The sequence below is a fragment of the Manacus vitellinus genome, unplaced genomic scaffold (assembly GCF_001715985.3).
Source record: "Manacus vitellinus isolate BGI_N305 unplaced genomic scaffold, ASM171598v3 scaffold_6_pilon, whole genome shotgun sequence".
Taxonomy (NCBI): domain Eukaryota; kingdom Metazoa; phylum Chordata; class Aves; order Passeriformes; family Pipridae; genus Manacus; species Manacus vitellinus.
Window position 1 is genome coordinate 2269389 of NW_021940750.1, and position 72089 is coordinate 2341477.

Sequence of the window (72089 nt, forward strand, 5' to 3'; positions counted from 1 at the left end):
AATTACAGTTCTGAGTCTCCTCTGCCCAATATTTCTGAAGTGACCTCTATCATTGAGTAGCAGAGTAGGAAAGACCTTGCGTTGGTACAATATCCAGTCACTTTGTGCTGCACTCAGGAATTCTCACCTTCATTCTCATCTGCTCTGCACTAGTGGCTAAGGAGATCTGAACTACCTCAGACTGATAATCACTCATTTTGGGTGAATACTTTACAAGGTCATCCTGATCCTGCAGGAGGGGGTAAAGAATGAAGAAAAAATACATGATCATGATGAACACTGAAAAAGCTGCACTTTCCTCTTATTTTCCATGTCACAACAGATGGTCGTGAATGTTCATTCTTGCAGAATCAGTTTTCATGAGTATTCCATATGGCTACATTGAACAATTACTGTTTACCTGTATTTATGCTCACTACTGAGAATCAGAACCGAATTACAGTGACATCCAGGAGTGAATTGCACAAGAGGCCAACATTTAGGAAATAAAAAGCATTCATTGTTCTGTGAAATACTTACTGGGTATCAGCATGAAGATTCATGGAAAAAATCACTTTAGCCTTGGATATGGTTTGTGGAGGACACTGCAACAGATTCCACAACAAAACAGGATTTTGTGAGCCATGAGGAATCTTTATAAGCCATAAAGGAGACAGCAAAGAGGCAATTTCATTGAAGTATGTAGACTTAATGGTATCTGTAATGTCAGTGTGAATTATTAGAGCAATTCTGGCCCTGATGGCAATGTGGAAGTTAGAGGGGGGGAGCATGAAAATAGCAATGTTATAAGAATTAAAAAATAAAGAGTTGGAAGGCTTATCACTGAGTGTAATCATTGAAATGTTATTCTGTAGAAATCTTACTCCAGTTTGAAAACATCTGTTGGAGTCCAAAAGACATAGTTAGACCATTAAAGGCAGGAAAGAAAAGGTGCTTTGGGGTCAGACAAGCTGCTTTCAGAACAGGACTTTGATTCCTTCAAAAGGCAGTGGGGGATTTAGCAGCCAAAGAAAAATTCCGCCAAATTTTCCTCCATTGGAAGTCCTGGAAATGAGAACTTTATTTGAGTTCTTTACAGACAGGTCAGTATTTAAGGTCAATACCTCTGATATTGAGGTCATAATAGTTTTTAAGTTACTTTTATAATTACATTTAGAAATTATGTAAAAGATGCAAAGTGAAGTGACCGTTTAGGATCCAAGAGAAATCAATGTCAATGTTGGCAATAGATACCATATTAGGGAATTAGCAGTTGTTGGCTTTAATTTAGGATATGGGTTTGAATCCAAAATTACAATGATAAATGCTTGGACTGTAGAATTAAGAAATAGTCTTCCAGCATTTATTCGTGGTTTTACCTCCATAAGAAAAGACCTGAAATAGGATGGTAAAGGATAGTACTCTGGCAAGCTGTGCAACTGGCAGTGTCCAGATACACACATTGCAGATTTTTCCTTCTTCAGACTTGGAAGAAATTTCCCTATGACAGCGAGCAGCTAGGACTTTTCTCATTGCCTGCAGAAGAATAAACTTTGAGAAATTCATGTGCTGCCTTTATATGAGCCTTTGTTCTAGATTTACTTTAAGTTGTGTAGTCAATTTGTTCCATCTTTACTGTGCATGAGCAGCATGATACATACTCTATATAATAATGCACCAAGCAGTATGACATTATTTTACTTCTTAATGAGTTGGAGGCTCTAACCTTGTGATTGAGCTTCTTTTAGGGGAGGAGATATTTGATGATGTCTAGATTTTACACCTTGAACATTAAACTTAGGTTTTGTTTGATCAAGAAAGAGGGAAAGCCAAAAAAAGTGATTCTTCAAGCTTCAAGTAAAGAATTAGAACGAGTGGAGAATTCTCAGGTTGGTCAAGGTGATGAGAAGACAACCATATTGTGCAGCCTGGTTTGAAAGCAATAATTGGCAGAAACATTTTGCTTGGGATCAGGGAGCTTGGGACAACAAAGGGTTGTGTGCTCTTTTGAAGACTGAATGGTAGGGCAGGAAAAAAGCACCGTGAAAAATTTGTATGTGAGTTATTGGTTTTGTTCTTTCCCCCCCCATGAGTCAGTAAGACAATTCTGCCACATCTCTGGTCTGGTTTTGCCCTTGCATGCCCGAGTCTGACACAATATAATGGCAGATGTTGTAGAATCTAAGACTTTCTGTGGGAAATATTTCTGTAATGCCTTTGTGAGCTGGTACTGTAGGAGCAGCTTCCTGATACAAGTATTTTTAGAATGATAATAATTGCACATTTGAAAAATGTCACAGTAAACTTTGATCTCATAACAAGATGAGTTTAGCTCGCAGAAAAACTTAATTGCTTAATTTTTACTGTATTAGGAAGAAATCCATTGTAATATTAGGGATTCAACGTCTATACTAAATGAGTAAGTAACTATAGTCCTGTTCAGGTGAAAAGAGTAATATGTCTACACTTTGGACACTTAAGTATAAAGAAGTGATTAGGAATATGGAGTTAGAGGTCAAAATCAAGGGGATGTGTGGTAGGAGAGTGGTGTAAGGAGAAGCACACATTTCAGGCTGACATAATTTAGGGAAGATCAGAGGTGTTACATGTGTAACCTTGGTCTTGCTGTTAAATAAATTATTTTATGAGATTCTCTGATGTACTTTTTAACAGAACAATAGAGAAGAAATTAAGAGAAGTGGAGAACTATACAAACTATGTGAACACATCATTGATTACTGGAAAATTTCAACACAATTTCTAATGCGAAAAGGCTCCACACCTAAAGCATATCTTTTCATAAAGTATTACTTAACTTGAAAGAGCTGTTGATTTTGGTTTTCTGTTGCTTCCTTCCCATACCCCAAAGGAAACAAACTAAGGTCTCCATACCTTTCTGGCAAAATTTCTTGGTTTCATTTTTCAATTTGACTCTTAGTTTTGGAAAAGAACTGTTTTGAAAATCAGCCTTTTTTTTTAATAAAAAATCAATTTCCCCAATGGAAAAAACCAAAACAACTTTTAAGTATTTTTCAAAGATCTTTGATAATTTCTCAGACTATGCTTTTGGAGAACATAAAAAGAAATACAAAATTAGGAAATAATAATCCAAATTGTCTAAAGTAAATGGGGACTGACTTATCTGAATTTTTGGGACATTGTTTTTACTGTTTTTCACAACAGCCTTCTGAAAATGAAGCTTCATTTTGCTATCAGCTTGTATACCAAAAAGGTATAGAACTTGCCAATAATCTGAAAGTTTAACATTGCTAGAGAAAAAGTTGATTTTCATTTAGAGTTCAGCTTTTTTAATGCCATTTGATAAGTGGTTGACAGAACATGCTCTCAAGTGTATGTACTGTTTGGTAGATGTTATATATGCCTGTGGAATGTCATTTTTAGAGCCAGAGAACATAACACTTTGACACTGATTGCAATGATTTAATTTTTAACCTCAAAGTATAGACACAAAACTTCATAGTTAGGATTTTTTTTGGTAGTTGTTTCATATACTTATTACTGTAATTTTTAGTAGGGCTGCAGGAAATTCAGCAGCTACGTGTTTCTGTCATATTGCAGTGTTTGATTTCATTTTTTTTAAACTGTCCATATTGCACACTGCACTGTAGTATGGTGATGTGCAATTCTGTCTTTAATGAGGTAGCCTAGATATTGGAACCAAACTGTGCAGTGCATCAGAACTCAGTAAATTAACTGATGCATAATTCTGTCACATGGTTAGACTGCAGTATAACTGCAAATGCAGGAAAAAGACCTACAATTGAAAGTAATAGATCACAGAAGGCAAAAACTCTATGGAATGAACAGTGCAGCTCTAAAATCTGTGAATGTTGGTGGATGTGAAGGTAAGTGGCATTAATAGCAACAATACTTGTCAGGATGGTCCTGGCAATGTTGCTCTTAATGGTTTGCAAGAATAATTACTTCTGATTACAGTTACAACAGCGATACTGTTTGTCTATGCCATAGAATAGATTGCACAAGGATGCTTGGAAACAAGGAAGCTTTGAAGGAAATTCAAAGTCGACGTGTGCTGAATGTACTGGTACTGGACTGGGAGAGCTGGACCAATGGCTACACTAGCATGATGATGGCAGTTTCTTGGAGGGTGTTAGCAGTGACAGGCATTGCTACTACTGTGGTACTAGCATGTCAAGACACCATGCATAAAGATGCCATGACAATTTTTCTGTGCACTTGTGCTGCACTGTCCTCCACCTGGCCCCTACATCAGTAGAAGAGAGTGTACATTTCTCATTAATCACCTCTGACGTGCACTTGGCTTCTTATCTCTGAGAATAGGTTTCTTAGAGGATGCACCAACTCCCAACTGCAGGAGATTTCAAAGTATATTCAGCAAATATCTTTCAGATAAGAGAGAAATTTGACAGCCTAAAAGTGTAGCCTCTTAAGGCTTATAATCTCTATAGTAGGGAAATATTTAAAACATTTTAATCATCACTGTGATCCTCCTTTTATTTTCAGTTTGTGGTCTTATCCCCATACTTCTGTCACAGGAATATATCATTAAAATAGAAAGATTTTCTTGCACAGTGTGAGAAATATATTTCTCTTAAAAACATTTGCCTTACTTGACTAAGGCAAACATCTTATTGCCTTCTTGTACATTCTAGGATACCAAAATATCCACTCCTGAAAACATGGACAGCCTCACTGAAGACTTATTTTACTGTAGAAATGTAATTCAATGTCTTCTGTCAAAAGTTTTCGTTGTGTTGTCACAACCCACACAATATAGGGCACGACGTTCATTATAACATTCATTCTCATCAAACTGAACAAAGACACCAGTCCACCTGTCAAGGAACTCATGCTTTTATTGTATAATCATCTTAACTCTGGCAACTAACCCACTATTTAGTCTCAAAAGTGTTGGCTAAGAGGCCCTTGACTTTTACAACACACTTCAACAAACTCCCAATCAACAAACTTCTCAATTGTCAGCTAACAAGCCCTTAACTTTTACAACACACTTCAACAAGCTCTCAACTCCCACAACAAACTTCAGTTCAGAATAGAGTAGAATAGGATAGCCTCACTTTACCAAGACACAGCAAGGGAGAGGGAAAAATAAAAGCAGGAAAGGGAGAACGAGAAGAAAGAAATTATTGGTCCTTAGATCCCACATGGGATGGGGTTGGGGGAGAAGTTGGTGCAGGCATACTAAGCCTGAGTCTCAAGGTACAAAATGAAATTTGCTCAGAATAGCACTGCTCCACCTCCAATAACAACTTTCCTGTTGCAACAGCCAAAATGCTTGAGACAAAACTTGCTTATGCCTGGTCCTCCACATGTGTGGGTTGAACTGGGTTAACTAAAGTAAAGACAAAGAGTAAGTCCCACAATATTGTTTGACAATATTGAACTGAAAATATTTGGAAGTTATCTTTCTGCCAATGTGTTTTAAGTGAACTTGATTAAAGTTAAAGAAAAAAACCCAATGCAATAACTGGAACTAAAATCATCCTATGAAGTCTATATAACATTAGTAAGGGAAGAATAAAAAAAAATTCTGTGACCTATCAAAAGCTTTGTTGGAGATCTGTAGCATTTTTTTTGTCATAAATTCACAATTCCTAATATCCTACAATTACAGCAAGAATGTTAGACTATGTTTTCTGAAAGTATGTTTCTAGTCTTGTAAAGAAATGCTTGAAAATCTGGATCTCAAAAGCCAAAGAAAAGTAGCACATCAAAACCCCCAAAGCAAATCTATATTTTCCTTTCTATTAGGTTCTGTAGAACTTTAAAATTTCAAAACTTCCAAGACCTATGTTATTACATTCAAAGATAATGACAATAAAAATTACACTGGTGACTAAGATGTTATTTCTTAGGCAACAATGAGACAATAAATAAGCACATAGAAGTATGTTGTTGGGAAGACAATAATTTTAAAAGTAAAGGTTCCCCATTTAGCTATGCAGGAGTCCACATAAATAGATAGATTCTAAGGCCAGAAGGGCATGTGCAATTTTTTCAGCCAGATTTTCAGGTATACAAGCTGTAGAACTTTTCCAAAAGTGGGAAGTAAACCAGTTTTTAGAAAAGTATTGAATCTGACTTTAACATTCTATACAGTCACAAATTCCCATCCTCTGATAAATTACTTCAGCTTTTAATTACCCTTATTGTCAAAAAAAATTGTATCTCATTTCAAGAATTTATCTCACTTCGGTTTCCTGGTATTGGATGTTGTTCCTCTGCGAGAAAGCTTTAAAAGCACTACCCTGCCCAATTACTTACCAGTACTTGATGCATAAGTGACAAATTTAAAGCCAAGGCATGAAAACATGCAAAGGTTGTAAGCTACAGTAAGAAGCAGAAGAAGCAGGCAGATGGAACAATAACTAGGCAAGTGTAGCTTGTTTGCACATGTAGTGAAGGGTAGGGAAATAGAACCCTTTCTAGACAACATGTTCTCACCGATAGCTCTTAGCTAAACAAACATTAAATTTTGTGGATGCTATTAAAGGATTCGGCTTAATGACCATGGAGCCAGCTGCCTTGTCATAGCTACAAAGGAGGTTTTACTTAAAGAATACCATACAGGAAAATAAAACATTCCTTAGGCTCAGCAGAAGACAGAACTTCCCAGAAAGTCCTGCTTTTGGCTACTTTTCAATTCCCATCTTCAGCTTTTTGTTGCTTTGGCTCTTGCCTGCACAGTAGGGATGGAGGATGAAGCTCAACAGCTGTGACTTAACAGCCAGAAGCAATTTTCATTGATTTGTCCTGCTCTTTGCAGTGTTCCACTGGAAATATCCCCAGGGCACGTTACTAATTGTTTGCCCTTTACTTTGGGACCATTGGATTAATGGTGTTACATAATGGTCATTTCTTCATCATTAATACAATAACAGTGTGATGAATTTTACAGTCAAACAGTCCTTGGCTCTTGCTACGGGGGTAGAAAAAAATCCTTCCATTTTAAAATGAAATTATTTTTCTTTTCCCTGTCCTATCAAATAGTTTTGCTTCTACACTTTTGCAGCCTAGTTATGACCCTCAGAGTTGGGACAAGAGAGAAAATACAGCAAACCAATAAAATGGCAAGTGTTTTTGTGACTGTTCCATGAATGATACAAGTCTTGTACAGGCCAACCAGCAGACAATGCCCACCTAGGTCAGATCAGAAGGATCCATGCTTTCCTATTTGAGACTACAATTACATTACTACATGAGTTTTTTGGGCATTGTCTTGTTACCATCCATACACCTAAACTGTTGTCAGATTAGTACTAAGAGTTTGATAGTGCTATCCCACACTGACCAGTTGCAGTGCTGAGGCCTGAAAAATAGGCTCTGAGCCAAAGTTGACCTCTAGATGAATCTTCCAACCTGATGTCATATTTAGCCATGTATCTACTTATTAGCCAGAATTCTGTATAATCCTTAGTAAAACACGTAATATAAGACTACACCTGTGTAAACATGTATGCTTATTAGTAAGATGTATTGATATTCACTTATTAGTGAAGATTAGTATCTGTTCATTAATGAGGTATGAATGTGTCTATCTTTCTGTGTTTAGAGACTAGTCAAGGCAATGGAAGTAGATGGCTGGCCTTGTTTGACAGTAGATGGATCAAACTGACTTCCTTGATTTTCCTCTGAACCCTGGCCAGGCTTTGGGTTAAACCCTAGGAGAGAAGAGAGCCAGATATTTTCCACACTAAATAGTGATGTAAGCTCACACCCAGAATTAATCACTGAGAATTAACAAGTGGTTATCCTTAGATGCAGCCCAGAGAGGGGCTCCAGCTAGTATAGTGTAGAGATAGTGTAGTAGGCCACACTAAAGATAACTCCTGCCCAACAAATCTGTTTTGTAACTTCCCACACCTGCAACATGGTTATGATTGGTAGTGGAGAGTTGGTCTTAATTAGAGAAAGGAAGTGATTCATAAAAGAAGTTGTTCTCTTATTTATTATTGTAGTTTCCATGTGCAGAATTATCAATCCTACCCCTAAGCAAGATGATTTCTGGTCCCCTTATTTAAAGTTGCAGTATTACAGGAAATAGATATGTTGCCAACTCTGCAGAGGTGGCAGGATAATTTGTCAATTAGGAATAATCAGTTCTAGAATGACATTTATGTCTGTGCTATTTCTGAAACCTCTTTAATTAGATCTGACTTCATCTGTGTGTCAGCTGAAGCAACAGATATGAATTTTCCCATGTGTAGATTTTGAAAAGAGAAGAAATTAAGTTTTTCTTGGACTGTAAGCAGTGGGGAATCCTGAATTTTACTGTCAAAACATACCAGTGAAGAGATTTTATTTTTTATTATTTTTAATCTTGTATTTAAAAATAAATTTGGTGCTATGCTGCCAGGCTTGGATACAGAAGCTCTCTGTTTATCTCCTGGGTGGGTATTAATTGGCTTGACAGTTTCAGCCCTTGCCAGTATGCCTCAGTTTTGATGAGAGGAGATCACATCTGGTCCTGAGGAGGATGAAGGACATGTTAAAGCCTGCTCAGTCCCTGGTCTCTGGGCTATTTATCCAGGTTTGTGAGGTCATGTCCTAGTGAAAGATCACTTAACATGGCCAGAGAACAGAAACTCCTTACCTAGTGTCATCAATTCTGAAGGCGTTTATCCCTGCAGTTGTTTAAACACCTTTACTGTGGCCAGCCTACTTCCTAAAGGGAGAAAATCCAGAGCTTTGCTGTCTTGGTCCCCAAAAGCAGGACCAAGTGGGTATTTGTTTAAGTAGAAGTGCTAAATCTGCCACTTTTATCACATTACTTTTTTCCTTATTTAGGAATAAGACTGAGAAGGAAAATACTTTTTCCTTATATTTTAAAAACCAAAATATATTAAATATTAAAACCTCATATTTCTTAAATGTTTATATTTAATTATTGCATGTTTTCTATGAATTATCATTTATTATTAAACGAGTTAAAATTAGGTAGCAACTAAAATTAAGTCAAATTCAAAGACAGGAATATAGGAATTGAAAGGCTTTCTTAGCAGACAGGCATTTTCTGGGCTAGTTACTTTATTCCTGATTGTTCTGTCTGTCACTAAAAAGGAAGTTTACTGACTCTCTCTTAGAGCTGGCTTGTCATGCTTATACTTTCCTGAATGTCTTACTATAAGTTATTTTGCCATATTCATCCACATGTTGCAAGAAATCCTAAAAGTAAAATAATATGTAGAAGGATTTTCCAAAGTAGCCTTCTGAGTTAATAGCCCAGTGAAAATGGGACATTTTAAAGAAGACTCAGAAGTATTTCCAACAAGACATTAGAGAACCTAAAGGTAAATTATCAGTTTACAAGTACTGCCACACTTACACTCTCGCGATTACCATGAAATTAAAACTAACACAGGAAGTTTCTAAAGTTTTGAAAGCTTCCCCATTACCCACAAACATAGAATATCAGCAGAACACTAGGAATGTAATAAGTCCTGTATGGCATTTTTTCATTTGAATGGTGAGCAATTCTTAATCTCCGTTTACTGGTTCCCTGGCGCCAAGGGGAAGAAAGTCAGCCTGCCAAGTTATGTTTCTTGATCTCTCTAACTCACTGTAAAGCCTTCACCAGGTTATCAATTTTTTTCTTTGCCACCTGTGTAATGGAGATATTCATTAACTACTACTTATTTGATTTGCTGAGATTATGACATTTGTGATAATGAATATTCATAAACCATACCAAGTTCATTGCAATGAGGTACTGTAAAAGGGCGGTGTGTATTAACAAATCTAATGTATTTACCCTCATATAAGCTGCCTAAACCAGCCTCAAAGACTGCATGATGTTCTCACTCAGCTTTGCCTTTTAGTTTGGAAACATATAATGGCTGGAGGGGAGTAACTACTGGTTTCATTAACATTAAACCTACTAAAAACTTTTGGAAGAGAAGGTAGACTAAGGCTATAGTCTTGCGCATTCCTGCCAGGATATCAAGGGCCATATCTGTACTTCTGTGCGCTACTGTTCAGACAGATAAGGCTTTAAAATATTTAACTTTTAAAATCAATATTTTGTATCAGTCTCAATCTATCTTCCCTCAATTTCTTTTTCTACATCTCTGTGTTTCCTCCTTAAATGTGTGTGTTGACTTTCTTTTGTTGTTTTTTTTTTCCCCTCCAGTAGCATAACAATTTTTTTTCATTTGGGGCTTGAAATACTGCTTCAGAATGACCTTATGACCTTTTCTGCCAAAGGATCTGTGAGACTCACGTGTATTCTAGAGAGACATTCATGTCACCAATGAAATTCTGATGAGATTATGTAAGATAGTGTGTGAAAACTAAGATAGGGATGACAGAGTCCTGCAGTAGAACTGAAACAAGAGAAAAGGGAGTCTGAGAGATAGAAATGCAATTACACAGCACTGCACCAGAACCTAAGAAATGTTGACGGGCAGAAACATGCTTAATTGGGGAAGAGATTATGGAATCGCAGGTGCTTTTCCCTAACTTGTAACTACAACAAAACGTGTTCCAGTCTCCCTTTTTCCAACTCAGTTCTTGTTCAACAAATCAAAAGTAGATTTTTCTTAAAATGTTCTGCAGATATTAGATCCTGTCTACAGTGAAAGCTGCACAGATAACTAAAATATGAGAAGTTTCCTAATTGTGGCAGTGGTCTAGAATGGCAGTGGTGGAAGGAAGTTTCTTCTCCTTTTCCCCCGATCTAATCCAAGTGACATTTTTCCTTAGGCATAAGAAACATTTTCTTCTTTTAGAAGTTGGAGAGACTCCAGAGATTTTTTTTACCCCCTCACTCTGAGCTGTATGGTCATAATAGGGCTGTGACTAAGAATTCAGAAACCGTGACCTGTTTTGTATCCCATGTTGCAGCTATATGGATAAAGAATTATGTCCTTCTGTCTTTTCTTGGAATAAGAGATTGTGTACAAAAATCACCAGTTTAAATAGCCAGATATATAAATATCAGAACATGACTCAGCAGTTAATCCAAAACCATTATCTTATAATACATATGTTCTCAGAAGGATATCCTAGCAACCTCCTTTATGGTAGAAAATTTGTTTCTTTTCTTCACCTTGAAGCCATAATTTTTTGCATTTATTAGAAGGGTAGATATATTTCTATGTACTCTGTTTACATACACCAACCTGCTGTATACTTCCACCATTAACAGAGTTTTCCAGCTATCTCAAATCTGCACTTTTTGGGTCCCTCATGACCTTTGTAGATTTATTATAGGATTTTCATTTAATAGGATAAGGTTGACTCTCCTTTTTTTTCTGCTTCACATGCATCTGAGATCTTCTCACTGAAATTTTATCTTGGTTAGAACACTTATTCAGTATAGTCTGTTTTCAAGAGCTTTTCAGGAACATATACATGAGTTACTCTGTTTTGCTATTCTATTGTAATCTCCACAGGAATTCTCGTTTGTTATCTGCAAGTCACAGTCTACAGTGTCTTTTAGAAAAAGTATAAGGAGGTGGAGACAGACAAAGTGGGTGATTTTGCACATAACATATAATTTACTGACAGTTGAATCTCTTTTGTAAAAAATACAAAACCCACTACTTTTAATGAATGGAATTTCTGAACTTCGTTTTGTGTACCAGCTTATAATGTTAAGTAAAGGGAACAGTACAAGGGGATGGAACTGCACTTAAATCTGTAATAAACTTATTTTTTACTAGTTGTTTTTGCCCTCTTTAAAGGATCATAAATTGTACTATGAGGTATAATTTAGACTATTTTGTTCATTTTGATGTTCAGGAGGCATAATTTATGGTATATTACAAATTAGTACTACATGGGAAGTTTACTAAAATTCCAAGAATCCTTAGCAAGAAATTGTGTTTTTAAAGAAGGATAAAATATGATAAAATATGATAAGATATGAAATACGTTATTCCTCTTATTCACTGTCACAAGGAAGACAGAGTAAAACACAGCCAGTAGCAAATCCGGATTTTAAGAACCATTAAGTTTAGAGCTTTTGTTCGGCTTTATTATCTCACTTGCTCACTCCCACCTCAGCATTATTTTCCCTAGGGCTTCACTTCCCTTTTCTAGCATGGACATCACTGCCAATCAGTGAAGTTGTGTCAGTTTGTGCTTTGCAGCTGCTCACAGTTGTCAGCATTTGATATTGTTGGCCAAGGTCCTTCAGCATCTCCCATTTGTCTCCATGTGCTCCCTGATCTGCAGGGTCTTTTCCTACTTCTAGGACCTTTCCTCCAGGCAGGATTTTCACCTTCTTCTTCTTCAAAATTTAATTATATTTGCCTATAACCTGCACCTGCTCCTGAAATGTTCAAATGGTGCCATTCCAGTTTAGTGTTGTGCATTGTCTGAAATTCTACAAATATAACCCAGTTAGTAGTTAAGGTTATTATGCACCAGCCTCAGAGGAGCTTTAGATGCATGCAGATTAAAACTGTTTCCAGATAGAATGTGTCTGTAATTTTTTTGGGTAAGTCCAGGTAGAATATGTTCTGAATGTGATCTTTAGGAAGTTATCACCATGATATAAAGACGGTAGTGACAGCAGCAGCCGCCAGACAGTTAAATCTTTCCTCGTACAATGCAAATACACCTGTGGGAGATTATACATAAGGTCAGATCTTGTTTTAATTCCTTCAGATGAGATTACTGAAGTATAAAGTGAGAGAGGACAGAGCCCAGATAAATGGAAAGATGGATTATGAGCATGAAGTAGAATAAGAAAATTATTATTTGCGATGAAAAGATAAATGTCAAATACTAATTTATATTAGCTCTTCACTTGCATCGATACTATTTTCAACAAAGCAGAAGATGATTAGTATATAAAGAAGAAGAATTGAGATTATGAAGTGACTTTTCACAGCACAAAATAAACATTAATAGTCTTTCTGAGATAGATAGGTTAGTGAAACAAGGGTGGTGAGTAGTTAAAAAGACATTACATACTGCCCTAGGAAAGTCTGTTAGCAAAAGAACAAAGTCAAAATAGCAATGACTTCACATGACTCTGTTTTGTTGAAACTTCCACTATCACATGCCCTTGAAAACAGCCAGTGGGATTACCCTTCTACAGTACTGCTGAATGGTGCATCTCAAAAGTCTTGAGGATGCCCTAAAATGAAACTATTCCTGCCTTTGAAGTGCAACTTAAAGCAAAATACACATATACACACATACCACCCCCTTAAGTAAATAAATAAATACCCTATTTTTAAATTGATTTACTTTATCTTTTTCTTAGATGAGCAGGGATAGGCAACATTAGTATTGAGGGATGGTTCTATGTTTGAGAGATGCATAACTCTTCTTTTATTAATCTGTTTCCTAAAATTCTGTTTCTTTCCTCTTCAGTGTTTTGCCTTCCTCTTCTACCACTGTGCTCCTTCTTAACAGAATTACCTCAACCATTCTCTTAATTTCTAATGATGTCTGTCTTCCTGTTATAGATAACTTCCTATTCCTTTTTTCTGGAGTTATTTCCTTATTTTTGCTCTCCTTGACTGAACCCTTTTAGACTCCTTCATCTTTCTTTGTCCATCTTATGGTTTTCCAGTTTTTCATCTTCATTACTTCTTTTTCTCTAGCCTCTGGCTTCCTCATCACATCTTTTGTCAAAAATACTCCATATTTTTGATATATCACCACTTACTTCTTTCTTAATCCTATCCTGTTATTTTATTGCTGACTGAGATTGGCTTTCAGCTCACTTACCATCATCACGAAGTGATTTGCCCTAGGGCCTGAGCTCATAGAAAGTGCCATCCCAGGCAGAAAAATGGCTGTGTTGAAATGGCACCTTCTTGCTAGCAAAGCTACTTCCTTCCTTTGTCAGCTTCCTGTGTTGATTTTAGCTGTAAGTATGTTACTTTATATTACACCTGCAGAGCTATCACCAGCGATATTCAGTAGAACTTTCTGCAGTAAACAGCTCTGGAATCACTGGGTTTGGCCTGTTCAGACAGACCTAAGAATATATTCTGGTGTGATAGGATGACACCTGTGTTACTGAAGGCTTATTTTGGCCAGTTAGTAGTAAGGCAAAAAATTAAGAAAGGACCTTATCTTGATTCTGATTCACATTAGCTTGGCAAAAGAGTCAAGTTAAGAAAGAAAATCTTTTAGCTGCAAACTGTGTACATCTGGAGTCAAAGAAGCATAATAAACACAAGCATACAGCAGCATTTTTATACTGCCACTTTTCTGCACAGAACTGCAATTTAATTACTGCTATACCCTTTTGACCTAGGGTGACTGTGTTTCTGCAGTGTTGCTTTTGTGCCAGCTGGAACTGCAAAAGCTCGGGTTGTCCTTCAGGCCCTTAGAGAGCAGCAGTGATAGAGGGCCTGGGACCTGTTGGAGAGTTTCTGTCTTTGGAAAAGGGTACGCTGGTAAGGTACTGATAGAATCACAGGAGCACAAACTAATTCCTGTGACTCCTCCATTAAAGCCTCCAGACCATAAAGGAATGTTGAGAGTTCATGATCCAGAGGAACTAGCAAAATGATAGAAGAGCAGAAAAGAAGGTGAGGAACCTCCAACAATTTCTAAGAGGAGCATTGCTTATGCAGGGAGACAGAACTGCTGTGGGATGCATTTTCTGAATTCATCTAAAAGAGATGAAAATATTTTAACCTCTGAACTTCAAATACATCCCTGTAATACCACATCTTGCTTGGTGGTCAGCTCTGGTGAAACAATGTCCTTTCCAACAGTCAGTAAAACAACCAGATGGTTTTTTCTTTCATTTCCCTCAGAGGCTACAGTTCCAAGCCCCAGACTGTTTGAAAGGGGTCCTACAGCCAAAGCATAGCAGATCTGAATCCAAACAGTTCAGACAGGTTTCTCACAACTGGTACAACTTTAGAGTGGTCTGCACATGCACACGCACAGCACTGAGCATGGATGCATAATGTCCAACGTTTCCAGCACCTTTACAGCAGCTCTGCAGAGATACCTTTCAAAGACAGGACAGAGGAAACTGAAAGATCAAACAGGGCAAGCAAGCACCTGGTTGTGCTATTGTGGAGGTCTATAGTGTCAATTACTGTCATCAGACTTTAATTAGCTTATCCTTTATGTTTATAGTGCGTGAAATTCTCTGAACTTCTAGATGGACAGGATATAAGTAATAGCTCCCAGTTATAATGTGCTGCAGTTCACTTTTCTTTGGAAATGCACAATACTGGGAAAGACGTATTAGCATTACATGGAAGTAGCTGCATCTCTCCACATATTCTGCAACACCATAAGCAGCAAAAAGGGCTGAGTGAATAACTCAAAGTATTTCATCATTTTGTATCTAGTTCCTATCCTGCTTTGGATTAGGCTGAGTTGGATCTGCTGTGATTTTCAAAGTTAACTAGGGATACCTGATATTCATCTATTTTTCCTGCTGAGCATCTTTCTCAGCTGCAAACCTTCAGGTGTGAAATTACCTCAAAAATGGGCTTCATGGGTGTCTGTTGCTGGCTAATTTTAGAGTATACAGCAAGTTGCTTCAGGAACAGAGAAATTTCATTCATAACAATTAGGGCTCTTCCACTGCATGTTTATCTGCTCTTGGTTGTTCTACCATTCATTCTTTGGAGTACATTAGCTGACAGCAACTGTATGCAACTCTAACTGTATGCAAGATTTGCTTTTATTCTCGAATGTTGTATCTTGTTATCTTTGGTTTTAACATCATGATTTTACTATTATTGTTTTGTGCTTAGAATCATAACAGTTTTTATGAATAGGCTAAATAAATTGTCTCCCTGACTCCTATTTCATTTTTGTGGGCAGAAGTAACCTTGGCACAGAATGTTCCAAGGATTGTTGATTACTGGAGCTGTGCCTTAGGCAATCAACTCCTTCAAGCCAATCATTAATGCCCTATATGTCAACAATTATTGAAGAAGTGGTGAATGCATTTGCTCTGCTCTCCAAACACTTTTCCAAAATAGTAAGGTGCTTAATAGTTGCTAACTAAATTACAGAGTTTAGGGAGAGAGTTCTAGTTGAAAAGTCACCCTCTGGGCCAGGCAAGGAGGAAAGTGGCTTAGACCTTCACCTGTAAGGCTAAGACACAATAAAGTGCAGAGTAGCAATCCTTAAAGACAGTATAAAAGAGTATTCAGTTGCTTTCATGTTCCCTGAACACTCCAACATCCCCTACCTCTTTGCCTGAAAGAGTGGCAGCATGTACTGTCTGCTACAGGACAGAGTTTGAGTCTTTCTTCTGTATGCAGTTACACTCTGGCAAATTTGGCTGAAATTAGTGAATTGGGAAAAACGTAATTTGGGGAAACTAATAACAGAATGGTCAGTTGGGCAGACAGCACAAGTATGTGAATTGCACTTTCTTGGAAAGGCAAGCCAAACAAAAAAAATTAAGTTGCATTACACAATTGCCAGAGGTATCTATCATTCTATAATCCTATCAAAGCTAACAATAAAATCAATGATGTTTTCACTTTGTAAATAGCAGAAATCTGAAAAGAAACAGCCTCGGGTTGTGAATGAGGAAAACAGCAGTCTCTGAAGGCACGTGTGGCAAGTCTGTAGGACTTCAGTGTAGCTGTGATAGGGGAGCAAAACCAACTCTAGAGCCCTGTTCCTCTTGTGCCTGTTCCACACACAGACTGTTATCTCACTGTTGTTATTCTCCAGACATTAAAGCCCAAGCATCAGTAATAAGCTCCCTGGGTCAGAAGTTACAATTCTCTGCAAGCTGCTGCTGAAGAGATAAGGATATGGACCAAGGAAAATGAAAGTGTGGCTGCAAGACACCCCTAGCCTGGTTTCCCTTGAGTAGCTCTTGCCTGGATGGTGTGCTACTGCACAAGTTCTTTGAAAATGAGGATGGCATAAATTATTTAGGCATGGCAGCACTACCCACAGCCATGACATGACTTGCATACAAATTCTAAGTTCAGGCTTATAATGCTCTTCTGGGAAGAAGTTGTCTTTGAGGTGCTCACAACCACCAAGATCAACTGACATGGAAACACAAATGGGGTTTCAGTCACCCTTTTATTATTTGTTTGTTTGTTTGTTTTTGTTATCATGTGAGTTTGTGCTACAGGATCTTCACTACTCTAAGTGTACCAAAATACATAGTGTTCTTGGTCCTCAATTTAGCCTTTTCATCAATCCAGCCTCTGTAGCTTTGTTTTAGTCCAGTACTTTCTCTGTCATGTGTGGCAGGATATAGCACTAAGTAGCCAGAACTCTATAAAAAGTATAAATCATCAGTTTCTGGTTATGCACTGTACTAAAATAAATATCTATTTTTAAAAATCTGCAGTGCAAACCTGAGGGTAAAATTATGGTATGGATATATGTGGCAAATACCTACTGAATAAACAATAGAAACACTAAAATGGGTGGTCTGGGAGTATCAATCATTTGTTCTTCATGACTCTGTTTTACCTGATTGTGGGTGCAAGTGCTTACAGAGTGTGTAAAATGACAGATAACCTGCCACATGCAGTTTTGGGAAAACATATGCCATTCTCTTTGATAATCCGTGATTTTTTTAGTACATGGAAATGAATTCTTGTTGAAGTAACTTTAGGGCAAGCTAGCAGGTCCAAACTCCTCCTCAGTGTTTTCCAGCTTCTGTAGAGAGAAGCTGTCTATTCATTCCTGTATCTCATGCTTCCTCCTGTGCCTGGCCATACACAGGCGTATACAGCTGGCAAGGCAAAGGAGTTGTCATGCCCTCCTTGTACTCTTTTGTGTAATGACCAGTAAGAACTGCAGTCCCTGTTGTCTTTTGGAAAATAGCTGCTACTCAGTTCAGATGTGAATGGAGATGAGAAAGCAAGAGGTTGGCTATAGGTGCTATAGTTTCTATGTTTTCTATCAAAGACAAATTGAGAAGACAGCAAATGCAGAAATAACTACATTGCACAGGCAGCTGCTGTGCAGGCAAGATTTAGACTTTCTGGAAAAGACAGATTTGCTGTAAATGAACAATCTACTTAGAGTTCTTTCTCCTGCTTTGACCAAGATATTGGTTGTTCATAAATCATGGATGGCCAATTATCTTTTATCCTGTAGCCAGAATGTTCTTGAAATGAGTTCAGACAGTGTGTCTTAGGTACAGCGATTCTGATTCACTAGTGTCCTCTTGGTCTCCACACCGTTTAGACATTTAGGAGAAAACTGTACCATAGTCTTGATGCTCACACTCTTGATGCACTATACGTCTACACAAACACAGTAAACTGTTTCAGGGATAGTTCTTTTCTATGAACTTTCTTCCCTCTCACTAATTAATAGAAATGCAAATGAAAGACTGAATTACAAGCAAGAGAGTCTGTTCGCAGTCTGTGCTTCACAAGTATCCCAAGAGTAATAAAATAAAAAGGCCTGAGCAGAGCACATTCATTCCAAAAACAACTTGAAGATGTACAATGTAAGTAAAGATAACAGAAACAGAAGAGGCAGCTGCCTTGAGTCATTAAATAAAAACAACAAATGTATTCTTGCCTTAGGGATATCTTCACAGACAGGAAAATCTGAACTGTTTGTTTTGGAGAATCCCATCATTATACTCTTAGCACATATTGAACAGGCACAGTGAATCTCTCTTCCTCATCGCTATATCACAGGGTCTTTTGGATGTGGTTGACAGTGATTTACACAAAATATTTACCTTCTTCTGTGCTGAAGTAGATGTGCTTATGCACTTGATAGTTGGTATGCAAAGCCTTTGTCCTGTCTTCCACGGACCTAAGTCTTACTGGTTCCTCTGTAGACTAAATCATATCTGCTCTTGTGCGTAACTGTCATATTGGTTAAAGCCGGAAGAAAAAAGGCCTTGCATACATAAAGTCTGCATCAAGAGTAATACAATAAAACCTGTTTCAGTGCTCTTATTTCAGGTTGCTGTGAAAGTTTTGTATTCCACTTGCTATCACTATCAGTGGTGGCCCAGGAAAAGTGTCCTGAGATGAAAAGTCTGTTTAAGCATTTGAGATTTGATTCTGTGATAGGATATAAATCAAGACTGATTTGCCCTGCTGGCACTTACTGTTTTATGAGGGAAACATATGGTTGAGCCAGGAATTCTCAATAGTCAAGGTGATGTAGAAGTACAGTGTCATTCTGAGAGGACAGCAGGCCTCCATGTGGGAAGTAGGACTGCTCAAAATAAACACATTGCTGGTATACACCTGAAAACTCCATCCTTACACGTAAAATATATTTATCTTGCATTCCATAAGTACCTTGTTTATCCTGGTTTCTTAGTATTAGTTATACTATTTGCAGTTCTGTGACCTTTCACTCAGGCTGCTGTAGCAGCAATATTATTTCCACAGAGGCTCAGTCTTCCTGTGGGAATACTTTTCCTTTATTGTTCTCCAATCTTATTCACATACTGGTTTTCTCATGGCCTAGCACCTGCAACCCCAGTAGTGCTGCTACAGCAGGTTCTCTCTTGGGAAGGAACTATCACTGGAAAGAGAATCAACCCTTGTTCCCCTCCTTTCCTTACTTCTTGTTTAGTAGATTTCATTCATATTGGAGAAAATCCGCATGGCAAAGTAGGTAGAAGTCACTCAATAAATACTATCATAGCAGGAATCTAAGGATGGAAATTAATACGAGGAGCGGTATTTCAATCCCAATGAATTTTAAAGGAATTTTTTCTCTACTGATATGTTTTTTCTGGTTTGCAGTTGAAGTCATTAGACTCCAATGGATTCTAAATAGTTTTAATTCAAATTCATAAATTCGGCAAAAGTTATTTATAACTCGGCTTCTGGTTTAGGTAAAAACATGGGCTAGGTTAGCTAAAAATTTACACACAGAAGATAAGGAGCCTCTCTAACCACTTCAGGTGGCTTTCATCTTAAAATAACTTTAGATCTAAGGCAATAAATAAAGTCAGGTATCTTGATGTATTTTGAAGTATATTAAAATAGCAAATTAGATTCCTTTCATTTTATTATCCTTTCTCTACTTGATGAAATGATCACCTACATGCCTTTAATAGTTCCTATTGGAACCTTAAACAAACTTACTCCAAAAGCAAAACACTTTGTCTTAAAAACATGTGGACTTGTTTCTTTCTCAGATAAAAGGCAAGCCTTCAAAACCTAATTTACTCTGTATTGAATGCAGCCATGAACTTTATGCTTAGGCAAGGGTTTGAGATTGTTGTCAGGGATATTGGAATACAGGGGAATGTAGGTTCAGAAAAAAACCTGTGACAACTAACTTACATCCAAATTTGCTTTCTGCTACTCTATAGGTACTAAACAAAGGTATTTCGAGGATTAGTTTAGGTCTTATTTAATCAAGATAATGAAACTTTACCTATAAAATGGGATAGAAACAACATCCATAAAACTTCTAAGGAAATGAATCATAATTTGAACCAAAAAAGCACCATTATGTATAAATAGCCATACTTTCAGCCATAAAATCGTGCAATTTAATTAATGAATAAAACTCTGAAACTTCTGCTTTGAATTACTAAATTTCTCTTGGAAATACAATTAAATTCAGCAACTGGAAATGGGCCCCACTTGAACTGAAAGACATCATTACACAGTTACCATTAAAACAGAATGTTACCTTACTTCCAGGTAATAGTTTCATTGCCAATGACTGGATTTTAGCCACAAAGTATTTCTCTTTGATTAAAGAATTTCATGATGAGTTCTAATCTTTGCCCAGGTTTCTCATTCATCTACTCTGGGTCACCTTTTTAACATGTTTGGGGTTTTTTTTTTATGTCTTCCAATCTTCAAATTATTCTTTTGAAGGGAAGTGAGGAATGAGAACACTGTTATATTTTCATAACCGTGACTACTGTTTCAGCTCTGGGGTTTTCTAAATAATTCCCGGCCTAGAAATTAATAACTGCCTAAGGGAGAAAATTATCTATAAATACCCACTGCAGAATATTCTGAGTTCCGTATGTCACTGGTCACTTCCTCACCACACGTTTTGAAACTTCGTGTAGAACTGAATAAGACAATGCCACACAATCAGAAATTATATAAGCAAGAAAGAGCAAGACTCCTTTCACTGGGCTCTTTGCGTTTCTGGACAGAGTCTATTTCTTTTTCATATTTTTTAGCAAGTTCACTAGGTGGTTTTCAGAAAACAAATAGCATTCCAATGAATTTTCAGGGCTCAGAGTTTTTATGTGAACTACTAAATTGAAAAAACATAACATAAAATGCAAATGTTGAATAATACTTAAGTGTCAAACATACATCAGTTGGAATTCTATTCTGTTTCTTGCTGTAATGAAAGACAATAGCACAAAAAACTTTAAGATCAAAAATACTTATTCCAACTGGCTTATATGGAGGTGATAAACATTAAGATGTACTATATATAATATATATATATTATATATATATAATATAAAATATATATAATTTGAAAAAGCCTTCTTTCAGTATTTAATCCAGAAAAAAGTTTTAGCATAATTTTTCAAATCTGAATTGTTAAATAGAACCTTTAAAAGAAGTAGGTGGAAGAATGGGCACCCTTACATAGGAATGAACACTCTCAAAATTGTTTCAAGAACTCTGCAAATGACTACAAACAAAAACTTTGTCAACTTAATAGTGGGGGGAAATAAAAGTGAGGTAGAAATCAGAGATTGCAGATTTTTCACTTCTAGCTTTTTTGTATATATTCTTTATTCTATGGGCATTTTGTTTAACTAGAAGACAGCGGTGGATTAGTTTGTTAACTGTGTGTTTTGGCTTTAACTAAATATGTGGGATCTGATGTGTGGAAATCTCAGTATAGTGAAACTGTTTCCAACAGACCAAGTGGTCTCTTTAGACTCTTTGAGTACTCAAGGGGCCCAGGCTGTGTTTCAGCTCAAAACAAACAGGATATTAAGTAATTAGTGGCCTGTGTAGTGCTGACTCATCCTTGTATTGGCTTTTGCAACATAAATTGCTGACAATTTCTATTCCTTTCTCTATGTTCCAGGTATTTTCTGACCAAAGAGATATTCTGATTGTGACATCTCTAACTGTGTTTGACTCATTATTCTGTCTACTACTTCCCATGTAAGTAAAGATGGGTATAAGGTTTTCTATACCATGAGTAGCAAGTTTCCACATTCTCAGTACTCCTAAAAGTTCAAAGTCACATAGTGTCTTATAGGAATCTGCCAACATACGATGTAATATGGTGTTTGTGCTGAAATAAGATAGAATGGAGGTATTCTAATTGGTATTCTATTTGAGGTAATTCGATTTCCAGTATTCCACCAGCACTAGTGATGAAAGCTAATCACAGTAAAATAGTTGGACTAATGTGATAAACACAATAGGACCATTTCTACAGGCTCTACTAAATGTAAATGAACTCCAGAATCTATAATTACTAATCCCTTTGAGATACTTAATTTTCTAATTATTTCCCAGAGAGCAATTTTCATCTTAGTTGTGTAAAGTACTGTTCAAAAATGAGAATTTTCTGCTTATCTTTTTACACAAGAAGATATACTAATTGCACTTTACACTATTCCCATACCATAAACTCAAATAGTATGGCCTCCAAGTTTTCATCTAAGGATTGGCTACCAATAAAGTGCACAGGCTTTTGTTCTGCCTGGGCTTGCTGTGGCTGAGCAGCCAATCACAGGCTTGCCATAAGTACCATGAAGCCACAATGAAGCACAAAACAATGTAAACATGTAAAAATGAAAAAACCGGCAGGTCGTGTATATCTAATTCATATTCTTCATTGTCCTCTTCAGGAATCCTCCTAAACATTAAAAAATTTTACTTGTAATGTTAGCATCCTCTGTCCTCTAAGTGCATAATATCAAAACCCTACTTGTTCAAATATAAAAAAAATATAATGCAGTTAGAAGTTATATGTAATTTTTCATCAAAGTACCTGTTTCTGATAAGGTATTAATACAATTCCATCAGCTTTAAGTATGTATCAAAATTGGCATTAAGTGCAAGTCTTTCACATTTAAAAATATATTGGCTAAAATCAAGAAATAAGTGTGCTCTTTAGATCAAGATCTAACTATTTTTTCTCCTACCAACAGAAACTGAGTGTTGCTCTTAACAAAAGAAAAGGAACTGAACAAAATTCTTCCAGCTGTGATTTTCATATGCTCACTTTAGTCATAAAACCTACCCAGAAAAACTCTACAAGTCCAAGACAGTTGTAGAGGAGTGTAGGGCAGTTTTGTAGCTGTACTGACTGCCATACAGAAAACCTGGTTGGAAATCTTTTAACAGAAAATTCTTTTGGAGAAGAACACATTTATAAAAATGCACTCATGAAATTAATATATTAAAATTATTAAAATATGGGATTCCCAATTATCCAGATGAGCATTTTAATTTTTTTTCAAACTAGAATCATGATTTGTAACTGGGCCAAAAAAGTCCTGGATATCAGATTTTCTTGTTGATATGTAATGGACTTTTTTGTACTCTTTCTATACAGCTTCATGCTCTTCGAATATGAAGAAAAGTCTCTCTGGACTTCAGACTTTGGTACAAAATGTATTTCTAGGCAGACTATAATAGTATTATTCAATATTTATGTATGGAATAGTGTGTTTTAAAGTAAGTTGGGAAACATAGAGAAAAATAATTACATCTCTTATGTATGGTTTTTTTTTTAGTCAGCTCTCAATAGCTTATGATTCTTTGGAACTAGTGTTTCCCAATGATACAGGCTTTTGGATTGTGTCACTAAAAACAGATAAAAGGAAGAAAGCTTCATTCCACTGTGTCTGATTTGAAATTCTCTGAAGTTCCAGATGCAGAACTTAAAACATAATTTCCAATAAAATGTAAATATCCCCGCTCCCTACATGGGTAACCAAAATCAAAGTGCTGGAAGGACTCCAGATATCAGAACTGTTTTACCAAATGTTCATAGTTTTCACCACTATTCTGCTGACATGGTGCATTTTGAAAGCATGGATAGTATACCAAATTTTTCTTGTGATCAAAGAGTCTGAAAGCAGATACTACAACTTCTGCTGCAAGTCCCTCTACTGTATAGGTAACTCAGTTGCAGTCCTGAAACCCAGGATATCATGTTAGTGTAATTTTTTTCTTAATTTTCAGTTGTCTCTCAGGAAAATAGCACTTAGTCTGCACGAGCTAGTTTCTCATTCATGCCATTAATTCTTAATGTTCTTTTCACAGTGCTTGGGTTTTTTTTGTTTGGGTTTTTTTTGTTTGTTTGTTGGTTTGGTTTGGGTTTTTAGTGTGTTTGTTTTGTTGGTTTTTGGGTTTGTTTTTGTCACTTTGTTTTATCCAGGCTTTTAAACTATTATTTTTAATTAATTAATAATATCTTGGTGGAGAGGCCCATGTTATCCCTAAGTGAAATTTCTACTCTGCCGCTATTTCTTATACTTCTCTTTGATTCCCTTCTCAGTAATTTATGCTTTTGCCTAAACCAGTTTAATCAGATTTCTGTCACATTTATCCCATTCAACATCAGAACAAACACCAATCAATTAAACACCATTACTAATGGCTTCCAGAGGTTAGATCAGATTTTGCCTCTAATTGCTAAAGCCTAATCTGAGAAGACATTCTTCCCTGGATGTCATGAAAGAAATATCTCACTGAATATTTTGATTAAAATTAATTCAATATAATATTGAAAACCTAAATGACAAAGACAGATATCTCAAAATCATACATCTCTCATGAAGAAATTTTGCCTAATTTATCCAGGAGTATTTAAATAAATTTAGTGTTCATTGGTACCTCAATTGAGACTCCTAAAACAATCTTATACGTACATTTCTGTAGGATATGGTTGTTATTATGTCATTCATTGACGTGCAGGGCAAAGAAACTAAATTTCATCACTGAAGTTTTATAATCACTAATTATTAGGGTCTGTTTTGTTCAGGACACAGATAATGGGATGCAGAACCTTGCCCTCCAGAATTGTTGGATTTTATCTGCTCCAGGTTCTTGCTTACCAAAATTTGTTAACCTTCTGCCAGTTATTTAAATATGTTGTTTAAAATCCAATGTAAGGTCCTTCAAGTTAAGTCCAAGTTCAGTTCAAGTTCAGTAGCCAAACGAACTTCTTTTTCTAGAATTATCCTGCAGTAAAACGCAGTGTAGCACCCTCATAGAGAGACAGTGGCCTCTACCTCAATTCCCTATCTGCTCTTACCTGGAGGCCCTCACATTTTCTTCTTAGCTAAAGTATTGATAGATTAAATGTGTGGAAGGTTTTGTCTCTCCTCCTGTGAAATAGAGATCTTGAGGTTTTTGCCACTATACATTCACCAAAAAAAGAGTAAAAATATTTTATTGGTTTAATCATAAGCAGACAGGGTATTTTCCAGAACAGCTAGGAGTGGATTGATTAGGACATTCTCTAATGATATGAGAATTCTGAGTTATATAAGAAATAATTCTGAGAATTGAGTTGGTTCTATCTGTCTCAGACTCCAAATCCCAAACTGGAGCTGAAAGGCCTTTATTGAAGGATTTGTTAAAACTCATGTGCATCATTGAAAAGGTTTTTTCAATTAATTAACATTTTCAGACAAGAATATTTTTGTCAAACTTTCAGAAAATATTTAAGCCAACTTTCATACTTTCTATTATATTCTTTACAGGTAACTACAAAAGATTTATATTTTCAATATTTCTGATTAACTTGAAAGATGACTGAAAGTTAGAAAAAAATGTCATTATCTGACATATCCATAGTGGTGGGAGAACAAAAGAAATGTTAAAAATGGAACAATATAAAGCCAATAGTTGATTAAAGACATGCTAGCCAACAAATTTCCATGTTTCCAGTCACAACTGAAATCCAGTTCCACTAGAAACCAGAAACAGTGTCCTGGTGGTGCAGTGCAGTAGATTATATATATGGAGGAGTGCTTGACAATTTGAAAACCTCTCTTTCTTCAATTTATTCATTCTCAATTCTTATGGTCTAAAGTATCGATGCATGCAAGTTTCCTTCCTGCCTATATGTTGCCAAGGACTTTAATAACAACATCCTGCTTATCAGTGCTGTCTTCTTACCTAATAAGTGTTCTCACTGCTGATTTCGTGTAGAAACAGCCATATCGGGTCAAGTCGCAGTTCAATCTTACTTCCATTCTTGGCTCTAGCAGTGGCCAAATCCTGCATTTTCAGATAGTCAGTCCCCACTGAAAATATTCTTGCTTAATTTACAGCATTATGCATGGAAGAAAGATTACTTGGAATGAGTTTGGATCTTTTCAGCATCTGTGGTGATCAGCTTATGATGAATATCTGTACACCAAACAGTGAATAAACTTCACTTGTTCATAGTATGTCACTCTTCTCCATTCTCTGATGCTGATTTAATTCTTCATCCATAACAAGTAAATATATATGTTATATAATAAATTAGATAGAAGGTGCATAGGATTTAACAAGTGCCCTCCCTTTCCCACCTCACTCCACTGTGTTTTTCTTCGTGGTTATTCTGAACTGCCAGCGCTCTGAGGCTTTAACATCTGTGTTGTGGAACACAAATTCTGGTGCTTAACATATAGAAAGGTAATATTGTCTCAATCTGATATTAAAATGTGTGATTTGAAGTAGTACAAAGTGCTACAGGCTGAAATTAAAATGCATGATTATTTGCTGTTGCTGGTTTTAAGTAGACTCTGTTTTACTTCTTATGAAACACACTTATTTCTCTTGTTATGGGACAAGATACCAAAACAAAGTAGTACTGTATAAACCAGTTATTCATTCAGACATGCTAACTAGCAAGCCTGGAATTTTTCCAGAGCATAAAATTTGACATACCCCTAGGAAAAGGTCATATGCAATGAACTGTTTAAGCAGAAGGGAAAAAAACCCTTCCAAACAAACAAACCACAAATTTCAGAAAAATAAAAAAAAATAGTCTAACACTTCAAAAATTGTTTTTCCAAAGTATCATGTTGGTTAATATGGGAAATAAAAGCTATTTAATAACACTATTTAGGTACCCATATGCTAGCTGGAATCATTGCTTTTAAGTTCTTACTTGCCCTATTTGCCCATTACAGCAGGAATTAATAAATCAACCAGAAAACTTGTGTAAATCAGTGTTGCTTTAGTTCACCTTAAGATACAGAAAAGCTGAGTTCAAATACCCTCTTTCCAATTTATAGTGGGGTTGACAGCTGTATCCATGAGATATTCTGATTCTCACCTTGTTCAGTCTTTCTGATGAATTAGGGTTTTTTCAATAAATTGGGGCAAAATGAAAACTATTTGTCTTTTTAGTAATACATCTCAAGTTTTTTCATGTGTCATATGGTGCTGTCCATCTCCAGGTCTCACACTGGTATAATTCAGTTCCATTGTGGAAATTGACTCATTCTCAGTTCATTGCTTAATTATAGTGTATTCAAACTCTGTGAACATTCAAAGTATGCTCAAACTTATTTTTTGCTTCTGTAGGTGCTTCCCAGGCAGGCTGAGATGCTTCCTTCTCTGCAATGAAATATAAAGATTGTCTTGCATTATTTTACTGCTGTGATTTGGAAACTGCAGGTTTAAAGAACTCTAAAAGATGTTGCTGACAGTGCTGTCTAACCACATTTTATGCATTATCAAAAATTCTGGTTCTAATTTGCTTGTTTCCATTTAGACAATAAACTCAAGAATGGGCAGGGGACACACACACACACCACCACCACCACTACTACACTCCCCTGCAAAGATATTCAAAGTAAAGCAGGCATCAGTAATACACACATTTTTAACAAGTCAGCCTCAGTCAGTGTAACCAGTCAGCAATCCATGGCACTGCAAGCTTGGGCTACAGCCTACACATACTACTGACCTCTCATTCCAGTCACTCCAGCTGATTCCCCATTCAGACATATCTAACCCTACTTCTAGCCCTTTGGGGCTGCCTAGGCTGAATAGCTAGCAACAAATCCTGAAACACATACAGTAAATATAATATAATATAATATAATATAATATAATAATAAATATAATATAATATATAAATATATATAATATACAATATAATATAATATAATATAATATAATAAATATAATATAATATAATATAATATAACATAATATAATATAATATAATATAATATAATATGCAATTTACTTGCAAAACAACATAGAGTTTGGCATAGATAAACGTGCATGGTGGAGAAGGGGAAGATAGCCAGAATGACCATTTCCTGCTATTTCACATAAACCCCTGCAAAATCAGAACCCAACTCTGCTCTTTCCTCTTGTTTCAAGGAATTTTTTATCTCCCCACTTCTCACATTGCTTCAGTGTACAGTGATCTGTATTCCTCCCTCTGTCTCTTTCAACCTGTAATATTTGAAGCTTACCCTTTAGACCTGTCCCTCTCTTTAATAATTCCATTACAAACTCTAGTTGTGACACAAGATGTCAGATTAGCTCTCATTCTGGGCTGCTGAACAAACAACACCATCATTAATTTCTCTGTCAGAAAATAGTGTAAGCTCAGAGATGGGAAAATAGTGGGCGTAAAGCTATTTGCCTGTTTCATGTGGAATTCACACTATATAGAAGGATGGTGCTGACAGCACATAGGGGCAACACTTCATTTAATGCATCAATGCTTCAAATGAACATGACCCACAGCTTTGCCCACACAAAGATGTTTAAGATTTTTAAAATGGTTGGCTTGTGCTATCTAGTTCATTCTAGACCATATTAATCTATGCTATTTTTTAACAATATATCCATTCCTATGTGCTTCACATCTCCTATCAGCTTACTTACGTAAGACAGAGATGGAGGAAACCTTCAGTTTCCTTGTCTACTAATAAGGGCTCAGAGATAATCTGAGAATAGTGATGTGCAAATTGCATTTCAATTCCTTGCAGATCTCATAAATAACAGGAAGGGAAAATCCCCCCTACAAGAGCTTTTAGCAATAGGACAAGGAGTGATGACTTTACATTGAAAGAGGCAAGGTTTAGGTCAGGTATTTAGAAGAAATTCTTACTGTGAGAGTGCTGAGACACTGGAACAGGTTGCCCAGAGAGGTTGTAGATGCCCCATCTCTCAAGGCCAGGTTGGATGGGGCATTGCACAACCTGCTCTAGTAGAAGGTGTCCCTGCCCATGGCAGAGAGGTGGACTAGGTGATCTTTAAAGGTCCCTTCAAATCCAAACCATTATATGATTCTATGATTTGATGATCATACACTTATGACGTGTTCTAATTTTGCTCTCTTTTTGTGTCCTGAACAGCAAGGTCTAGGCTTAGAAATTTTCAACTCCTTTTCATGCACTATTCTCTCATTCTGTAAAAGCCTTTTTCAGCATCTACCCTGCCAAATTTTGCTGTGTATTTGAAATATCTAGTTATTTTTAAACAAAAATTCCATGAGAGCTTAAAGCTGTTGTTTTAATTGGAAATATTAAATGTACAGTTGGAATTGAAATTGGAAAAGCTCTTTCCAGAAAAGGTTTAACTCATTCCATGTTCTAGCAACTCCTTTGGATTTTAGACTACCTCCAATAAAGTGATTAGCAAGTAGGAGTGAGATTTCCATGAAATAAAGAAAGAGGAATTCTAGGAGTAGTTTCAGTCTGCTGTTCTGTAACTGTATTAGTTTTAGATACTCTAAATTCCTAATTTAGAATTTGCACATATGTAGGTGTCTAATGATGAATTTGTATCCTGAATGAAATCTTCCTTCTTGGACTTTCTCTCCAAAATAAGGCTCAGGAGTAGAAGACTAGAACTTAAGGCACCCTGACAGACTGTATGTCAGAAAAGACACCATGTTATTTTAATTTTTTTATTTTTAGCCCAGGGCTTCTCCCCTCCTTATGCTAAGAGATCTGGAGATGGTTATATGCTGATTTTTTTTTTCCATAGGGGAAAAAAGACACTATAGAATATAGAGTGTAGAATTTAATTCTAGGTTAGAATATTATTGCTCTGTTAATGGGCCTTTCCTGTACGTGCAAACAACCATCCTACCGTGCATTTTGCTGACAGACTAAGCCTGCTGTCTGTGCTCTCCTGGACTGATGGCTATGCACCTGGGTAAGGGCTGCAGCCTTTATCTGCACAAGGTTTTAGTTCTCCAGACTTGTACTCCCTTGAAAGGATGCACTGGCCAGTGAAACGTCTGTCAGTGGGGAGACAGGAGTGGCCCCCAAAGTAAAAAGCTCACAGTGAGGCACTTAGAGGATGCACTCTGATTGTGGGGAGGAGATAATAATGGGGTGGACTGTAAGCACCCTGCAGGACTCCATTTAATGTTCTCTTCATTTACCAAGCCATTAAACTGGAGCTGATTTTATTATCATAATTTTTTCCACTGGCATCTGAAGAAGTTTTATGGCTTTCAATAAAACCTTTTCTCTACTCAGAATCATGTTTGATTATATTATAACATCTTCTAGTGAGATTTATGTTCTTGTTTTGCTTAAGATTCACATTTTAATGTAGTCATAAAAACAAGTTAGATTTGCTTGTTTGAGGGAATATTATTTAGTTAATTATCAGACACCACGTGGCAAATCATTTAATTTGGCTTCTATTATAAAATGACTATTACTTATTTTCTTGACTTCACAATGGAGAGAAGGAAGAGACAAATCAGAATGCAGTAGGAATCCTTGCCTAAGAAAGGAACTTATTTCAGAAATGGGAAGGTTCTTTTGGACTAAGTAAGGAGCCTCTCTCAAATTGGGAATTAATATTGCCAACCCAAACCTTTTTAATGTTAACTTTGTCTTCTTTCTATTTTAGATTTAAATTTGTTCTTCTAGACAGTAAAATCTCCTGTGATATTCTCATGGCACTATGGACATTAAAGCTTTGGTCATCCTAGAGATTCCCTTCCAAGCCAGTGTTTGATTGTGTGAGGTTTCCTCACAGCCTAGCTTTGAGGTTCCTAACTACTTAAAAGATTGGACTAAGCCTATGATGATTTAAACAAAACAAAACAATAAAAACAAACAAACAAACAAAACCAAACAAAAATATAAATGTATGTGCTCCTCCTCCGTTAATGGAACAGAAAATATTTTTTGAGGGGTGTTAGTGATTCTTATAATCCCTTAGTGCTAGATTCACTGTCATGTCATGGCTGGGCTTCGCGAACGAAGATTTGGGAAGGGCTCTACCCACGTTTGTTGCAAGCGTGTTGTAGATTCACTAAATGAGTCCTAAAGCCACAGAATCACAGAATCACAGAGAATGCTGAGTTGGAAAGGACCCACAAGGATCATCAAGTCCAGCTCCTAGCCTTGCACAGGACCATGTCCAAGAATCACACCATGTGCCTGAGAGTATCATCCAAATGTTTCCTGAATTCTGCCAGGCTTGGTGCTCCCCACTTCCCTGGGGAGCCTGTACCAGTGCCCAACCACCTCTTGGGGAAGAACCTTTTTCTAATATCCGACCTAAACCTCTCCTGACATAACTTCAGGGCATTCTGTTGGTTCCTGTCACTGATCACCACAGAGAAGAGATCAGTGTCTGCCCCTACTCTTCTCACAAGGAAGTTGTAAATGCAATGAGGCTGAGCCTCTTCTCCAGGCTCAACAGACCAAGTGACCTCAGCCATTCCTCATACAGTTTCCCCTCAAGGCCCTTCACCATCCTCATTGCCCTCCTTTGGACACTTTCTAAGAGCTTAATATCTTTCTTATGTTGTGATGCCCAAAGCTGCCACAATATTCAAGGTGAGGCCGCACCAGTGCTGAGCAGAGCAGAACAATCCCCTCCCTCAACTGGCTGGTGATGCTTTGTCTGATGACCCCCAGGACAAGGTTGACCCTCCTGGATGCCAGGGCCAATAAAACCAAAGAAGGATCTCCATACTACAAAAAATAATATTTTCTGTTCTGTTCTACCATGAAGTGAGTCACAAAGTATGTTTTCATCAACAGTAAATATAGCCTATATCTGCCATTCTCACTGAGAGTATTAACAAGTGATATAAGTTTTAGAGGTGATAGAAGTTGATCCTCCATTTTCCTTCTCGCTTGAAGGTCAGCACTGAGTTATTCTGTGAAATGAGAATCTCCTATTATGAAAGTGCATTGAAACTTTGGTATTTCGCAGCTTCAAACTGTTTCATTTGTTCACTAGAAATGTCATTGGATTATTTTTTATTATTTAGGTAATCTTGGAGGATAATACTCTTATGATAACCAAAGGAGGCCCTGGAGATAAGTCTGGCATCCAAGACAATCATGAATCAAAAAACAGATGGGAGAAAATCAGGGGTTTGCTCATCAGGTAAAGATTGAAGCCAATGCAGAATTTTCTCTCCAGAAAGTTCAATGTTGATGGCTGAAGACTGTCACCTTTTTATTAAAATTCAAAGACCTTTTTTATAAATACTTGGTTTATACTTTTTTTTCATTTCTGAAAGAAGCATAGCATTTAGTTGTCTTTGTGTTTGGGTTTTTTTTATTATTAAAGACAATTCAGTCTTTCTCAGCTCAATACATCTTGCTGTGATCCTGGTAGGAGAAAGGGTCTAAGCTAGGAAAGAGAATTCCTTGATCTGAGTTCACTTTCAGCACAGTTACAAATACTGTACTGTTAGTACAAATTTTGTTTTTAAAAAATTCATAATTTTATTTAATTCAAATTTGAATATATGGTTATTTATACTTTCTAAAAAACAAATTGAATTAATTTCAAAGTAAAAATAATTTTTAAATAATTTTTCAATTACCTGGAATTCCAATAATTAAGCTTTTTTAAAATTCCTCTCCATTCCACTAATTTCAAACTATTTCACAAAGTGAACATTGATTAATTTAATATGTCCATTGACTCAAATCTACGTACGTTGGATATAAAAATTATTTGGTCTAAAAGTTTCACCTTGCCCTATGGCTGAACTGCAGTGACTGTCAGTATGAGTTTTATGTTCCTTAAAAAGTTGTGACAGTAATATTGTACCCTTGTGAGAAATTACTTAATTAGTGCCTTCCAATTATCGAGGTCACTGAATGGAAAACTCTTAAAGTTAATATCCTGCTGAATAAGAAGTGGAATAGTAGACTAGAATTGATCATTGCTCCAATCTTATCTATCATCCTCTGACCTGTGCTGTGGTGTCCCCATGGGCACCAGATGATCACAAACAATAGATTGCAGAGCACACCACATTGCAACAGCTGGTGGCCACCAAATGCCCTGATGAATGTGCTGTGGCAACTTGCTATTAGGACCTCTTTTCATAAGCAGCAAAATGACCAACTCTAATCCCAGTCATTCCCAGAACATTGTCTTATTATGGTTCTCTCTGCCTTCAGTACAAAATTTGTGGTCCACATATTTCATCCTCCTCAAGATCTTTAGAAATAGCCGGAAGATGCAGAAGAAAATTTCTCCCATAAAGACTAGACCAGAATCACAGCTGCAGCTTTTAAGTACTTGTTAAGTGGGTACCAAGCTCTCAAAGTGATGCTAGCAGTGGATGATTCATTATATAATGGTTGATGGTCCATTATATAAATGGTCAAACTGAGTATACAGAGTTAAGTGATTTGCACATTTCACTCCAGAAGTCAGAAGGAGAATTCTTAGTAAAACATGATATTCTTGATTCTTAATACCCAGCTCATAATGTATTCTGTAGTACACTTTGTTGGAAATAAGTGCCTAAAGCAGACGAGGGAAATGACAAATTAGAGAGGGCATGCACAACAATGTGAAGGACTTCTAAAGCAGTTATATCAGCAGCATCTGCACAAAATTACTCCTTTTTTTATTTTGTTACTTTTGTCTTGATTTGTGTCTTCTTGTCATTAACTATAGCAGTGTATTTAGAATACAAAATTATGATAATATCTAGAGGCCTCAATCATCTAGATGGTCTAGACATTAAAAAATGTGTTTGGGGTATTTTTTATTTAAATGACTGTGCCTAATCCAAAATATTTCAGTCTCAATTCTCAAAAGTAGTTAATGTCTTGCCTCTGTTGAAATCAGAGTTATATGCCTGCAGGCGAGATAGAGAAGATCTGTAGAGTCCAGATAATATGGCATAGTAAAATAATAGGACAAGCAAATGTAGGAAAAGTTTTATTTCTTTTTTCTTGTTCTTAATTTTCCTTAAGAATTTAGCAAAGTTTATTCTGGGTCACTTTGGTCTCCTGTAGTGGTAACTGCAGTGCTGACTTAAGCTGTCTATGTGTGATATTAAGTGCTAGCTTTCATGGCTTTTTGCTGACTTACACGAACTGGCAAAATTTATATTAGCACCACAGCTACTCAGAAAATTAACAGTCAATGAATATTTACTGGAACCGAAATGTTGTCTACCAGAGAAATATAATGCTCTCTGTCTTCTGGCTGGTAGTATATCAGAAACCATTGGAGTCAGTTGATTCTGATTTTGTCATGTGGCTGGGTATTTGTCTTAGAACTCTGATTCATGACATGGATTTAGTGTATAATGTAACTGCTTATTAATAGCAGTCCTTTATTTTACACACTTATTACTTGACATACAAGTAAAATTTAAATGTTCATAAAAATGCATTCTGAAGCCCTTCCCCTCAAGAGATTTGTGAAGACCTAAAGGAAGATGAAAAAAATATTTCCAGGCATCCCTCAAAGGTTGTGATATGAAACTATAGGAGAAGAAATCTATGATTTCTTCCTCAACATGAGGAAGAACTACTTTATATCGACGGTGGCAGAGAACTGGAACAGGCTGTCTGGAGTCTCTCTCTAGAGACATTGAAAACCCACCTGGATGAGTTCCTATGTCATCTGCTCTAGGTGGCCCTGCATTAGAAAGGGAGTTGGACTAGATGATCTCCAGAGGTCCTTTCCAACTTGAATGATTCTGTGATCCTGTGATACAGTAGGCTCAGATTTCCCAACTTGATAATACCATAAATGTCATAAAATACAAACTATTGGACAAAGAGTAAAATTTACAAAGATATCTAAGTCCCATTTTACAATGAGGCTTGGAGATTTAGATTGCCAAATGCCGTAAAAAACCAAAAGGCTTCAAGTCACATTGGAAAATAGAACTTAGGCTCCTGATTTACAAGGACACTTCAAAATATTTTAAAATTGTAATCCTTTATTGACTGTTTTGAGAATACAAAGATTCAGACATGACTGTCAATTTGGAAAAGCGCCGCCTTTTTACATTAAATACATACTACATTAAATGTTTGGTCTTTATTTTGTGCATTATTGATTTAGCTTATGCTATATGTTAAGCTGAACGATTACAGATAAACTAATCGATGGTGACACTCTATGCAGTGTAATTAAGAGCTAAGTCAAAGCAAGCTTACTGCTAGAAAGGGTTTGTCTCTGCAAGCTGTGAGCTCTTGCAAGGTTAGTATAAACTATATTTCCCAAAGAGGTGCACTAACAAGCTGTAAGTGACTTCATGTATTCCACCACTAAAACACATACCTAGGCATGAGTTTGATTCTAAATTTAAGAAGTTAATGGGTCCTTGTCCATTGAATTATTCAGAAACTGGTCATCAGAGATCAAATTTGTCTGCAATGGTTTTGCAAATGTATGGTGAGACACATCAAAGATGAATCCTGTGCTAGAAGTACATATTTTTACTTTCAATGAAATAGGTAATTATTTTTTTCCCTTGGATTATTTCGCTTCCTCTTTTCTCCCACTCTTACACCCATACAGAGTAAACATTCTCCATCTTCGAAACTGGCTTTGACACTTGTGAAATGGTCTAGTGAACTCTGGGATGATTGCAAGAGAAAAGTCTGTTGTTTCAAGCTTTAATAAAAATTTCCTTATCATCTATGCATAGAGGCTTTTACATAATCAGTATGAATTAGGCACCTGGGGATGTCAGAAAAGGAATGTCCAATCCGCGTCCCACCAGAAAAATTACTTAGGCTCACAGCTCAGTCTTAGCAATGTTTGTCCTAGAGCTGCAGGACCCTAAAGGATGATGGGGCCTGAATACTGGCTGCTCCAGTCAGGAGTTGATTGTACTGCCCCTGTGCAGGAGAAGTTGTCCTGGTAGGGAGCCTATGCAGCAGAGTCCTCCCCTGGAACTAGGATAAGTGTAATCCACCTTGCTAGAATGACTGACCACTGTCCTTTTCAGTGTAGGCCATGCTTATTCTTGTTGGATCTGGATGCAGTCCAGCCCAGGTGTCCTTCTGCATTGCATATTGGTGTACATAAATATCAACCAAAATCTTTTTGCCATTTAAGGTTGTTGTGGATTAGTAGCAGCTGGCAACTAGGTGCCTCTCCACTGCTCACTCACTCCCTACACCCCCAGCACCCCCAGTGGCATGGGGAGAGAATTGAAAAAGTGAGAAAATGCGTGGGCTGACACAAAACCAGTTGTATATTACTATACTTAACAACAACAAAAATATTGTAAGTAGAAGTAAAATAATAAAAAAAACCCAAAAAACAAACAGAGGTAATAAAACCCAAGACAGACTAGAGGTGCAAGTGTAAACGGTTGCTCACCACCAACCATTGATGCCCAGCCAGCAGCCAAGCAGCAGGGCAGTGTGAGAAGCACAAAAGTCTTTGAATCTCTCTAAGCACAATTAAAACATTCCTTTATAATCAACACAGTTTCTGGCACAAATCCAAAACATAGCCCACTATTAGCTACTATGAAGAAAATTAACCCTATTACAGTCCAAAGCAGCACATAGGTGAACATAGTTTCTGTCATGACCTGAGTTTAGTAAGCATACTTTTTTTCTTCATCAACCCCTAAGGTGCTGACAGCACTGAGCTAAAGAATATATTATTCATTATAGTTATTCATATTTGCCCCAAAATAATTTTTAGATATTCAAAGAGTATGTTTTTGAATCAATAAGGCTTCTGAAAACACACCAGTTATTGCAGTATAAGGAAAGAGCCTGAGTCTGTTCAGGGCTTTTATTTGTTTACTATTTGTATGTAAATTGTTTATTTATTGAAAACACAACATGATATTCCCGGAAATCATCATCTTGGACATAGAGATTTGAATTTCTCTATTTCTGACACTAAAATCCAACTTTTCTTAGGAGAAAGGACAAAAAATATTTACAGTACTTAAAGAGACAATTCCATTAATCGATGACATTTTGTCAAAATGGGGGCAAGATGAATTGGGAATAAAGGAAGTGATATTTTAAGTGATATAGCATAAGTCATTCGCCCCTTGGCTTAGAGGTCTTTTATGAATAATGGCAGAATGGAATAAATGTCTCAGTCCTTTGCTAGAGGTGATTCATCTCTTTATGAAAAAAGTATATTGTCATTGTAAAACACAGCTAAAGACTAGACTTTTCCAAAGTAAGATTTCTGTTGTTTTACATAGAATCTAGCTTTGACTGGAGTAATAGATTTTGTTCAGTCAAGTAAAAAAAACCTGATAATAATGTGTGTTATTAGTTTTATACAGTGATAACGAAAAAATGGGAATATACAGAAAAGACTAAAAAGCAGCGTTAATAGGGTTACTTTGTGCTTCCTGAATGTTTTATTTATTTGCAACACAATGTATCCAAAGTAGAAAATCCACTGGAAGGATTCATTAGAAGGGTAACCATCCATGTGAAATAGCATTTAAAAACTCCAGTTTCTAGAGCTATCCTTACTTTAGGGGCAAAGTTTAATTTTATATTTTATTGCTTTGTTTATTTGGCTGTTTACAATCAACATGCTGTCACTGCTCAGAAACTCAGCTGTCTTAGCCCTGACTGGCTAGAAATATCACATAGTACATTCAAATTCACAATTGCCATCAGAACAAGCTTTGATCCACAGGTAGTCTTAGATCTGTGTAAAGTAAATGGATTCTAAGTGCCTAAATTTCATTAAAACCAATTACCCTTCTTTTTAGAGGGAGACAAGTGTAAATACTAAAAACATCAGCACAGAGTCAAGAGATGTGGCCAAAAGAGAAGCAACTTTGCCAGGTATTCTACTATCACAAAATAAGGAGGTTGTTTAATATGCTGGGGCAGGAAGAGAGGCAAAAAGGAAGATGGCAAGCGGGACAAGTAGTTGTAAATGTAATTCTTGAGTAGTAGAAAAGAAGAGCTTCTTAAAGCACAGAAATCATCAGAAGGGCAAGACTGGAAACTGATCCATGACACTGTGTTCAGGATGGTAGTGTTCATTTCTTTACCACTGAGAGTTGCAAGATTTTCTCACATTCTTTGAAAATTAAAAAATGGCATAAGAGAATCTCTCTTGTTTCATCTATTCCTAATAAACTGTGAATTGACTATAAGGAGCCTTACAAAACAAAACAGTGCGTTGCAAAGCAAAACATCTACAGTGTATAGATACTGATGAGGTGCCTCTCCATTTGCTGATACCCTATTGCTTCTGAAAGCAACACCTCTCTCTGCTTCCTGGAACTCCTCTAGTCATTACAACTCCTCTTGTAAGAGGTGTGGTGATTCCAGGGCCTTGTGCAGGGTGATAGTAATATTATACTACAGAAGCATGCTCTGTCTGCATCCTTCTCTGTTTACGGGGCACTCCTTATTTCACTCTTACCTTCTTCAGAAAAAACAAGGTCCCATGCAGCACTTTCAAAAAGGCTCCCAAATAAATGGGGTATGAACACCGTTGTTCAATGCTATTATCTGCAGCAACATTTTTTGGGTGTGAATTGAAATTTATCCTTAGGACACAAACAACAATTTTGAGTTTAGTTAAGATGGACAAAGGGACTATTTGTATAACAATTCAGGAGCAATCATTAGCTAGGAGAAGATGCTGGTTTGATAAGTGTTCTTTTGTATCTGTTTGGAATTTAAAAGTTTCAGTCTGGAAGATAAAGTTTGCCTTCTTTTGCTTTGGGTGCTTTTATTCTTTGGGTACTGATGACTGATAAAATAAGTTAGAATATCTTGTTCTGGTGTCTGTTTAACAAAGCAAAGACCTGACTACACCTTTGTTGTTTAGGAACTCGCACTTCCAAACATGCATACACACAACTGCAACAAGGGAAAAATAAATTTAAATATTTCACCTACCTAACAAATCACAAGGAAACTTTGGTTTTTTAAGAATGAAAAAATGAACAACAACTTTATGGTTACGGTTGTACTGATATTTCCACCTAGGCAAGATTCAAATTATTCTGCTTAATACTTTGAGAAAATGGACTACAAATTAATTAGATCTTGAAATATGGCACAATAATTCTCCAGTAAACATTTGAACTATCTGGGTAGTATTTTAGATGAAAAATTTCTATAACAAAAAATATTTAAAATCATATATTAATACATGACCTAAAGTGGCTTAACTGGTTTTCTCCCTGATCTCATATATTAACTTTTAAATCAAAAACTGTGTTTTATTCCATTACCTGTGTAACTCCACACTTCTATACTTTAAAAAATGTCTACATAAATACCATATGTGTAAAAAATGTCATGTTACTGCTTCTTTTTTTTTTCCTTCTAAATTCATGAGGACACTACAGGGCTTGTAATCCCTAATTCAATGAAATTTTCTTCTTGTAAGAATTCTGAGGAAACAGAGAATTGCCCAGTAATGTTGCAGAAGATTTTCTTGAAAAAAGCTGCTTTTCCTCTAACATTTAATGATTTAGCAAAATATATCTTCAGTGTAATGACCTTTACGTAATCGTAATAAAGTCACCGTGATCAGCATTGCACATGCATCCTGTCTGAAAAGCTAATGTTTTTTACTTACTTCAAAGGCATAACGAAAACTAAGGAAGGTCATGAGGAAAAGGTTAAAAGAATTAGGTGTGCATAAAATAACTACAAACTAAGGAGGCAGAAGTAGGAAATCTACCCGAAAGTACTGAGAGGAAAATATTAAAGTAATTAAAAGTATTGCTTGTGAATATAGGAAAGAAAGTATCTTTGCAGCAAAGAAAGGGGAAACAAAGGCTGAAAGGCTAGAATTATTTGCCAAATTAACTAATTACGGTGTTATCAACCTCTTAGGGGAAGCATTAGAAATCTCTTCACTCAAACTATTCGATTTTAGGCTTTGGCAAAGCTTCAGGCGATATTCTGCAAAGAACAATGCTTCTCTGGTGAGGTGAACAAGCTGGAGAGAGGCTGATAAAGTGACAGAATTAGCCTGGTGCACAGCTGTGTGAGAGAGACACAGTAAATGCTGAAATCAAAAGTAAGCATTTTTATTTGAAAAGGACATAGGCAATTACTGGTACTAGAATTTAGAAAGTCTTGGTGACATTCTGCCTGGTTAAAGAAAGACGACACTTCTAAAGCTTTCCTCTATTACCTAGAATAACCCGTCTTGGTCCATTATGACCAAATTATTTAATAGTCAAATCATCTTTCTTAAGGGCTACACCCTGTGAAACACTACAAAGAACAGTACTCCACACCCTAGGAAATTCACCTATACAATTAAAAATGCCATCTATGCAAAATGCAGATACCCTGGTTCATGAGATGTGATAAGAGCTACTTCATATTCTGACAAATAGTCTGAGGATCATTGATGGATTTAAAGATTGAAGAAAATTATGATTGTGCTGTGGTTGGTTTTCTTGAGTCTCTCTTCTTGTGGCTTTGTTGGGAGCATGTTGGTATAACCAATTTTTTTCTTATGTTCCTTGCCTGTGCCCCTCCCTCTGCTGTCATTTATCTACTTCTAGTTTGTATAGCCATTTTGGGGTGCCAGTTTGCATTAAAGATAGAAAATGAAAGTTGTTCTGGGTTATTTTACTATCCGTGTTTTTGTTATTATTTCTTAAATTTTTGATCAGGTGAAACTTGTCAAGGTCTAGCGTATACCATATTTATCTTGTTTTGTTTTAGTTTTACAGTTTCAAAACCCAAGAGGTTTTTAAATGGTAGGATAACAGCAACTTGACTATTTCAGCTAGTAACTCCTCACATAATCTAGTGTTTGTATAAGGTAGAATAGGAAATACATAAAAAACCCAGAAGTATTTAATACTTCTATAATTTCACTCTTTGTTTCTGTGGAGATGATCAATACTGATTTGTTGCATGGCTACAGTATTTCAGAATCCATTATTTGCCATACAGGATGTGAACAGTTTCTCATTGGAAAGCTAGAGTTGAAAGGTTTTGTGCAGACATTTCAGGAAAAGTATAAAATGAAATGAGTGAACCTGGCTAAGATGGGAGCAACTATTTTCTAATTCTTTAAAACACCAACTCACTCATGTAGTCAAACTTGACAAAACCAAAATTTCCAGGTTTTGTGGGAATACTGGTGATATTACAAATATAGAAGCAAACACCCTTATGCTAACAGGAAGATAGGATAACCTACCATTTGCAAATGTAGATCTATTCAGTGGTGAAGGATTTACAAAAGAAAAGCCAAAAGATGATATCTTTTATAATAACACCATGTAACTGAGCAATATAGAATGTGAAATGGTTATCTTATAAGAAAATAAAACCTTTTGGAAATAATTTAGGAAAAATATAATGTAAAAAAACCTATACTTCAAAAGAAATATACTGGTAGTAAAATGAACATTGGTGAAGTTATAACTGTTGCTTCCTTTTGTTATTCTAGCAGTATTATTCCTGGTAAGCTCCCATTCTGTAGGAGTATACTTCTCTCAAGTAGAAATATTTGAAACAGAAAGAACAAACAAGGAAGAATAAATGTGGGTGAGTATCCCACAGTTCCCATGTTCTCCTTAGCACTGACTAACTAGCCTTGCTTGGTGTCACTGCTGTTGCCATTACTGATAAAGGTGACAGATGAGACCATGGAATGGCACTTCATGAAATAACACATTCTATAGGATGGTCTACAAATTCTATCTATGGGATAGAATTTAGGACTATAGTTATACCACACAAACGTACTGTACACTGTGGAAAGTCAGGTCTGTCCCCAAAGGGATGCTGCCCTTTGCTTCCTCAGCAAATATTGGCAATCCATGACTGCAAAGTTTGATTTCCCAAGTGCCAGATATGCTAAGCAGACAATGTCTTCTACCATAGATGAAAGTTCCCAGTTTAGAGAATATTTAGCTCTTCCGAGAGAAAATCCTAAATTGAAACTAATTTACAGACATGTGAATGATCAGGGAATTAAAAATGTTACACCCCACCATGAAAGATCTAAAAGAACCCTCAGTCTCAGTTCGATAAGGGAATGAAAGGTGTTAAAATAGATTTTTAGTTGTTCTGAAATCAGGTCCACTAATCTGATTTGTCCCACAGAATCAAGCTTCTACTTTTCATTAGTCTCATGATTCACAACCTTCATTTCCCTCAGCTCTCTGAAGTCAGATATTGTGCCCAGTTAGGTGCAGTTAGAGACTTCACTTCTGATCTCAGCAAACCTCTACTATTAGTATTATTTTTATCTCTAAAAACCTGCTGCTTTTAAACCCGAGCTTTTTACAGCAGCAGACCATTGCATAAGCCCAAAATACTACCATTTGTCTAAATACTAGTTTTCCTAGTGAAGCCAGCAGAATTTTAACTTAAATCATACCCACATATAGTACACAGTCTGAACTGGTAGCATCTAATGAACCTACATAAAATAAACTTCACTGCAGATCAGTGTTGTTGCTAGTCTCTACGTAGCCAGTATGGGGTTAAGTCAACTCTGGAGAATACAGTGGGATTAGGGTATTAGAAGTTCTGCAGATATGACTCTACTGCCAAAAAACAGTGAAGCACTATGAAGTACAGTGCAGTCATGGATCACTTGAACACTCTGATTTGAGAATCCTAGGGTTTGATTATTAAGCTGCTTTACAGCTTAGACAGTCACTTCTAACTAATTGGAAAAATCAATGTGAAGGCCATAATTCTAATTTGACACCCTTTTATGTCCTCTTTCCATGAGTTTTGCAGAAATGGAAATGACTCCACACTAATTGTGTCAGCAGAGGATACAAATAAAGAATCCCAACTTAAATACACAGAAGATGGTGATAGTCAAAAGGATACAAATTGCACCAAATAAACACAACATCAAATCTCAAACCTAAGAAGAGGTATCTGAACTTGAAGATCTCCGGAAAAAAAGAACTAGTGATATTTCACTAAAATACATGTAGAGCTTAGACTTCTAGGGAAATGAAGGTAAATTAGAGATCTAGCATTTTCAGCAATTCTTGTTTACCAAGGACTTTCCTTAACTGTTTATCATTTCAAAGGTTGTCATATTACTCATTTAGTGATAATATGTCCCTGGAAGATCAGCATTTTTAGCAAAGAAATATCTAGTAGCAGAAGTTGAAACTTCATTCTAAAATGGCAGAATAATCTTCATGTTCGGAGTGTTCTATGCCTTGAAGAGAGTTTGCAAATGAAACACCAAAAGCTTTTCTCTGGCCTTTCTAAGGTACAAAGAACAGTTTTAATAAGCTACTGCATGATTCCACAGCATATGTGTCTGAGGCAAGTGAGCTACCACAGAGTCGTCTTTGGTTTTGATGCATGCATAAATCAGCTTCAGAAAGAGGTGAAACACAGAAATCACAAGGCCAAATAGGTAACGTTTACTTAAGTTACATTCAGCTGTAGAAAGGGGGTTTGCAGCAGAAAATGTTAGACAACCTTTGTGCCGGACAGCATGTCTGCTATATTTCTATCAATTTACTAAATAAACTTGTATTTATGAGCGTCATTCAGAAGAATGATCAATGACTGAACGAATGGCTGCAAAATATCCACAGAAGAAATATGAAGACCTCACTGCAGCTTGGCTTTTCTTTTTTTTTTTTTTAAACAGCATTTAACTAAGACCTGCAAAAACAGAGGGTCAGATTCATTCCTGATGAGCAACCAGGTGGTGGGTTTGGCCAGGAATGACACAGAGTAAGCAAGGAAATGTAATCCCGACATGAATCTTCTCCTCTTTCATTCTTTGGGTGTTCCTAACCCTATCATAAAATTTAAAGCAACCTACAGTAGGCTGGAATTATGAAAGTATCTAAGAATGGAAAAACTTATATGTAAATATATAATGCACATCCACATACACAGAGGTTACTTTACCTATTTATTTAATCAAAAAGACGTTCACTTAAATGCAGCCAGTTTCCTTTAATGCCTTTCTGCTAGGAATGAAAACATTTGGCTATTGGCCAGTTCTATTCAGTACTTTTTGCCAGGCTCCAGCACAGTACATCCCATTTCATCTCCTCTTCTCTTCCCGAAGAACCCCAGGAACTCCTCATGGTAATGAGGTTTCAGATATAGACAGAGTCAATGCCAGATCAAATATTCACGGACAAGCAGACTTTCTCTCAAAGTTGAGGAGATTATCTTAAACTGTGCAATTAAAATACATAGGGGGTAAGGGGTGGGGAAAAGGTTGTTTTGATTGCTGTCCAAATTCATCTATCCTCATGCTGTTTTTCTTTCCCCTAGCTCTCATTTGGGCTGTCTCCCTCTGGGCCCAGTTCTCCCTGCTTCTGTAGCATATAGAGAGAGCAGGGAGTTGGCATACTGGAGGTCATACACAAAAGAAACATTTAAGTTAGGCTTTTCTCCTGAAACTCAACTTAAGGGTGTACCCATGCACATAACACGCAGTGGGTGCTAAATTTTGTCTACCAAAAAAAAGCAGGATTCAGGGCTACAGCATCAATATTATTCATCTCCCCTGTGGCCACTTTCTAGACTTGAAAAGTATGAGTCTCACTGTCAGATCATGTCCCTTTTTGTCCTTGAATAGGGATGTGAGGTTAAACATGTGCAGACAACAAAAGAAAACTGCAGTTTGGAGGACCTGGCTGATTGCTTACTCAAAGGGAAAATGGCAAATATGGATGTTTGAACCCGTAGACATGCTTATTTCCGCTCTCCAGACAGGTTTCAGCCATGTAGGTTATCATGCCCTTTGGCTAGAAAACAAGGATTTAGAAAACTGGCAGAAACCTATTTAAATCAGCAGGCATCCTGCAGGCAGCACTAATCACCAGACGCTTAAATGGAGATTTCACATGAGGGACAGAGAAGTTGTGGAAGAAATGAATGATTTGTTTTGACTCCAGTGCCTATACTACAAATTTACAAGAGACAGTTAAGGGTCAAGTTCAGTTCTTGCAGTGCTCATAGCTGGGCACAATTCAGAATTCTGTGCTCATAAGAATCCACTGGGCCAAGCACTTATATACCCATATTCTGAAATATGGTTGTTTATATTACATACTAAGGTAGAACTTTAAGTGAAATAAATAAGCCACACAGAAGTCACACATGAGCATTTAGTTTGTTCTGTTACCAAACAAGGACGACCTGCAGGCATGTTGCAGGTATGAGAAGTTAAATGCATATTTCTTTGTTCTCAGTAGTAAAATGATAATATGGCACCATGCTCAGATCCTGGCCTCAGAGTTCAGCAATAGCAGCAGCAGTGAATGCAGAGCTCCAATTTAAATGCAGTTGATCATTGTCAAGTCCTGGAATACATTTTTACAGTGGAAGGACTCCTGGTGCATGCCTGCTGAGTCAGCTCATGTGCATTCCTCTCTGTGGTTCTTCTGTTACTCTCTGGGCAAAGACGGCAGAGGTGTTCGAGGCTGTCTAAACAGGGTGTTAGCAAGTGCTATCATGTATAACCAACATTTTCAGAACAAACTCTACTACTTACTTCACAGAGCAGCATTTTATAAATTTGCCCTTACTCTCCTTAATGACTAGTTCTAGTATATGAATTGCTAATGTGCTTATGTGGACACACCGTACAAAATACCCTTACTTTCAGCTTTCTGGTCAGCATCACACCAAAACCAAGTGGTGTTGCCCTCTGCATCTGTAGTGGAGGATTTACGATTCAGCAGAGTCCTCACAGGTCCCTTGGGAGTTTGTTGGTAACCCCCGAGGCAGTACTGACGGAAAGGCTGAGCAGTGGGTCAAGCTAGGGAAAGAAGCAACCAGGAAAATTGATGTTTTTTAATTTCTGCTTCAGAAATATCTTAGTAAATAGTAGAATCTGAAATGTTCTGCAAAAATAAGCTGGAGGTTTCTTTTATTTTTATTTTCCTTTTTTTTTTTCTGTCTTGCTTTTTGTTTGTTCTTTAAAACAGTGAGTAAACAGGCAAGATGACAGCAAAGGATGAGGAACAGCTGACATTGTTGGGCCAGTTATTCCAGAGGAGTCATTTGATGAATCAGAACATGTCCTCTTTAAAGCAAAGTGCTGTAGAGGTGTGAGAGCCTGGTCATTAGATAATTTCTTTCTCCGTGATCAAAACAAGTATTTACACAGTCATGACCAGTGTGTTGAGGAATTAACCCCCTACTCCCTGGACTTGTCTCCTGTGTAACCCTTCAACTCTTGTAACTGCTTTCCAGCAAATACCCTTGGAGAGAGGTCACCTTTTAAGAGAGACAAAAAAGTAGATGAGAGGGAGAAAAGACGTTTGTACTCTGTCTGAGCCTCTTGACTTTCCAAAAGCTTTTCCTGCAAATGCATTTCATTCTACAGGTACCTTTGGTACAGCCAGTCTACAACCATTCTTTAACATCATTTCATCATTCTTATCCAAAGGATGCTCATCACCTTGGACTCCAATAATAATGGTGTGCTCTCTCCCCTTCTGCTCTGTGCTTCTTCATACACCCCAGCCTCATGCTGCTGTTCAATTTTTCTTTTCTGGACACATGGAACTCTTTATAATTAACATGCAACAAGGTCTCTCAGACTTTGGTATTGATCTCAGTCAATGGATAGCTGTAAATTGAGCATACTGCTTTTCTTGGATGAGCCATCTGTAACCCTAAAACTATGAGAATCACAATAGCTGTTTGATTAACAAGACTTATGGCTTGGGTTATTGGAAATTTGAAATGAGTAGGTTTTATATAAATCTGCTAGAGAATTTACAATGAGAAGCATTGACAGCAATCTCACACATTACTGCAATAGGCAAGAATAGGGAAATGTAAGGTAAGATAAAGTAATCATTCCCCTCACTCCTTCACATCTGCTGCATCTGGACTCACAGGATTCATTGTCTATCAGTAACTTTTTAAAATACTTTGAGTACCTTCACACTCCAGGAGCCTAAATCACCAGTTTTGCTTTTGTGAGTGTTTCAAAAGTTAAGCCCTAGTAATAAAGCTAAATTCTCCAAAGGGAAACTAAGCCTATTCTTGCTCTTAGCTTACTATCCCTGTCACTCAAAATTTCTAAAGCTACACTATGACTAGAAATGGAGTGTCCTCAGACCTCAAAAGGAGTAAAAACTGGAGCAACTGCTCTCTGAAGCCTGCTACAACTTCTGCTGAGGCACATGCTGAAACACTCATGATGGAAAAGTTGCTTGACTCCTCATTGCTAAAATCAGGTTTTTTTCCTGCTATTCACAAACAGCTCATCCTGTGAAGAAAATGGGGGGAAAGATTTCAGTCTGGAGCAGGGGAAAAAAATGTTTTTTGACATTTCCTGAATTCTTTTAAGAAGGTTACTGCTGTTTCGACAGAAAGGAAAATATTGCATAGCTGCTGCTTGCCAGCATGATCCTCTCTGGATTTCAAAGGCAAGATATTTTTGTTTATTAAGAATTTGTTTTGATTGGCATACAAGAGTCTCAGAGCATCCATGGTCTCTTCTAGCTGTGAAAAACCAAAAGTAGCCAAGGGAATCAGCCTATAACCTTAAGCAGCTGTGGGAAAGCCTTCGAATGAACAGGGATAGCTCTCTTCATTTTTTTGTGTGTCTCTGATTCATTGCAATAACTTTCCAAGTACTGCAATAACAATCTGTGTGAGCTGGGACTTTTGGTTTCTGATAGCTACATATTATAAAAGGGCCCAGAGGTATTATGCAAAGACCAAGAATGATAGAATGTTCTCCTTCCAAGATTTGTGTGTGCATGCTAAAAGGTAAACAACCCTTGATTTAGATTCTAGATGGGTTGTTTTATTTTGTGTTATTTCCCCTTATTTTTCAAAAATTCCAGAAGCATCATTGTCTGCCTGTCTTGCAGATATTTATGTGACTCTTGTGACTTTGCAGCTAACACACAGACTGCTTAGATTCATCACCAAAGGAGAATAAGAAAAATGTAGTAGAGCTGTGTGGCGTATTGGGGAGCATATACTGCTCAGGAGTAAGGGAAGGCTGGATTCAAATTCCAGAGCTAGGGGTAAGGTTTTGAACTGGATTTTTAAGCTGCCAACTCTTTGATGTGAAATACAGAAACGCTTATGAGCAGGCTGGTGAAAGACATTCTTGCTGAGATACTTACTCCACATGTATCATAAAATGATTTATGTGGATTTTATCTTTGACACAATAGTACACACAAATAAATTCTGACATTCATGTTTACTGTTCTAAGAAATTGACATTTAAATGTTTCCATTCCAAGTAGTGTATTATAACACAAGATTTGGTGTGCTATAACTTAGAAGTAACAGCTATGCATGAAGTGGTGAAAATTGAATAAGCTACTTTAATTTTGACACCTCTGGCTTCTTGAGTGCCTCAGTATTCAGTACCTCAGTCAATATTGTCTTAATGTGATATTTCAATAGTTACATAAAGGAATCAGGCTATGAAGTCAAAGAGAAAACTAAGGGGGTTTGCAGAAGAACTAACAAACACTTAAGTTAATATTCCCAGGCTTATAGAGCATAGTGGGCTTTTTAGTGTATTCAGAACCATGCCTTTCCATTTAATTTCAAGGAGGTTATTTCAGGTCCTGCCTCGAGAGTGACTGGTTAAAGTTTTACACTAGAGATCCTGATGTGTCAAGTCATCAATATTATTTTCCATATTAAGCTAGTTTTCTGGCAGTGCTGTCCTAATCACATAAACGATTGGGCCAAATCCTAATAGACTGTGATTCTGGCAGATCTGTAATATTCAGAGATATGCTAGAATATTTTAGAAAAGTAGGACAAGTTTTACTAGTCTGAGGAAGACACTATCAATATATGCAGCCTCACCAAAAAGAGCAATGATCATATCAACCAATTCTCTTCTAAATGACACTTTTCTTATCCTCAGTCTATTTGTTAATTTGTTGTCATTCTCCTTGAATAATAAGGTTCTTGGGGAAAAAAAAACAACTAAATTTATGCATGTCTTTGAACAGTACTTTACAAAATGTGCTATTAAGAAATAGAAGTAAGAATAACAACATAGATAATTTTTTAAAATTCACCCTCTAAAATATGTTCATCTGCTAAGATGTATCAAATTCAAGCCAGTGTTTTTGGGGAACAAAATGAGGAATTTAGGCCACATTCACTTTTGGTCCAACATGTTATGTTTCTCTGAGCTTGCCAAGACAAAGAGATATGGGTCACAGCTAAATGGAACTGATTTCCATCAAAGAAAACCTGAAGTCAAATGTCATTGTCATTCTATATAAATATTCAGCATTTGTGCAGTTCCTCCCAGGTAACTTTTCTTTCTCTTTCAGGGCACTGACTTGAGTTAAATTTCTCAACAGAAAAGTAAAAATCAAAAGCAAAAAAAGCAAAGGTAGAAATTATATAAATGGTTCTAAAAATGCATATCCAGCACTTTCCCAGTGGAAGGCTTAACAGGGTTCACTTAACAATTATTCACTGAGAATTGGTTAAATTCACAATATTTTTGCTGTCACAAGACAAGCTTTGTCTGAAATGTTAATGATGTTGTTTTACTGTAGGACCTTTCACAGCATTTTTAAGAAAAAAAAATCAGACATAAAGGAACAGAACCCAATACCAACACTAAAAGTACCTCCACAGTACCATGTGTATCTCAACATACCATGTACCCATGGTATGTATGGTTCCCCACTGGCAGCTGTCATAACTCAAATGATCAGGTCTTGCTGGAATCCAGCTTCTCATCCCCAAGCACAAAAGTGGTGAAGGTGACATAGCACTGAGATCACAGTTGTATCAAGGTTAACCCCATGTTCTGTTAACCACACACATGCCCCTGGGCTGCCTTCACACTGAGGAGAGGAACCTCAACCGTACTATGTATCTTGCTGTTTGAAATGCAAAGTTTTTCTGTTAATTTTGACCACTAATGGTTCCCTTTGTTTTGCTTCAGTATTCCTCCAGGAATGTTTCAGGAACCAGTTCTTAAAGTCAGAGCTCCAGTGTAATGACAGTCCAATGATAAAAATCCATGTGGTTCCTACAGAAACTGGCAGGGTGTATTTATAGTTTCTCTCCAATATGGATGCACGTTACTGCCTTTGGTGGTCTTCATGCCCTGCTATTTTGAATAGTAATTCTGGATCTCTGGGCATCTAACAGACACAGTCCTAACTGATGGATACCCCAAATTCCAAGACAAACTGCTGCTATTGGTGTGCATAGACCCTTTGCACATGGTGAGGAAGTCCAGCACTAAAATAGTTTGTGTTTCCTCCTTTTAGTCTTGTTTGCAATGGCTGGTTTATATCTAACAGCAACACAACAGGTATTCTAAGTTTGTTGCTTAAGCTAAGCTGGTGAGGACATTTGTATATTGGCCATTTGCAATGTCATCCATGTTGAGTACTATTTTTGTGCTAAGAGACCTTAAGAGAACATAAGAGCAAGTCAATGAGAAGAGAATGTGAGAGCATTTCTCTCCCCCCTTTTTCCTTTTCCTTTCCTATATTCGCTTGTCGTCACAAACAAAGTCTTCAGCTTTGGCATTTAAATTAATCCTGTTGGTTTTAAGCCCTTAAAGAAGGCTAGAGATTAACAATTATTCATATACACACACCCAGCTGCATCCTTAAGAATCTCACATATTGTTTTTACCTGTACAGGGTAACGGCCATTTTTGTATATTCTCTCACAGACTGCATTTGCAGTTTGTATGTCCACCATAAGATGGCATTGTCAGTTCCTACATTTGTTCCACCGTCCTGGTGTGGTCAGGAGCCAAAGCTGCAACTGCACTTCTAGTGGAAAAGTGAGTGGTGTGTCAGCACTTACCCCATCTAAGGCACGTGTGGCTGCTGGGATCATTAGAGGAGGAGCACAGTGTAGCCATGGAAAGAGACAATTTTTCTTTTCTCCAAGAAAGTGTCAGGAATAAAAATATCTTCTTTAGTGATAAATGTAAAGATCAAAAGAAAAAAATCTCTGTTCCCAGAGAGACTGATGCTCTGAAATTTATAATAAAAAAATTTTAGTTTGAAGTACCTCAGACTATGAAAAAAAGTTAGAATTTAACATTTTAAAAAGGACTGGGAAGGTATTGTTCATGTTGCTCAAAATGAGGATCTTGATCCTCAATTAGAGCTAGAAAATCATCAGGGCAGCTAAGAATTGGGTGTTGATTTTGTCAGTAGCCTGTTCTGAGTTTATCTTCAAAACCAGATTAGAACAACCATGTTCACATTTTAAGTGTTCTGAGACACAGACCATTGTGACAATCCAAACTCTAGTAACAGATATCCCCCCAGTCATGTCACCTTCTCTCTCTGCCAGGTACAAGGAACTGGTTTGGCATAAAGACCTAGACTACCAAGGAACTCCTAAGCTTATCCCTTGCTCTGGAGTGTGAGTTACAGGAGAAGTATTTAAGCACAAACACATACTCTTTCCTGTTTTTTTAAAAGAACACTGTGTTTTCAGATCAATCCATGGCCTTAGATTAAAGGAACAGGAATTATATGTCCTCTCTATTGTGCAAACTACCAGAATCTTAATGCCTCAATGTCTCTGTTCTGTCTGCCCTGACTTGACAAAAATCTTCATATGTACCTCATCTTGCTCATTCACAAGCACTGTTTTGAATGTCTGTATATGTTGTCTCAGCTGAAAGATTGTTATTGTTTTTATTTTTTCTTCGTTCGAATTTTTCATTTATGTACCTTAATTCTTATTTCATTAGCTATGTTGGGCTCCTTGCAGTATCACCTTTCATTTTTCAGCAAGGATGTTTATTCTAGTATGCTTTGTGACAATGGCACAGGCCAGCTTATTGATCCCAGTGGGAACATTCACATAATTCAGGTCATTCATTTGCTTACATGTTTGGCTGAATTGATGTTTCTCAGCATTAAGTTCATCTTCAAAATGTCCATAAACTTGAGCACACAGTCCTGGTTTCATTAGTTTGACCAACAAGCTGACAAGAGTGTTTTCTCTTTGTCTTAGCCCCTTCAATTGTTTCCAAATTCACCTGGCAATGTTTCTGAACTAAATGGATCTACACTGTGATGTACAGGTCTTGCAGCTTTAACATAAGATATGTGCTAGTATCTACATTCCTGGAAGTTTGCACAATTAGTATTTATTTCTGACCATCAAAGATAAAGAAAGATAAGAAAAAAATTTATTTATGCTGGTCTCATTAATAAAAAGTGCTTTATTTTAATCATTTTGCCTTGGCTGCTTAGCCTGTGAGGGAGATGTTAAACCATACAGACACACACATATACATGTAATTATTCTCCGATATTCCCCTCATAAACTCCAGCCTCATAATAGTAGACTTGGCATCCATCACAGGGAGACGGGAGAAAACTTTGGTAAGAAAGTGGTAACAAACAGCAGAGAATGTCCTAACATGGCATTGCCCCAAAAGAGAAAATTTCTGTTCAGTTAGCTACTACTTCTTCCTTCTTGCACACCCATCATCTGCTCTCCTCCTCCCCAAAGCCACTTCTTGCCTTCTCCAGGGAGGGCCCACCCCCTCATTTTTACAAATGTTAATGAATTGCCATACATAAGTAATGGGGGTGAAGAAGGGACTAGGAACTTCTTAAAATGGTTACAAGAGATTAAACACTTGTCACTCAAAAAAAATTAGCAATGTAGTCTAAAATAAAAAAACACTGCTTAGAAAAAAAAAATGCATACAAGTCTGGTATTTGTGAAGTGTAATCAACATGTTGTTTTCTCTTTTACTAATCAATGATTTTATTGTTTATTTTGACAATCAACTACACTTTTATCTTGGAAAATCAATAAAAAGTTTCGATATATTTCACAACAGTGCTTCAAATGGTCAGATAGTGTATTTTTAAGTCTACCTTTATTTCAGGTAACACAGTACTGACTAATAACACATTCCTTTGATAAGTCTTCGTGGTTACCAGCGGGAGATCTGAAATGCAATTGCAGTGTTCTAACCAAGCATTTTAGGTCTGAAAGTAATTTTTTTAAATATCTGATTGTAGCAAACCGAGTTTCAGAGTTCATCTTTCTCGTTACATTTCCTTCTGTTACACCATCTCTGATGACTGCAGTCCAGATTCCTCATTCGAGATGTAACCATCTATAAGAACCATCTATAAGTCAAACCCTATGGATGATAGGTGCACAATAAAAGCATTACTCTATTGTTGCTTTTTTTTTCCAATTTGGATGGATCAATCTAGTAACATATCAGTTAAAGGTATTTTTATCCCTCAATGATATTTTTATGTTCATCAGACATTATTACAGGTTATGAAATACAACTACAAGCTTATTCTAGCTTTTCTTAGTCCATTTTATTTTTGAAGATACAGACAAATTTTCTACCTGAAGATTTTTTGATCTGTGGTAGCAAAAGAGACCAGCTGCGTAAGAGTTTCTTCCCTGGTTTTCTGAAGAGATGTTACCACTGTGGGAATTATTCTGTATTTGAACTGCTTTATCCACAGAATGGAATATTTTATGCTATAGAGAAATACTTAGAAGATACAGTGCTTAAACATTTTTATGGTGGCAACATGAGAACCAAGAGGTAGGTAGACTGTTGGTTTTTCACTTTTTATTTTAACCACCTCTAAGGGAAAGTTCAGGAATAGAACTGATTGATATATCTTCAGCAGCATTTTGTTTAAATCTTTATTGGATATAAAATGTTTCAAATAAAATATTTTGATGGATGTCTCTAGCATGGAAACACACCTTGATTTCCAGCAGGCTCCTGACATCCTGCTATACACCAACTGTATGCACTGCTACTCAGCTTCCAAATACAGATCTGACGTAAAGTCTGCAAGTGTTGTAAGAATCTTCCAGGGTCTGCAGATCCAGGGCATACTAGCCAGTCGGAGGGAAAGGAGTCCAGTATTTCCAAGACACCCAATTCATGAGTAGTTGATAAAAATCCAGAGTGAAGAGTTAAAAAGATGTGGGGATCTGCAGAAATTGACAGGTACTAGAACAAAACTCTTGTACTAGTGTTTAAATGTCTTGCTGTTTGGCTGAGGTCAATGAACATAACACTCAGGGTCAGGTTCTTAATTTTTTTTTATCATCATCATCATGTATCATCACTTGTGCTGTTAAGGCCTGTCCTTATCCTGCTTTCAGTGAACACCCAAAGCAGAGTCAAAGAAAGCATGTACAGAGCAGTTTTCAGCGTGAATCCCGTTCTTATGTTGTACTGAACTAGAAAGGACTTGCTAGGAGCAAGACACAGAAATGTGGTGCTCCATCAGGAATGTCAAAGATATTTTCAGTACTTGTATAGTTTAAGACATTTAATCCTTAATTTGACTACTTCTCTTTCTTCTACAAAAATTTTGTAACTTCAGTCATGTCAAACACCCAACGTGTAACCTCTGTATGCTAGCATGGTGTGGTTACGAACACTGCGTATACCACTCCACATTGCTGACATTGAGAACTCCTGTCTTGTGCGCAACTCAGTCTGAGAGTTCAACCATGAGAGCACTGTGAACATTGCAGTGTGGTGATCTCAAGCACCAAATACTGGTAAATGGATGTAGGTCATCTTTACCCGAATTATCCAGAATTAACAAGCAAAAAAAGAGAACTTGTGACTTCTTGTACTCAGCGAGTCAATGAGGAAAGATGCCCTCTTAGACTTCTTATTTGTAAATGGAGGAGGATTCCATGGTACCTCACAACATCCTTCTCTCTAGGTAGGAGACAGAGATTTGTTGGATGCACTATGAAGTGGATAAAGAATTGCCTGAATGATCCCATCTAGAGAGAGTAGTGGTGGAGGGCTCAATGTCCACAAGAAAATCAGTGACATGTGGTGTCCCTCAAGGGTCTGTTTTGGGACTAGTACTGTTTAATATCTTCAGTAACAGTGGGATTGAATGCACCCTCAGTATATTGCAGATGACACCGAGTGGTGTGGTTGACACACTTGAGGGATGGGATGTCATCCAGAGGGACCTGGACAAGCTGGAGAAGTGGGACCATGGGAACCTCATGAGGTTCAACAAGGCCAACTGCAAGGTGCTGCACCTGGGTCAAAGCAAGGCTTGGTGTCAATACAGGCTGGGGCATGAAGGGATTGAAAGCAGCCCTAGAGAGAAGGACTGGAGGTACTGATGGATGAAAAGCTGGACATGACCTGGCAATGTGCACTCGCAACCCTGTATCCTGGGCTGCATCAAAAGCAGTGGGGCCAGCAGATTGAGGGAGGTGATTCTCTCCCTCTACTTCCCTCTGGGACTGTATCTGGAGTACTTTGCCCAGCTCTGGAGTCCTCAGCACAGGAAAGACAAAGAGCTATTGGAGTGAGCCCAGAGGAGGGCCACAAAATGATCCAAGGGCTGGAGTACCTTTCTTATGAAGAGAGGCCAAGAGTTGGGGTTGTTCACAATAAAGAAGAGAAGGTTCCTAGAAGACCCTATTAAGGCCTTTTTAGTAGGGTCTGTAGCAACAGGACAGGGGCTAAATGTTTTAAACTAAAACACTGGAACAGGTTGCCTTGAGAGGTGGTGGATAACCCATCCCTGGAAACAGTCAGGGTCAGGTTGGATGGGTCTCTGAGCAACTTGATTTATTTGAAGATGTTCCTGCTTATTGCAGAAGGTTTGGACTAAATGACCTCTTAAAGGTCCCTCCCAACCCAAACCATTCTGGGATTCTGAGATTTTTCATCTCACTGTTGCTATCTAACCAAATACACAATAATTTAAAAATAAATAAAGTCCTCAGTGAACAGTTGTGATGACCTGACCACTCAAGGTCTTCTGAGCAGAAACTTTTTCCAAGTCAACAGCAAAAGTCCATGGTTCCAGAGGAGGTGAAGGTATAGCTGAAGTTGAAGAGGAATTTGACTCAGGAGTAATCTGGTTGAAAGATCTTATATAGTATGGTTGTGGCTTTCCTGGCAGTTATTTTGTCACCCTGCCAGACTCTTCCCCCAGGTCATCTGTGGTTATCTAAGGAAAGTCTAGTACAGGCAACAGTAGGAACAGTGTTTAAATAATCAGTGTATGTGCTCAGAACTGTCTATTTCCAAATACAGCTCAGAAGAAAGTATGGAATAACAAGGAATAGGTGACGCTTTCAAAAGAGCAAGGAAATAGCCTCTTATGTATCATGTTTCTCTTTGCACAATGCTTTAATGTGACAGAAATGGGATTTATCCTGTCCTATTTTTTAAATTGTTTAATGGTTGGTTTGTATGTCTCAGATGGGTCATTAAGAAATTAGGCTGAAAGACTGTATGGCTATACTATCGGTTGGCAAACTCCACTTGTGGTTGCGAATGTTGATTTGATTTATAAATTACACTGTATCCTGGATTCTGTCTGGGCGTTTCTCCCTGCTAACACATTTCAGGTGTTAGCCTGAAATGCAGAGTCTGCTTCCCTGTGCTTGACTTACAAGTTAGCTGCAGCCTATGTCAAATAGTTAGGATTCTAGGTGGGCTACAAACAAATGAAAGTCTTGACTGGCTTGTTCTAGGGGTAGGAGAAAAGGTAACTAAGAGAATGTGAAACAGTAAACAAGGGTAGCTTTAATAATAGGCATTTATGAGAGACAAGGAGGCTTGCCCAGGAAAATGAGGGAAGACCTGAAGGAATGAACAGACTGACTAAAATAGATAAAGGTCTTGAAAGGCACATTTGTTTGGCTGTGTATTTCCGTAACTGATTATATTGTGTGTGGTGTTCATGATTATTTTAGGACCCTAACTGAGAGTATTATCCAGGCCTTACTCTATCTGTCATTTTTAACCAGTGAGAAACTAAGCCCCCAAGTCCAGAATTTTGGGGATTGTGCTGTTTATGAAACATATTTATGAAACATGTAAAAATTTGATATTGTTTTGATGAAAGGCACACTGGAGGGAAGAGACTGAGCTTATATTTTGCTTCTCTGCCTCTGCTTGATTATTTGGGAAGGTTTTCTCTGAATCCCTGACATATAAGAAGTTCCCCTTAACCAGGCCAAGCCTGGGCTCACAAGCACAATTCCATTATTTCATCTGGATTTTATTACTGCAAGCAGCTTACCCAGCTGCATAGCAGGAATGTTTAACCAGGAACAAGACAAACTTCCATAAGCTGCTTAATTCAGACTTGGGACTCTTGCTTCAAATCGATTGATATTGAAATAATTACTTCTCAGAATCTGTAGAGGGAAAGGATGTAAAAAGAAAATTAAAATCTAATTAAATGGAGGTAGAAAGCAGGGTCTGGGTAGACAAATCTTAAGCCTTAGCAGATTTTCAAAGGTTACATTATCCTTTTTGTCCCCAGAAGTCAGTCTTTTTTTTTTTCCCCCCCCCCCCCCCTTTGCACTTCTATCACTAATTTTTAAGTAACAGGGAAAGCTTTTTTGTTTACAAAAAAAAAAGGAAATAAAAATAAAAAATATCTATATAAAAGTCATTTAAAATTATTTATATATAATTTTTCCTTTTTTTTGTATATATAAAGAAAGTGTGGTCCAACAGAACTGACTGAGCTACCATCACAGTGTCAATGTCCTGAACAGAAGAACATTATGCTGTTTTCCCAAGAGCAAGGGTCTTTGTTTGTAGTGTTTGCAGCCAAATTTCAGCTTAGGCAACTGCTTTACTTTCTCTAATTCCCTCTTTATAAACTGTATAGTTGTTCTCTTCATCTACCATGGTGAATTTATAATGCAGCCTGCAATTTAATAGTGAAGTAATTCATGAGTAGCATGGACTAAGCTCCCTTCTTCTTTTCATTAATTTTATACTGATTTAACTGCCCACCTCGATGGAATTATGATGCTGGAGAGCAGAGCTCCTGATACTTTAGTGAGGTAGAAGGATGAAAAACGGTCCTGTTGAGGTGTGTATTTGTAACATAAAGGCAAAAATACTAAAAGAGTCTTGCTTTGTCTTGGGGAGGGTGAATGATATTTAAAGTAAGGCTGGTGTCCGTTTTGAAGGGAAATGACACTGCAAGTACGGAAATTTTTTTTGTTTCAGTGCAAGTCCAGATCGAAAGCAGAGATTTGAAGCACATGGGTTAGGAAATTAGACTCTAACTTCCCCTGAGGAAAGTATTATAGGGCAGAGGGAGAAGAAGAGTTTATGATGGAGTCAGAATGTTTAAAAGCAGTTTTCTGAAGTGAAACAGTTAATCACTGAAACAAGGAAAATAACAGTGGCCATATACAAATACATAAGGAAAAGTAAAAATGGGGCAAGCATGGACAAGGCTTAACATACCTGTGTTCATGCTCTCTAGACCTCTTGCTTTTTTCAGTATGGGAGATTTTCCAGTTCTGTTGTGGTTTGTCTGTCTGGTAATGCCAAATGGATCTCAACCATAAACATTTGTCCCTTCTTTCCTTGAACCCATATAAACATTTTTGCATTCACAACTTTCTTCAGCAAGGTATTCTGGTTGCCCTCCTTGCTCTTTTGAACATGACTCCCTCTAGTTTCATTTACTGGACTTCTTTGAAAAAACATCTATCCCTATTCAACCTTTCTGTGTCATTTATGATTTTGCACACCTGTCATATTCTACCTAAATCCCTGCCACAGGCTGAAATATTTTGCCTACCTGTTGCCCCTCATAGAGAAACCACTCATTTTTTTGATTATTCTTGTAGCCTCCTTCTGAAGGTTTTTGGTTTTTTAATAACAGATGATTTTCAAGCCAAGGGGTTCAGCAATGCATGCATCAACACATTTATGTTCAGTAAGGCAAACTGTTGATTTAAACAGTGGCATAGTGACCAGTTTTGTTTACCCTTCTTTTGCTAATTCCAGAGGTTTCCTTAGTTTTTTTCACTATTGAGCACTAACTTGTTACTTTGTGGAACCAAATACTGTGATCTTCAGTTCTTTCTCAGTAGTGGTCATGATTTCATGTATAAATCTTGGATCCATTTTTCTCGCAAACATTGTGTTACACTTATTTCTATTGGGTTTCACCTGCAATTTTATTGGACAGTTTTGTGAGGTCATTCAGGTTTCACAGTCCTTTCTCACCCTTACTCCTTTGAATGTTCTTTCTATCATTGGCACATTTCCTTGCTTTGCCACTAACATAATTTTTAGGGTTAAGATTTAATAAAATGAACTGCACAAACCCAATAGTTTCCACTAATTATTTTCCTCCACTGCGATACTGACCAGTTATCTGTATCCCACCCCCTCCACCTTCCATCTTTTAACCACTTGCTTACTCATTCTTGGACCTTCCCACTTACTCCACTGCTGCTTATTTGTTTTTATTTTTTTTAAATCAAACCTTTTGCTTGTATAAACTGTTCTTCTGTTCTTGCTGATTTCTTCAAATACTTCCATAATTTGAATTACAAGACTTCCTTCTATAGAGCCTGTCTGATACACAGATATATGAATGTTGTATTATTGTAGTTGCCTACTAATTCTGTCCAGTGGAAATTGTTTTCTGTTTCTGATTTGATTTTCTTCCTTTGTCGTGTGATTTACATAAGGTAAAGAATTTTCATATTTGCATACTAAGAAACAGTACTTTGCAAAGTGTGTTTTTGCACTTAGCTTTTTCTCACTCATTAGTTTCAAAGTTCACTCATGTTCTCTGTTTAAAGTACTAGCAGCTTGTTCCCCCCGCAGTTCAGATTAAGTCCATCTCTATTGTGCAGGCTTTTTTTCAGATGAGTACCTAGGTATTCTTGCAAATTGAAGAAAATAGCTGTTTGGAGTTTCGTGCTTCAGATAAATTTGTACTGGCTTCACACTCCATCTATATCAAATAGACATGTCCTAGGTAAAGACACGTTTTAATCATGAAAGATTGGCTTTTGCTTTAACATTTGGAAGAGATAAATTGTCATAGTCAAAAACATTTGAAAGTGAGTTTCAAGTTTAATATTTTGCTGAAGAGATCTCATATAGCAAAAACGTCCTCAGTTCTATGTTAATTTGTTTGTGGAAACATAGGATATTTTTTTATTCTCAAAAATAGGATTATAATGGACCAACAAATTTATCCAACTTCTGCTTCTGAATATTCCAAATATTAATGAATATATTGAGCTGATGATGGGGTTAGTGATGCATTGTAGAAACATTAAAAATTCACATAGTCTTGCTTCATTCCTATAGCTATAATGAAGAAGGCTGTATTGTGGATAATTTAGATAATCTGCAGGGGAACTAAAGCAATAACTGTGAAGGAGAATGTGGCATGTTGTCCCCCTAGGCCATGGAGTACTCCATTTGCTGGAATAGCTTCTAACTGCTATTTAGTGGGCAGCTAGTGGAAAATAAAATTGCTTCAGGCAAGTGAGAATCTTATTCTGTATTATTAATGTTTGCAGTTGGGGTGAGGAATAGGGTAAACTAACTCCATTTCTAATAAGGGGAGAAAACTCAAGGCAAAAGGAAAGGGAGGAAAAGACCAATATCTTTTTTAAGCAAGATTTCTTTTGGAGATTGAGATTGCTTGTGTTGTGCTGAGTTTTTGTTGATGGTGGAGGGAGGTTGAAGTAGTAGATTAGACACCTGTTGCAGCTTCTGGAGACAGCAATTTCTGTTATTTAATGGTCATCCACAAGTGACTTGTTGATGAAGATGGTAATCTCTGGTTTGCAGGAACTCAGACACTTATGAAAAACTGGAAGTAACAGAAGAGCATTATGTAAGAGAAACATTTCACACACTGGAAGCTGGATGAGTTCACCATACTGTGCTGAAATTCTCTGTGGAAATGAGAGCACAGATTGTATATGCTAACAATTGATAAGACTAACTGGATAGGTTTCCGCTAGGAAAATCTGAAAGTTTTCAAATTCTCTGGGTTTATGTTTTGTTTGTTTAGTGGGTTTTGGTTTGTTTGGGTTGGGTTTTTTGGAGTTTTTTTTAGTAAATAAGCTAAAGTAAAGCAAGATTTATGGTATTGAGATGATACAATGTTATTAATCTGTGTAAACTGGATCCAGAGAAACTTGTTGATCTGGGAATCTGTGTGTCTATGCCTAAACCAATTGCAGGCATATGTACTATTGTTAAACATGATGGTGAGAGGAAAAAACAAAATATTAATGAATAAAAGATTCTGTAGTCTAGGAGGGCTGTGGAAGGAGACCATCATAAAACCTTTTCTTTCAAGTTTCCCACATCTTAGCCCTGGAGGAGACTTTCATCTCTTATAATGTAGATTTCCCAAAATAGTGTCATCTGTGAACTGGCTGCCCTTAGGATACAGACAGGAATGTTTTGAAGACTATACAATGTTTTCAGTGGATGGTATGATGGTCTTGCCTCAGGCAAAGTTTTCTTTTCTTTCCCACTCACACTTTCTGTCAACTCTTTTCTCAGTGTGCCACCTGCTCTCCTGTGGATTGGATGTTACACGTAGGAAGTGCATGTAGTATATCTCTTCTTTGAAATATCTTCCAAATTGTGTATGACTTTCTTTTCTGTTGCCTCCTAGTTCTTGATCAGATTAAGAGTGTGCATGACTTCGTCAAGAAGAGAAAACAGTGTGTTCCAGAACATGTGGGCTAAAATGCACTGTTTTCTGGATGGACTAGAGGACTTGATCTCTTCCAACCTTGATGATTCTGTGACCTGTGAATGAGAGTGCGTCTAATAGATATTCAGTGCTTATATTTCTTTCCTGACAAATACCACACTGAAATCACCGGGCTGGGATGGATGGTGGTGTCTCTACTTGCCTGCAAAAAAGCACACATCTAGCAGTGCAGACAGATCTCAAGCTTTTGCAGAATCAGTATAAACCTTTGGCGATCTTGTTGATCACTGTGTCTGGAATGAATCTATAACTACCAACTGCAGTGTTTAATTCTAAATTCTATAAGATTAATTTTTATTTTAAATACAATGGATTGAGTAGGCATGTGCAAATATTCCACGTATTGCAAATATGCAGTTCCTGTTAGCAGATGGGAGTCAGAAAACATGAAATGAAGGTTAGTAGTAAATCAAAGCCAGAGTTCTCTATGTTGGGATTGCTGGGAAGCACCAAGCAGCAACCTTCAACTTCTGTTAGCATCCTGAGTGGTGTAGGTTTTGTCTGCAAGAACACGGACGTGGAAGATGAGAAGAACTCTACATACAAAGCTAACAAGGTGAAAAGTGAGATAATGACTATGTGTAATAATGAGAATTTTTCTTTGGTTTCTCACTGGATGAGTTTTGAAGCATCATGTGTCCATAGGTAATGGCTATCAAACAAATGTCCAACTATGATGAAACCAATAACTGGCATAATTTTTTCACTTCAAACACTTGCCAGAACAGCAGTAAGACAGTATTGCCTAATTATTCATTTGCCACATCATTATCCATTTGGGTAATTTCCTTTGATACATTGGCTATGGTGCATTGTGCTATCCTACAATGCCTAGTCTGTTGTGTAAGTTTAAAAGTAGTTAAGTACAATGTTGGAGTGGGAAGGCTAGTCTGACAATAATAATTCCATTCATCCTTGATTTTCACTACTCCTTTCTACCATCACACCATTAATATTGGTTGGTTGTGGTGGCTTTTTTACTTCTCATTATGACATTTTGATTAGTCTGATTAGAAGACTGTTTCTGAACTTAGTGTAGGATATTTTCTTTTCTAAAAAAGCTGGCACTGATTTTTTTTCTCTTCTATTAAGATATATGGCTTTACTTTTAGGGTATACTCTTTGGTTTGCTTTTTTTTTCTTGAAGGACAAAAATGTCTTTCATAGAATTATGCAGGATAATTCCAATTTGTAGGCAGTATTGCCTTCTAAGGCTGATCTTAGCCTTTGGGGAGGCTCACAAAAAAAAGATTTTTCTCTCCTCCATCTCCTGAACAGTGGGCCATGGTGTGCTGACCAGTTAGATAAAGGCTAGCTGAGAATTCCTAGGACTCTAACAAAAGCAGCAGGCATAGCTAATAGTGATTCAATAAGAAATTAATCCACTGTCTGCTGATAAAGTTTGCCTCATCCTTTTTCTTCAGGGAAAAATTTATCCCTAATGTTCTTGAAGTTGCTACGTCTCTAAGAGCAGATTGCTGCAAATGTGTAGTACTCAATGCTAATGGACACAGGGGTTGTAGGCACATTCACTCTCCCATGTCTCTAATTTGCTACAAGGACAGGAAGGGGCTTTGCTGCTTCTTGGCAAATGAAGAAGCTATTTCAGAGATTAATGCTGAACTTTCTCCTGGGAGTAAATCTCCCACTCTCTTGAGGTAAGTTGTGTGGCCTGTAATGTAGCTGAAATCACGGCTAAATTTCAAGTTGCAGAGGCAAGAATCCCATTCAGATGATATTGACGGAGGAGAGTTGATGAGTTCCGTTCTTTTAGCCACAAATCTATATGTGGCCTTTCTGAAAAGAGAGGCTTCTGCATCTCTGAGCAGCAGCCTCAGGAACACACAGCAGATATTAACTACAATTTTGTGGAGAACAGGAAATAAAAAACCTGGCTATTGACTTTCCTTAGCTTTCATGTATAGGTCAACTTTACAAAGAATCATTGAGTTTGTGGTTTTGTGGTTTTGTTTTGAATTGAAAGCTGAGGTTTTCCTTTAAAATTCTAAATCACAAATTCAGTGTTAAATGGGCAAATACCATCTTTACTCACCTTGGGTGTTTATTGATCATTGTCTTTTTTTACAGAATCACAGAATAGTTGAGATTGGAACAAACCTCTTGAGACAATCTCCCTCACTCCAGAAGCATCAGCTGGAGCAGGTTGCTCAGGATAGTGTGCAGTCAGATTATTAACATCTCTGAGGATGGAGACTTTATAGCCTCTCTGGGCAATCTGTTTCAGTGTCTGATCACCTTTGCAGCAAAAAATTGTTCTTCTGTGTTCATATGGAATTCCCTGTGCATCAGTTTGCGCCCATTGCCTCTAGTTCTCTCTTGTGGCACCTCTGAGGCAAGTCTGACTCCATCTTTGGAAATTTATAGACCTCCCTCTGCTGAAACTTCACTTCTTCAGGTTGAAGAGTCCCAGCTCTCTCAGCCCTTCCTCATATGAGGTGCTGCAGTCCCTTTGCTATCTTGGTGACCCTTTTCTGGACTCACCCCAGGAAGTCCAGACCTTGTCTTGGGGTACCCAGAACTAGAGCCAGCACTCCAGAGGTTAGGCCTCACCAGCACCGAGCAGAGAGGACATCACCTTCCTCAACCTGCTGGCAATATTTTTCCTAATGCAGCCCAGGATACTATTTTTTATCTTTGTGGCAGCTGAACAAACCTAATTTCTAATCTTATAAACAGAGAATACTTGAATGATAAAATAAAAAAACAAACAAAAAAACCCAAACAAACAAAAAAAAACCAAAACACTAAATAACACTTACCATTATGGATTAAGAGAAAAATATTTAAGGTTCTATGTAATCACCATGTCAGTAATGCTCAATGAGACATGACTTCTTGTAATGTTTTATGTCCTATTTCATGCTGAAATCACTGGATAAAAGAAAAATTGACAAAATTGACAAAATAAGATAAAATGGTATTTCTCCTCCCTTACTCTTCCCCTGCAGGTGAAACCTCCAGTATTCACTATTTAGAAACCAAGAGCAACATCTATAATTATCAAGATCTGGTCCAAGAGTTAAGGACATGTGCACTTTCTGCATCCTTTTAAAAGCAGGGGTGAAAATGGCCTGCTTTTTGGGTGCTCTGTAAAAATGTATTGCAGTTGAGCATTGGCTGTTAGAACTAGGGGTGTGGATCTAAGGGAAGGGCAGAGGGCAATGCACAGTACTAAAACTTGCATTGTCCATCCAAGAATTGAGCTTGTATTGGGCATTCATAATCTCAGATAGACAGCAGTTCTCAGGATATTTCCAAAGGAGCTTGTGTAAGACAAGACTTTTTTTGTCAGTCAGAATTTAAAAACATCTCTTGGAGAGGCTGGTAAAACTGGCAATCAGCCTACAAAATCTTTGTTATCTCAGAAGTACAAATCCTCCTTGTTTTCCTTGTGGGATACCGCAAAATTAAAATCACCCTAACTTCCCTTGGTTCTAGCCTACACTGAGACTTATCTTGAGGACGAAAGTGTTGTTGGCCCAGTATTGTCCCATTACATCTGCTAGTCACAGCAAAGATTCAGGAGGTGGATACTGAAGGACAAATTTCAAGTATAGAGAAACAGGAGAAGAAAGGGATATAATCTGTGTGTTTTTTATAAAGCACTGTTAAGGAAATTTCCCTGTCTGACCATTCATGAGCACTTTGGCAGTCACAGTCCCGCCACCAGAGACTTTCACTGCTGGGGCCAAAGGTCCTTCACAGGGGGCAGTTCCAACGACCCAGTGGGTGCCCCACTTGACTCCCTACACATACCACTGTCACACAGTCAGACAGGGTTTCCTTACTGGCTAGATCCTGGGTTTCCTATAGCATTCTCAGACACTTGGTTTCTTTAAATAATTTTATCATGGTGCAGCAACAGAATAACAGCTAGAGTTGGTGTCTCCAAGGAGGGACTCCGAACAAAAGAAACCCTGAGGTTTTATACTCTTTTTTATACCCTTACAGTCTAAGCACACAATAGTCGGAGGTCTTCCAGCTGAGGCATTGGCTCCTGCTCTGTCTCCCAGTGCCCAGTCACCCGGTTGGCACCACAGATCCCCATGGCCTTTGCTGTGCAAAGGGTCTATGCCAGTTCATGGCCTCTTGCCTCGGGCTCCCACCACCCAGAGCTCAATCTGCAGCTTACACTGCACCTGCACACTGAGCTACCTGCGTTAAATGTATTCCTCAACAGCATGGTATGTAAGATTTGAGTGCATTCTTAAATAATGCCAAGGTACAATTGTCCCTTCTTGGTAGGGTTACCAACTCTTTTACTCCATCTGCAGTATGGGAGGTAGAGTCTCCCTGTTAGAGAGAACGGTACCGTCATTACGGGATGATCATACAGAAAAGTTATGCAGGAAGAGTTCCAAGCAGACGGTGTCCTGGTACAGTGCAGCAATCCTATTTGAGTTTCTTAAGTTCTTACCTACAAAATATTATCACTGCATCAACAAAAACATCAGAAAACATTTCTTTAAAAGTTATCCTCTAGAAAAGCCTTGCTGAGGGCAGGTAATAGCCAAGAGACTTTGGCTAGATGATCTGTTACTTTTAGGCAGCATGCAGTCACTAATCCACTGGGCTTATGGGTCTATTTAAATTAGATATATGCAGGCAGTGCATTATTTATAACCAAAGGCATGAATAATTCAATATGCCCACTCTCAGCAGGTATCCAGCTTGTGCCAGAAGCCTGCACTAGATGCTTGCTTTCAGAATTATGAAGAGACTGTTAGATAAGTCTGTTTTGCTTGTATGCTCCAGTTTGCTCTGTCTTCTCTCTCTCTTTTGTATCTTTCTAGTTTGGCTCTTTTGTTTGTGAAGAAGAATAGATCGTGTATTCTTTACATTATTCCCTTCATCTGGAGATGACATACTATGTCTAAAACAAATTATGTAAATCCGTTTAGGATGAATGCATTAATTTCATTTTTGTTTCATTGTGATGGAGACAGAGGCATGTTCAAGACAAGGGAATTAAAGGCAGCATGGCACAATGCTCCCAGCCTAACAAATCTAGTTTGCTACACTTCATTGTACAGCTTGGGCTCAGCTGTGTCCTGAGACTAGTTGTGGCCACCTAGCCTTGTTGAAAAGTGTCTGTCACAGCACCCTTATTCTCAAGTCCAGAGGCTTGAAAAACAATTCATTCTACCTACTTTCTGGCTCTCTCATCTCATTATAATTGGTGATCTAAGTTAGGGTCTTCTAGTAGGAGGTGCACTGCTGCTTGTTCTTCTCTGAAATTTGGGCAGCAAATCCAATGCAAGCAATAGAGTATACTAAATTTGTCTGTCCATTCTGAGTCTGAGCTTCTCTGAGTGAGCTTACAATGCTAATACTTGTTTCTCCCCAGTCCCAAGAGTAACTAGTTAATCACTGTCAGGTTTTCAAACATTGGACAACCTGAAGATTTTTGAGAAGAAATAAAAATTGTACAGAACACGTGATATGCTGGGTTGTTTCTCACACAAATAAATGCAGCAGAGATGTCCAGGTTCTGGGCAGCTGAAAACAAATGCAAGTCCTTTAGTTGTCAACATCATTATATATTGCACAGAATTACTAGGCAGGATGATTATAACAGCCATTGGTGGAAAATTGTAAGTGTTCAAATCTTGGTGTATATTATAGAGTCTTTAACAAATAAGATCTTAGTAAATTGTTTGATTGGATAATGTTCATGTGTGTTGCTTCAGAAACAAGAAAGAAAGAAAACATGCTGTGATCAGTCATCATATGTACCTAGTTGATTCTTGACCTTTCCCCTCCCTGCCAGGATCTCTTATTAAAGCACTGCCCTTAGCTAATGTGGCTTAACAGGAAAAAATCTAACTGAATCAGAGAAGCAGTAGAAAGTCCATACATGAAAAGAAGATATTCTCTGACAGTCTAGTGGTATCCTTAACTGGGATTAAGCAATAAGATCTATTTCAAATCATATGTAAAAAATTCCAAACTAATGTGAGTTCTTTTTGATATATTTTTCTTGGTTTGGCATCTTAATGACTGCTTATAATTCCCCTGTGCAAGTGCAGTCAGTCAATGACAGAATCCTTTCATAATCTCCCATTGTTTTGTTCCATCAGAAAAAACAGTTTCTGTGCTCCAACATGAGGATTAAGCTCATTGTGGCTAAATCTCAGAAGACAAAAGCCTCACAGAAGTTCTTGATGGTGGTATTGGGCTAAGGGAAAATTCCTCCCAAATGTAGCAAATTATCAAAGAACTAAGTCCACTTCATGATGTGTGATCTGAAGCTGAGGTGTGACATAGGCATAAAATGTTTCCAGTTGGGATGAGAAGTAGAGGGTGTAGAATATAACTTTGGTCATCAGTGACCTCAGTTGTTCTACTATTGGTTTTGCTGTAATATTCTTTTTGTCCTACAAGGTGAATCAATAATGGAAATAAATTCTAACCCAATGATGGCTTGCATATGAAATTTATGACCTGAAAAGCAGAATCTGAAAGTCTTCAAGGGAGGAGAGCTTGAGCTTTCATTAAATCTTTTTACAAGTTCAGGATGACCAGTTACAGATAGAACATTGGTATGAGTTTCTTTGCCCATGTAGATCTGTGATCACGGAAGAGCTCTGGAAGTCAAATCTCAGGTAACTCCAAATTTAATTTTGGTACTTCCAGAAAACACAAAATATAAGTCATACACAAGTGTTGAAGGAATTAGAGTCTAAAATCTCTTTTGTTTGCAGCTATTCTCCACAAACTTTTCTGTCTGCATCGCAGTCATTACCTGCTTGTAGGGAAGAGAGAGAGAATGCTTTTCTCAAAGCTGTATTAGCAAGACATTTACTGCTCAAACTCTTACTTCTTATAGGTACTTGGACCCTAGTAGCATGCTGTGATGGATTTGTATGTCAATGTTGCCACCATAAATTCAGACTAAAGTATTGTAAGGAAGTGAGAAAGGAAGAAATTAATAGGAATTTAAATATATGCATGCATTAGTTTTGTTTAGACTAGGTTCATTTAGCATTCTTTAATCACTACAAAATCAAAATAGTTTTTAAATTATGGGGTACATATTCTTATAAAACCCTACCTGTAGAAGTGAGATGGTGCTCCTCTGTTTATCTGGGGAACCAAGGCAAAGCAAGATTAATGCCGAATTTCTTTGGATGTAAAGAGCCTGGTTTTAGCATGTGTTTCTAGGCAGGCTTTTCAGAATTTGAAGTATCCAGAAGGTATTGCATTAGGCCCAGTAAAAATCAGGTGCCCACTTCTGCAATTTTTGCACTTATAATTCATCAGGTTACATGTGGGAGTGAGCAAGTTGAAAGGTATGTATTCATAAATATAAATGAAAGAGGACTTGTATCTAGATGATTAAGAACTTCGAGTAAATATTTCATAATGAAAACTCTTGCCAAGGCAAAAGAGACTGGCTCAGACTGAGGAGGGAAAAACAGAAGAAAACTCTCCAAATGGCTACTATCAATTGTGAGTAGTACTTAGTGCACCATTAATTGTTCATCCAAGAAACTCTTGTGTACCTTTCAAGAGCAGAGAGGACACACACTAACCTCTTCTATCTGTGCCCATTAGCGACCCTTGGCTAGCCACAGTGTTTGTGAGAGCTTTGCTGATCTCATTGCATATGCTACTTCCACCTCAAACTAAAAAAAGATGTATAATTTCTTCAATGTTACAGAGTATGGGTGTCACCAACAATTCCCTTGAAGGCTCAGAAAATAAGGCAAGCTAAAAGAAGTATTTCCATTCATTGAATGCATTGATGTTCTGTAGTTTGCAGGAGCACATCTCAGATTCTGCAATTTGACTTAAAAATTTATTGCTGGATTGAAGGCAGTAACACTGATTTGAAGCCAGAGCAGGGCCACTTATTCCCCATTACCTCCACTGCAGCTCCATGAATACTCCAGTCATGTACTAGAGAGCCCTCCCTTACCAGTTTGCATCTTGTTTGACTAGCAGTTAATTGAGCTCATTCCTGTCTGATGGGAGATTAGCTAAAATAATTCTGTTCAACTTTTAGTAGAGTAGAATCTCCTGGAGACCAAAAAGCACACTCACTAGTCATTTGTTGGCAGATAATGCAGAGATAGTGGCCTTGAATTCCTTTGTCCTTAAATATCTTCCATCAAGACCTCCAAAGGAATGCAGAAGTTCTGCAATTACACCATCTCTGGCATATCTTCCTCTTTGATAAATTTAGGGCTTCATTTCACAGGGCTATCAATTTGGCAACTTTTTATCCAGTGCTAAATTTACAGGAGGTTGAAATTTACGGTTGCTAACTGTAATATTTGGATTTATGGACTCTTTCTTACAAGACATGTTCTCTTTGAATATCATTGACTAGGAAATAAGTTAAATGAAGATGTAATCCTGCAGCATGTCCAACATTGTCCTGTGGTATAAGGTCTTCCTTTCTTAAGAGTGCACAGGCTGGAACTGCTCTTGGATAACAAAATGGAGCTTCAGGCTGAACTCACATGTTCCCCCCCAATTTCAACACCCACCCACTCCCCAATATATATTTGCTCCTTTCATTCCTTGTCGTTTTTCACCTAACCACCACTTTCCAATCCTTATGACACTTTAAGGCTGAACAAGGTGTCTCCCTTGAACCAGCAACTGCTTCAGATCCTCTCCTACACTTGCTTCAGTTTGCCCTCTGTGCGACTGTGAGAGCACGTATCCTCTCCAGTGATTAGCACAATGAGTCAGCAAAGTTTCGGCAGCTGATTTCTGTATTGACGAGCAGAACTGGGTTGAATAGCACGGGATAAGAAAGCCAGGGACTTCAGGTGTTACTGTATCAAGTATTTCTCCATCAAACTGAAACTTGTTAGAAGTTTTTGAATAAAAACCTCCAGCAAAGAGCTGAAACCAAATATTTTATTTAAACTTTAACTGCTTCAGTTTTAAAACAATTACTATAAAAAAAAAGAGAATTCTTCATTTTCAAAAATATCAAAACAAAGTGTTCAGATTACTTTGAAATGCTTTCAAGATGCAAAATTTAAAAATATTGAAATGCAGCCTTCCTCACAAAACAAACAAACAAACAAACATGCAAACAAACCCCCTCCAGAAATCACTGAATTTCCACAAAACATTTTATGGAAACACTTTTTGAGCAGCATTATCAAACTTTATCTGTCCTCACTTTCTCCTGTGATGTTAGTCCTAGACCAGTATAACTGCATAGCTTCAGTTATGCCTGGTTAATTCCATTCTGCAACAGAGTCTGTGGAGGAATCATGTTAGCTGCATTGATGTAGCAGATGAGAGGCCAAGCAGAGCTTGCTAGTACAGTACAAGCAGCATAGCTGTGTTAGTAATGGGCTGTGCTCTGGCTGCTGACCTCAGTACACAGGGTCTGAATAGAGCTCCAAGCTAACAGAGGTAGGTTGCTTCTGATACGCCAGCTGGGTTATTTAAAACCAGGTGATGTGCAGACACCAAATACTAGGTTTTTCAGTGCCAGTAAATCCTTTCATTGTGTAGTGCAACACAGCTGAATCACAGCTTTGTATGGTCGCAGGTATGAGGAAAACCTGAACTGAAATGAAATACAGCTCTGGCTTCCTGTGTTTCGACAGGTATTCTGTTTAGCAAACTTTGAATTTCTGGATATATACCAGACAGAACAGATAATTCTATTTCCCTGTTTTGCCAAGTATTATGTATTCTCACAGTACAGTAACAACCACGCTCAACAGAGACAAACCTAATTTTAAATAAAGACTTTCTGTCTCACAGTTTGAGAGAAGTGCTGGGGAACCACCAGCAGCAGGGTCAAAGCAGAATAGCACAGAATGATTGTTGCTTAGCAAATAGTGAAAGACTAATTCCACACTAGCTACAGAACAAAAGCCATGCAGACGTATCTGTCAGTGCTGGGTCCATAGAGGGCTGGAGTACACAAGGAGGACAGGGGCCATTTTCAGTAGGGTTTGCAGTGTCAGACTGAACTGCAGTAGACTGCAGTGAAATACATTTTTGCTGTGAGTTGAATTCTGACTGGACTTCTAAAATATAGCATTATTTTCCTGTATTTACCCAAGACAGGCTGCAGCTTGCTTTTCAAATTGCCTTCTTGTCTGCTGGCAGCGTCTATTGAGAGCTGAAATGGCTAAAGAGGGAGCTCATGAATAAAAATTGCTCAGTTGTCCATTGCTCAGTGGATCAGCAATCTCCTTGCACATATCTCACCGAATGACCAAAAATGAGGAAGGCAAGGTACTGAAGAGACTACTGGGGTCTAAGTATTTCACAATGGGACCTGTGCTTGTTGGATGCCACAGAAACATTACTCAAAGCTATCAGTAAAGTCTGCTTTTTTGCCGCAAGAGTGCTCCTCTACTCCAGTCACCTTAGTCGACTGATGATTGTTGGGCTGTAGGGATTTTTTTTGGGGGGGGATGGGTTTTTTTGTTACACTACAATGTATACAGCTTCTGGTTGAGCACAGTGAGCAGTCTGGCAGAACCTCTGTGTTCTGGTGTTGAGTGTTTCTCTGTGTGAAGTAAGGGGGAAGAAAG

The 72089-nt window shown here is 37.4% G+C and overlaps 1 long non-coding RNA gene across 2 annotated transcripts; it reads left to right on the forward strand.

Annotated features, from left to right (window-relative positions):
- Positions 1-8620: 8620 nt before the first annotated feature.
- Positions 8621-32184, forward strand: LOC115307916. 2 transcript variants are annotated; one of them, XR_003916273.1, is made up of 3 exons: positions 8621-8722; positions 21934-22013; positions 32086-32184. It is a non-coding gene; the product is annotated as an uncharacterized LOC115307916 (long non-coding RNA). The 2 variants fall into 2 exon arrangements; XR_003916272.1 differs by lacking the exon at positions 32086-32184 and adding an exon at positions 26150-26255.
- The last annotated feature ends 39905 nt before the right edge of the window (positions 32185-72089 follow it).